General features: G+C 42.8%; 4 protein-coding genes across 5 annotated transcripts; 1 reads left to right on the forward strand and 3 right to left on the reverse strand.

Moving 5' to 3' along the window:
* Positions 1–4,931: 4,931 nt before the first annotated feature.
* LOC306920086 (carboxy-terminal kinesin 2-like) lies at positions 4,932–12,655 on the forward strand. Its single transcript, XM_079496710.1, has 18 exons — positions 4,932–5,049; positions 5,222–5,254; positions 5,373–5,480; positions 5,661–5,693; positions 5,811–5,918; positions 6,354–6,441; positions 6,647–6,706; positions 7,595–7,817; positions 7,937–8,051; positions 8,498–8,611; positions 9,776–9,859; positions 9,948–10,145; positions 10,992–11,156; positions 11,314–11,452; positions 11,649–11,788; positions 11,920–11,993; positions 12,125–12,200; positions 12,517–12,655. The coding sequence occupies exons 2-18, from the start codon at positions 5,249–5,251 to the stop codon at positions 12,559–12,561; spliced, it is 1,776 nt and encodes a 591-aa protein (XP_079352836.1). The 5' UTR covers positions 4,932–5,049; positions 5,222–5,248; the 3' UTR covers positions 12,562–12,655.
* Positions 12,656–21,012: 8,357 nt separating this feature from the next.
* Positions 21,013–24,297, reverse strand: mis12 (MIS12 kinetochore complex component). Its single transcript, XM_079497204.1, has 2 exons — positions 23,808–24,297; positions 21,013–22,506 (listed from the first exon to the last, which is right to left on the reverse strand). Exons 1-2 carry the CDS (start codon positions 24,276–24,278, stop codon positions 22,237–22,239), a joined length of 741 nt encoding a protein of 246 aa, XP_079353330.1. The 5' UTR covers positions 24,279–24,297; the 3' UTR covers positions 21,013–22,236.
* Positions 24,298–26,450: 2,153 nt separating this feature from the next.
* ppm1g (protein phosphatase, Mg2+/Mn2+ dependent, 1G) lies at positions 26,451–42,186 on the reverse strand. Its single transcript, XM_079496161.1, has 14 exons — positions 42,051–42,186; positions 41,391–41,536; positions 40,652–40,721; positions 40,096–40,181; positions 38,887–39,016; positions 35,616–35,727; positions 35,072–35,292; positions 34,006–34,187; positions 33,171–33,290; positions 32,698–32,800; positions 31,469–31,600; positions 30,302–30,431; positions 29,866–29,965; positions 26,451–29,119 (listed from the first exon to the last, which is right to left on the reverse strand). Exons 2-14 carry the CDS (start codon positions 41,499–41,501, stop codon positions 28,919–28,921), a joined length of 1,698 nt encoding a protein of 565 aa, XP_079352287.1. The 5' UTR covers positions 41,502–41,536; positions 42,051–42,186; the 3' UTR covers positions 26,451–28,918.
* A 4,097-nt stretch (positions 42,187–46,283) lies between these two features.
* LOC306920400 (uncharacterized protein) lies at positions 46,284–50,123 on the reverse strand. Of its 2 annotated transcripts, none has more exons than XM_079497141.1 (3): positions 49,904–50,123; positions 48,702–49,076; positions 46,284–47,141 (listed from the first exon to the last, which is right to left on the reverse strand). In XM_079497141.1, exons 1-3 carry the CDS (start codon positions 50,070–50,072, stop codon positions 46,852–46,854), a joined length of 834 nt encoding a protein of 277 aa, XP_079353267.1. In that variant the 5' UTR covers positions 50,073–50,123; the 3' UTR covers positions 46,284–46,851. The 2 variants fall into 2 exon arrangements, with proteins under 2 accessions (XP_079353267.1, XP_079353266.1); XM_079497140.1 differs by having other exon boundaries at positions 48,342–49,076.
* Positions 50,124–71,882: the final 21,759 nt, after the last annotated feature.

Raw genomic sequence — 71,882 nt, forward strand, 5'->3', positions numbered from 1 at the left:
CTAATTGTCGGTATCAGCCAGGGTGCGGGAGTGAGGTGGAGCACAACACCTACCATCAGCTCCCAGTACTTGCCGCACGGCATCAAGCCGTGCTCCTCATACACTGAGTTGGCGGTGCCCAGGATCGAACCCTTGACCTTGCGGTCAAAAGGCTGAGTTACTCAGACACATTTGGTCCCAAATTACAGTAATAGCACACCAGCTTGAATCGCACTAGCATACACACAGCATACAACACAAGCAGCAGCAGTAAAGAGGCAAAAAACGGTCCTACCTTGAGCCGTCTTTTACTTGACTTCATCTGTTGTGTAAGTGATGCCAGGGGTCAAACTTTGGAACCCATGGATAGAGATAGATCCTCCGGCTCTTTCTCTAGTTCATGATGAGCCCTCCAACGGCGTCTCCAGTCATCTCCATCCTCCATACAACAGGCTAGCTGACCAGTACTTTCCTTCTCAATCGCACTGACCAGCCTCCTTCTCCTGGCTGCCATCTTCTCACTCAGCCTTGGATGTTTAGTACTTCACATAGTATTCTGGTGTACTAGTGCAGTGGTCACTGGTCAGGGATTTAGGGCAGGCTCTAGGATCCATCATTCACAGCATGTCACAGGAGAATGGACTCAGGGCTGAGAAGAGGCTCAGTTTGGGTGTCTGGGGTCGTCACCATGGCTCGTGTACCTGTGGAGCAGGTTGAAAGAGACACCATAAGCTTTGAGTATAAGTAAGTAAGGTATAGAAAGAAAGACATTTAGCTGACCAAGAGCCACACACTATGGTGTCTACCCTGTTACAACTCAGTAGCAACAGCAGACAAACTTATTATTTGCAGACAAATTTATTTTTGCAGAAGTCAACCGGCTGTGAGCATTTCATGCGAGTGCAGGAAGTCGAGAGTATATGAACTATCCCTTTAAGGAGAAGTAATTAATAATGTTACACAGCCTGCCCTGTGTATGCATCCTTCCAGTTACAACATACACAGCCTAGTAGCCCCTAGTAGGCCTATACAATATAGCCTATTAACACTTGGTTCAATATCACTTTCAATTAAACCATTATTGGTAACCAGTTAAGAATGAATGCAAGGATTTGGTGCTGTGACACCCCAAACAAAATGTACACACCACTTAAAGCACCTTTGTTTACCTACCTTTGCTTAGCATAGGTAGCTAACTCACCTGCAGAGTAAAAACAATGACCAAGCAGTTAGTTCTGAAGATGAATTAACTTCTCCTGTCACACTTAGTTTTAGTTGTGAGTGACTGAGCTTTTTTTTTTTTTTTTTAAACTTCCTATAACAACCAAGACTCCTCTCAACTTCCATGAGGTGAAAGATTACATTAATATACATCGTTTATTTTACTAGCATTTTTACTACCAAAGTTCCAAACATAATTGCAGCAGGTGTGTGTGGAGGCCTGGGGGGGAGGGGCGTGGCAATTTTCTTAGTTGTAAGGGTACACTCGAGGGGTGGTTTATTAACGTCATTAATGCACTCCTGTGTTGCTTTCAGAACTCGGCAGCATAGCAGGCGTGCATTCTCGTGTAATATACTGGCCGTGTAGGCTACTTTCTAGGGCAGTGATTTTCAATCCTTTTCATGTCAAGGTCCATTATTTATGCATTTGAGCCACCATTTGATTACATTTAGTAACCTCTCAGACCCAAAACTTAATATTTTATTGTTGAATAAGATGTTGTCTACATGGTAGGAGAGAACAAGAAAACGTTGATCAAAATAACAATAATACTACATTTTCTAACTGTGTAGCTAGACTTCATGTAAATTAAGTAATGCAGAATTTAACTCTGAGAGCGTAAAAATGAACCCATAAGGGAAGGGTTATGCTCTCAAGAGTTAAAGATCTATAAGGAATAAGGATCCATTTGGTTACCAAATCTCCATCATTGCGACTGAAGGTCGCAGTTAAATATGTATTCGTGATGTGCATTTCCCGTCAGTCAGTCAGTGTATCACTCAAAATCCCCATACATGGGTAAAGCTCCCATGGTGCCCAGGTCTCGTGACATCACTTGACATCATCAGGGATGAAGATCCCCGATGTCATAATAAATGCGACCTGCTGTCGCAATTAAGCCCATATATGGAGATCCCTGATGTCATCAATATTAGTATATGAATATAGCCTATAGGCCTATGTCAGAACCTGTTCTGACATTCCATATGTTCATCATTCCTCTTCAATGCCCTACCTGGACCCTCATCAAACCCTGCACTCAAGACACTGCTCCCGCTGCCACCCTTAGATCTCCACATATGGAGCTGACCTGTTCTGACATTCCATATGTTGATCTGACCTCATCACAAACCCTGTACACTCAAGCTCATATGGCCAGTGCATGCTTCTCGTCCTCAGGCGTCTTTACTGGTTTGAATAAGTGATTTTATTTTCTTAAAATAAGTGTTAAAAAGCTGTTAGTAGCCTACTGTTTGTTCAGTAACAGCTAGGGGTCTCCATTTTGTCTCTCATTCAGCGGCAACGACTATGGGGGTGCCTGGGAGCTGGAGCACCCCTGAAGAAAATAGGAACCTGTTCCCTGTTCTCAGAACAGGTATTAAAATGTTAATATATATGATCAGTTGACCCTGATGAAGGCCCATGCAGGCCGAAACACGTTGGTCTTGTTTGTAACCCTTGTTTTTAATATTTAAATGAAATAAAGGATTTTTTTCTACTTCTACTGGACAGAGCTGCCTTGGACCCTCTTTTAAGTTCGCCACCTTATATCTCCTTCCACAGTGACATTGACTCAAGGTATAGAACTTTTTAAGAACTCTTGTGCTTTGCTATATGAAACCCTCTCCAAAGAGCACCTGTCTACAGTTCTCTCTACATATAGAGGACCCACGTAGCGCTTATTCTTTTCTTTTTTTCTGTTAATATTGTGGCTTTTGTTTTAACCTGCCAGGTAGAGGCGGGGGGCACCCCAGGCAGTTATAAGAAATATTCACCCCTGCTCATTAAACTGAAAAAATAAAATAAAATAAAATAAAAATGCATTTTCAGGTCGGTATTGCAATTTTATCAAATCAGGAGAACAGTCAGGATACAGATTAAACAATTGGAATTGTAGTAAGTGATGACACAAAGAAATGAGCAGACAAAGTTGGAACTAGAGCACCTAAACATTAAACTGATAAATGCCTACTCTCTCCTGATTGGCTGACATTTTGTCACCTACCTGAAAATTAAAGCGCTAGAGAGACATGAGACTCCTGTTGCTGAACAAACACTATCAGAATACAGTGATTTAACCTTTTAACAAAAACCTTTTGTTTTAACCAAAATATACCACTTACCCTATACATTTTATGTTTAACTGGGGACCGCCTGGAACCCCCTCAAGGATCACTGGTGGTCCCCAGACTGGTTGAGAACCACTGGTTTAGTGTATTACTATTATTAATTATAAAAAACATATTACAAATGTAATTTGACTCTGTTGTCAAAACATTTCACAAATACAATGTTCACCATTCAGGTATGCTGAATAAATGTGTGTTTCCAGTTTGCCGCCCCCTAGTGGCTTACTGTGTAAATCATCCTGTGAATGATGTGGATTCCCAGAGGCAGGTTTTAGTTCAGACACGCAGATGCTGCCCCCTACTGATTACAATGAGAAACACTTGCAACACTAACCATGCCATCAGTTTCAATTAAGAACTAGAAAAAGTGCCCTTCTGGGCACAGGTCTCCACCAGGAGGATAGGAGTGTGTGATGTTTGGCAAAATGTTTAGGAGTAATATAAACATGTTTCTTTGTTTGTTTCTTGCAACAATTTTCTTCATTTTGTTGAGGAAATGCAGAGCCAGATCACTCATAGCATCTCTGAGGATAGAATTCTGGATGAGCAGGACATGAGCAGGCATTTTGTACAAAACGGGCCACTCGTGAAAACTTTGGAAGGCAATCTTAGCTAATCGGTGTAGAATCTGAGAAATCCAACAGGCTCGTCTTGATCACATGACTACAGAGATCATGTGTACCGATTTGGCCTCATGTGTACCGATTTGGCCTCATGGTGGCGCTATAACCGACAGATGTGGAGGGATGCAGGGAAAATGTTTTTCCATGGCCTCTAGGGAGTGCGCATACATAAGTTGTATACAGATCGATGCAGTTATAGGTAAAAACAGGAATTGGCCTGTTATAGCGCCACCATGAGGCTGATTTGGGGGGGGAAATAGCGGCATGTCGTCCTCGACCTAGTGGAAATGTGTGTGTATAATTTAATGGAAATTGGACACTGTGTTTGTGATTTGTGGCATTTTGTTTGAAACGGACCAATTATGTGAGCTTTGGAAGCCAATCTTAGCCAATCAGGATGGAAGATGGGAAATTGTGCAGATCCGTGTTGATCACATGACTATGGAGATAGTGTATACCGAATTGTGTGATGTATGGATAAAATGTGTACGAGTTATCTACAGAAATGTGTTTTGCCTAAATCGGCCTCATGGTGGCGCTATAACAGGCCGTTGAGGAATATTTGGGGCAGAGGTTCGTCGTTGGCATCCAGGGAGTGTGTGTGCACAGTTTGGCATGGATCGGGCCAACGGTGCCGGAGATTAGCTGATAACGGACGGACGGAAGGACGGACACACGGACGGAGTGCAAAACATACTCTCTCCCCATGCCTTCGGCCTGCTGGAGACAATAAGAGTAATGCAACCCTATATACAGTAACATCCCTTTCCATGTAGTCATCTACAGACTGTAGAAAAGAGTTGTCCTAGTGAGCAACAGCAAGCAACCCTCCCCCTGGCCTATTACATGATTGGATCCACCCACCTCACCTGCTGTCATTCTCTCTCAATCCCTAATCACACCTGCTCTCACTACCTCCTCAATCAGTGGCCTGCTATATATACACTGCCTGACTTCCTGCCCATTAAGTTATTGTATGTTAGCCGCAACAACTCAACCTGTCTGAGAGCCTGCTGTCCTGGAGTCTCAGAGTTTTTAGGTGTTGCCAAGAAGCCACTGAAGCCAGTCAAGTCAGCAGTAAACTGAAGCAAACACGGTAGGAAAACTATTTTTATTTTATTATTAATCTACACATTATTCACAACGGGCAATCGCGGTACTGATTTCTGTCTCATGTTGACGTTAAATGTTAGGTTGTTTCTAAATAGCCTACTGATGTACCGTATACTGTGCAGTGAGTTAACATTAACAATCGCCTTCTCTGTTAGGAAGAACATCAAGAGCAAACGAACACAATGGAGGTGGGTCACCGTTGGTGTTAAATGTATTTACCCGACAGTCTATCGTGGTAACTTTTTTTTTCTCTGTGGTTCTTTGCGCTAAGATTTAACTTAAATATTTGTGTATAATATACAACAGAACGCAGATCTGCCCAAGGCCGTCTCTCGTCTCCCCTTGCCAATGAACTCCACAAAGAGACCGATCCTGGCCAATGCTTCAGATAACCATGAAAGCCAGCCTGCCCAGGTTTGTGTTGCTTTTGAAATATGTATTAACAGTTTGCAGAATCACAGTACATTTCAACTCAATACAAAGTACTGATTTCTGTCTCATGTTGACGTTAAATGTTAGTTTGTTTCTAAATAGCCTACTGATGTACCGTATACTGTGCAGTGAGTTAACATTAACAATCGCCTTCTCTGTTAGGAAGAACATCAAGAGCAAACGAACACAATGGAGGTGGGTCACCGTTGGTGTTAAATGTATTTACCCGACAGTCTATCGTGGTAACTTTTTTTTCTCTGTGGTTCTTTTCTCTAAGATTTAACTTAAATATTTGTGTATAATATACAACAGAACGCAGATCTGCCCAATGCCGTCTCTCGTCTCCCCTTGCCAATGAACTCCACAAAGAGACCGATCCTGGCCAATGCTTCAGATAACCATGAAAGCCAGCCTGCCCAGGTTTGTGTTGCTTTTGAAATATGTATTAACAGTTTGCAGAATCACAGTACATTTCAACTCAATACAAAGACTGTTAACTGTGAGTGGACGACCCAGTTAAGCATTACACTTGTTTACAAGAGGGGTCCACCTTGTTCAATTCATAAAAACATTTAGAGACTTACAAATGGACACTTCTATATAGTCAAAGAACAGGAATTCATCATAAGGGAGGTAAAAAGGGAAAAGAAACGTATACAGTGTGGGGAAAAAGGGGTGGGCGGTGGGGGGGGGATTCAGATTTTACGGAGGCCAGTTTCGAATTGCAACAGTTTAAAAACCACCTTTAAAAATTACTTTAATTTCCTGCTAAATATCACAACCACAAGGGCTGGGAAAAAGTTGTGGTTGTACCATGTTCTGACCCCTAACCCATTATTGATGCCGTTTCTGCAGAAAAGGCAGCGCAAGGAGTCTGAGGTGGTAGCAGCCACTACCATAGGCACCAAGAGACTCCCAGCGGCCAGTGCCAGACCCCCTGTGTGTAAGTTCACCATACACTGAAAATCCTCAGTGTGAGACTGTCACTGTGTACTGTATACAAATATAACTATATACTCCTCTAGATTTGGAGTGTAGGGTCCAACCAACCATCTTCAGGACTGTCTTTCATTTGACAAGAATTTAAGCTTTTTGTTATGAATAAGTTAAAAAATTAAGTAACCACTGCCACCCTCTGTGCCTTTCAGCTAAACCAGACAGATCCATGGGCCATCCTGCTGCCACTGTTGCTGCTGGGCCTTCTAGAGGTGAGTTGTCTGAAACATGCGATCTAACCTCGCGTCACCAGGATTTCCCCCCTGGAGGAAAGCCTAGTTGGAGTTACAAAATTGCTGTGTGATCTGGTCTGTACTCTGGAGTGGATCATATCGTTATGTCATGTTGTAGTCATCAGGCCGGAATCCTCAATCTGGAACTTCATTTCCCTCAAACCAGAAGAATAACAATAAGCGTGACTCGTTCTCTCGTAGCCTGCAGCTTTTATGGGGAAAAATCGATTTGAGGGCCTGACTACAAAACAATGACTACAGCATGATGTAACGATATCATGGGCTCCCGACCAGATCATAAACCCGAAAAGGAATGCTGCCCAGGCTAGCTGTTATCAGCTAATTTGTTACATTAAGTCTGACTGCAGAGGTTAAACTCTTGTCAGCTCTAGGCCACCCATCAACAATGGGAATGGATGATTTTAATTGTCAAAGTGTTAACACGAGGCACAACAACCTAAATTGGGTAACCTAAATGAATCTTCCCAGTCTTTGACTTTGTGCAGTTTGTTAATGGACATTTTGGACACTGTCTGAGGCGTTTACGTGCTGCACAGAGCCCAGGAAGGCCTCAAGTAATTTGATTACACCCCAGTAGCTCTGGGTGTCTGCCAGGCAGAGACCCATGTTGTCTCTGTGCTGCCCTGCAACAAAATGGCCTAGCCCCTGCTCTTATGCCTGAACTGTGGTTAATGGTTCCAACACCAAAGCCATCTTTTGGCTTTATTTGCACTTAGTTCATTACATTGTTAACTTAACTAGTTGGTATAAAAGTAATTAAATAACACTTGTGTGATGTGAGCGGCACCTTGATGATTTAGAGCGGTTGGCACAGCTAAAAGAAACACACATTTTGATGTCCTACAGGTGTAGCTGCTAAAAGGCCTGTCTCAGCCACAGTTCCAAAAGCAGGTGTGTCAGCTGGAACAAAGCGACCTAGCTGGGACTTAAAAGGCAAGGTTGCTGATATGCAGGGCAAGCTCACTGCATATCAGAATAAAGTAAAGTCTTCTGATCAGAGCAATGAGTCGCTCAAGGCTGCAGTGACCGAGAAGGACGTCATCATCAGAGAACAGCAGAGTCGGCTCAGGTATGTCTTATCACTAGGGGTGTAATCAATAGTTTGATCCTGACAGAGTCCTAGACTAATTATTATAATATGAAAATGGACATTTAAGTTGATTACAATGAATACCGTATGTCACTCAGAGAGACTGAGGAGAAGCTGACCTCTTGCCAGGAGACGGTAGCCCGCCAGAGGGATGAGATCCACTTTGGCGAGATGGAGCGACGGTGCCTACACAACGTCATCCAGGAACTCAAGGCAAGTTTTTAGCATTGTAGGGCTCTGTCTGCATATAAGGAGAGAAGTGTTTGCCACTCCATAGACGTGCATGCATGATGTGCCTATAATTATGAATTGCATTCAGTAATGAGCATCAGTTGTATTGCTGATATTTTTAGAACTGTAAATGGGACAAATTGTGTGCAGCCTTGCTTTCCCATAGGTGCCATAGTCTGTCTCGAAGTCTTTAAGTGTAGAGTAGACAGTCACAAAACTTGTAGCTGTTCTGTCCATTGTGGGTAGAATATGAGCCACTCCTTTCTTAGTTTGTAAGAGTCAGGTCCCCCATTTATAATAAATTGGGTTTGTTTACATTTAATGTGTTACTGTATCTAATTTCTTAATGTGCCTATTAGTCTTAGTATGTATGGGGAAATGTCTTTTACCCTGTCATGTTTTGAATTCAAACTAGTTTCCTTCTATAGGGGAACATCAGAGTTTTCTGTAGAGTGCGCCCTCTTCTGGCTGGAGGGATGGGTGGCCACATCCAGCTCCCTGCCCATGATGACAAGACCCTGATTCTGGCCAAGAGTGAGGAGGTGAGTCCATTATGCCTATATTGGTTAGACCAGCGCTTCCCAAACTGGTGTGTGTGCACCCCTTGTGGTGCGCAAACGCCCTCTACGGGGTGCATGACATGAAAAGGGTGGTTTTATGCTGGTGCGGGCGGCGGTGGCTCAGGGGTAGAGTTTCCAGTTGGTAACCGCAAGGTCGCCAGTTCGAACCCGGGCTCCCCCAGAGTTGGTGTCGAAGTGTCCTTGAGCAAGACACTGAACCCTTAATTGCTCCTGATGTGCTGGTTGGTACCTTGCATGGTTTCTGCCGCCATCTGTGTGTGAATGTAATGTCTATGTAAAGCGCCTTGGATAAAGGCGCTATATAAATGCACCATTTACCATTTATGCTGTTTAGCGCAAATGGCTAAATCTGGTAAAACACTGTTGTAAGGAGATGTATAGAGCAGCTGCAGGAGTATACAGCAGCTGCATGTCTCTCAGTGCAGTGATGCACTGATTATTTGCCATAATCATATTAAAAATGTATAATTTCCGGCCAAATACAACGAGACTGAGCGGGGGGGGGGGGGGGGAGCACGGACAAAAATATTTGGGGACCGCTGGGTTAGACCAATGACTTAAAGGTTCAACGCAGAAAACAAACTAATCTTTGAGCACTATACTCTTCTCATACCAGAAGTTATACCTGGGAACTGCCCAGACAATTTCTCACTGAAGTGTTTCCACTAATGATGATTGAACTTCACCACTTGTGAGCTTGTTATTTTTCAAAGGGGAAGTGTTGCAGTCAAGTCTGAACCCATGTCCAAATCTAGAGTCTTATACTAGATGACTGACCCCATGAAGTCTGAACTAGAGCTCTTCACACTTTCACAGGTCCAAAAAGAGGTCCCGAAATGTATCTGACATTTTACCGATTCCGACCCGCTCCGAAAACTTTCAGTTAAACCAAACCCGACTGGATCCGTGACAATTTCGTCCGATTCCGACCTGTGCGGTTCTCGCTCGGGGTCCACTTGGGTATTTTCGTTATCGGGGGCCAACCTGTAATTGCAGACAGTAGACTTCATTTTGTCATCACTGGATTCATATTGGCAATGTTAGTTTTTATTTTTATACCTGCATGCTCTTATCACTGCCTCCATAAACAATGGACATAACATCAACTTTTATTTAATCCTTCAGTCTCATACAGGTCGTACAGATACACAGAAGAACTACTCCTTCTCCTTTGACAAGGTCTTTGGGCCCCATTCCTCGCAGCAAGAGGTATTTATATACTCTTACTCACTCATTGTCCTGTTATGGTGAGACATCTTAATTTGCTGTTTATTTATTTTGGCTGTCCTTCCTCCAGGTCTTTGAAGAGCTCTCCCTCCTCATACAGTCGGCCCTGGATGGTTACAACGTTTGTTGTTTTGCATACGGCCAGACGGGGAGCGGCAAAACTCACACCATGGAGGGAGAAGACTCAGAAGATGGCTGGGGAGTCATTCCACGGGCAGTGCAGCAGGTGTTTAAGGCAGCAAGGAAACTGGAGGAGCAAGGCTGGCAGGTTGGTCACCCTGTGCATTTAACTTTTTGAGTGGTGTAACCACTCCAAGGAACAGCAATGTCCGTGTTAACCTGTGTGTGTGTGTGTGTGACTATGTGTTAACATATGTTTGTGTTGTGAGTCATGAGTACCAGTAGGGGTGCTGTCGTGCCAGAAACTGAGATAGTGCTGCACAGTTGCCTGCTAATGAGAGAGAGGAGGGGGGGGGGGTCGTCTGATGGGAGTTTAAATTGTAATATCCTTGCACAATGCGAGTCTGGGGGTGGTCTGATGGAAGTTTAAATTCCTTGGGATTAGGTTTTGAAGTAACTTATAGAGCATGGGTTTTCAACCGGTAGTCCGGAGGTATTGCAGGTGGTTGCGGGGATTTTTTTAAATTATCAACATTGGCTCTTTCAATCTTCAGTTGATTTATTTATAAATCAGTGTTTCATACAACCAAATGTAGCCTAGTTAACAGCTTGAACAAAAGCCAGGTGTCGGCCTATTTGACAGTGCAGTGCAGAAACATAATTGCTTTGATGCATAACTAACATCACAGCTGAATACAGACACACACCTGCCCTCTGAGAGTCTGGAGTCATTTCTCTCAAAGCCCTCGAATATGATTAAAGATTGTTATTATGGCATGCTCAATTATTTTCCCATATCTTTGATTTGCGGGACAGTAGTGCTATTTCCGGACTGTTCCAAGAGATGTGGGACGGGTGATCAGCCCAATAGTGGTGGTCCCCAGGTTGCTCTTAGTCAGAATGGTGGTCCCTGGGTCAAAATCAGTTACAACCCCCTGCTATAGAGCATCCTATTTGTGGAGGGAAGTTCTCACCTAATACTCGTTTCCCCCAGTTCTCCTTCACAGCAAGTTTCGTAGAGATTTACAATGAGACTCTGCGTGACTTGCTCTACACCGGCAAGGCCAGCAACCGGCCTGAGCACGAGATCCGGAAGTCTGCCGACAACACTGGAACCGTAACAAACCTTACATACAAGAAGGTCACTTCAGAGGACCAGGTACAGCACACTTATTTCTATTGTCTGTAGTTGTTACATAGCCACTTAACTTTCAACCTGGTATTGAAATGTGTTGAGCATGATGTGGCACTTCATGTAAATGCTCATTTATCTCCCAAGCTGACTAAAGATGCCAATTATATTCCCCAATTGTCAGGTGATCGATCTGATGGCCCTGGCGAACCAGAATCGTGCCACCGCTCAGACCCCTGTCAATGACCGCTCCTCTCGCTCCCACTCAGTGTTCCAGCTTGGCATCAGGGGAGAGAACACAGGCAGGGACCTGAAGTGCAACTGTGAGTACTTTATTAAGGTCAGATGACCGTTGCTTGTCATTCCCAGTCTCTCCACTGTCCTATCAAAGGCAAAGCCCCAAGGCCCAAAAAAAAAGACAATTTCTTGACTTATCTTTTTTCTTTTTGGGGCGGTCTGTGTTTTGCACGTTTGTCTCAATCACACTTTCTTATTGCTGACTTGTATTCATCTGTACAGCCACCCTATGCCTGGTGGACTTGGCTGGTAGTGAGCGTGTTCAGAAGAGCCAGGCACAAGGTGATCGCTTCAAAGAGATGACGGCCATTAACTGCTCACTCACCAAGCTGGGCATTGTCATCACTGCCCTGGCAAACAAGGTCTGTCATTCTCTGAACCCTGCACTCAGTTATATGAAATTATGAATGCTACTTTCATTTCCAATCTGTTGCTTTTTGACTGGAGCTTCTGTTTTGGGCCAGGCTAAAACCATATTTTCCTTGTGTTCCAGGAGAATTTCATTCCATACAGGAATTCCAAACTGACTTATCTTCTTCAGGGATTTTTGGGAGGAAACAGCAAAACGTGAGTTTGAACCTGGAGACCACAATTATTCTGAAATCCACAAATGTCAAATTTAGTTTAGAGTTGACTAGTTTGTCTTGGAACACTGTCGGGATGCATTACCTGACCTGATCTTTTTCTCACCCCATCAGGCTGATGTTTGCCAACATCTCCCCAGAGACTGACAACTTTGGGGAGACTTTGAACTCCCTGAGGTTTGCTAGCAAGGTGGGTAGTACTTATCTACTGTATTTCTTGAGCACACATTGTAACTGCTTAAACTGGGTTTCAGGCTGCTAGCCAAACACAATTTGGTGTCTCCATGGAAACCAAACTTCATTTAAGCGCAGTATAAGATTTGAAAATGTATGTAAAATTGCTCATGATTCTATATTTGGGAAAACCAACACTAAAATATATTAAGCAGATCCTCTTTTTTTTTTTTGGAAAAGTTAAGCAATATGCTTCTCGTGTTGCTGCGGCTTGTTTTGACATTTGTTCATTCAGTGTTTGGTCTTCAATGTAACATTATGTTCTCTTCCAGGTTAATTGCTGCGTCATTGGCACGGCTTCAGCAAATAGGAAGTAGTCGTCGTCGGGATTATTGTACTTTATGGGGAAACTAAGCAGCATTTGTTTTTTAACATTTTCAATTGAAAATGACTGATTTTTAACATTTTCAATAAAAGTTTTTGGACAAAGTTCTGTGTATTCTGGAAAGTTGTTTAATCGGTACACATATTTGCGCAAAGGCTATATGACGGTCAAACGCATATTTTTGGTGTGTGCAAACCCTTAGGTTGACAACTGGTTATTTGTATTGCCAGATTGTTCTTGCTTAATGTAAATCACTCTGGAAATGATATGGCAAATTGACATTTCTCCCCAACTACTCCTAATACTACGGCAGCAGTGTGTTGGTGTATATGTAGATATAAATACAGGCAGACGGCTATTTTTCTTTTTTTTCTCCCTCATTGCCAAAGTGACTTTTCTTTCTTGAAAACCAAGCAATTATGCTGTGAGGAAGTCCAACATTTTAATGGGAAATACCTTGGAAACAAACGCTGACATCCCGTTAGTCTGGACATATATGGATTCTGCGTGCGGTTAACCTAACATTACTATTACATTTTAGTCCACTTGCCAGAATGTGAACCTGGACATTTTCAGTACCCTAATGTTTTGTTAAATGTTGAGTATGGGTCCCCAGCATTTAGAAACTGCCGGATGCTAACTTGCATATGTTGGGCAATTGGCATAAGCTGGGGTATATTGACACCCTATACAATTCAAATTTTTATTATGCTTTTAAGTGGTATGTGACATTTCAAACTAGGGGTTTTTCATTATTCTGAATCCATTGCTAGCATTCATTTTGCATGGAAAAACACAGGGCCATATATGATAGGCACTTGCCCAACTGTGCTGATCAACCTCATCACATTTGTTATGACTGCTCGACCTCATCACATTTGTTATATGTGATGACTATAACCGTTTTTAGCCAAATGAGAGTTTTTCATGCAAAGCTAATGCTTACAATGGAATCGGAATCATGAAAACCCTCAGTTTGACATGTCACATGCCACTTAAAGCACAATGGAATTTTGAAAATGTTGCCATAGGTTGTCAATGATACCCCAGCTAATTATTAAAATTACACAACATGCAAGTTAGCATCCGGCAGTTTCTAAATGCTGGGGACCCATACAATATATTTCTAACAAAACTATAGGGTACTCAAAATGTCCAGGTTCACAAAGGGGCTCTATGGGCTGGCAAGTAGACTTATTTAGGGATATAGATAGTCATGAGGTTAGGGATAGGGTCTGAATTATATCACTGAAATGTGGGAAACCATCCTTGCCGTATTAGTCAATGATCAGTCATGGAAGGAGGTTAAACAGAAAATTGTTTTCAAGACTTGTCACTTGGAAAGAGTGGGAAGATGTACTTACAAAACAGTCATATCAAGGGACCTCAAAACCTACTCTAGTGAGGTTTTTAACCAAGTATTGGAGAGTCTGGATTGGTCCGATGAGCTTAAAAGCACACTTGTCGAAGAAGCTTGGCTTGGCTTCAAAACCAAATTTACATCAGTACTGAACAACATGGCTCCTTTGAGAACCACCAGGGGCAAAACCCGCTCGGAACCATGGATGAATTCGGACATACTGGCTGCAATGAAAGCCAGAGACAAAAAATGCTCTGAATTTCTAAAATGCAAGTCAAAGCTAGCCAAGCGCTTCGACAGTGTTCGCCAAGCTCGTTTGAACAACCTAAATACCCAACGAATAAAGCTACGAAACAATGTAACTGCCATGACCAAATCAGCTAAAAGTAACTTCATTAATGATAAAGCTCAGGAAAACAAAAACAATCCTCATGAGCTCTGGAAGCTACTAAACAATCAACTAAGCTATGGTCAGAAACTAAAAACCAGATTTTCAAACATAAACATCAAATCGGACAACACTCTCATCACTGACAACCTTGATGTGGCCAACTACTTGAATATCTTCTTTACAAACATAGCAACAACTCTGGTTAACAAACTGCCCTCCCACTCTGGGCTCTTTGGTGTAGAGCACATTACAACCTTCTACAGAAACCTAGGTGTTTGTAAAGACGATTTTAAACTAGTTATGGTAACAACTGATGAGGTAATTAAGAAACTGAGTGCCCTCCAACCCCACAAGGCCACAGGCCATGACAACATTCCCTCCAAATTTCTCAGAGACTCAGCCATCTCTATAGCTCCAATCATCACCCACATAGTAAACCTCTCCATCAAACAGGGACAGGTCCCCCAAGATTTCAAACTGGCCAAAGTAACCCCCTTGCACAAGAAAGGGAGTAAATTAGACCCCGGCAACTACCGCCCTATTTCTATTCTTAGTTCCATCTCGAAAGTGATGGAAAAAATAGTCTATGAACAGGTTGAAAAGTATCTTGCCACTAATAAATTATTGTACGAGTTCCAATCTGGCTTCAGAACATCCCACTCCACTGACACATGCCTTCTCTATTTGAGCGACCACATCAAACAAGAGGTGGACGCTGGCAAATACTGCGGCATGGTCATGCTGGACCTCCAAAAGGCTTTTGACACCGTGAACCACTCCATACTGGTTAACAAGCTAAAAGCAATTGGTTTGGATAGCACATCAGTGAGCTGGATGCAATCCTACCTGGAGGGGAGAGAACAGATGGTGGAAGTGAACGGAACACTGTCCCCCCCCCTCCCAGTGAGCTGTGGCGTTCCACAAGGAAGCATACTAGGGCCTCTACTGTTCCTAATATATGTAAACGACATGACTTCAGCTTGTGACTGCAACTTGTTCCTGTTCGCAGATGACTCAGCACTGCTGGTCTCGGACAGGGACAAACTGCAGGTTGAAAATGCCCTCAGCTCTGAACTCGGTAGAATCTGCACCTGGCTCGCTGATAACAAACTATCTTTACACCTGGGAAAAACTGAATCCATTCTCTTTGGCTCTATTAGTAATCTCAGCAAGGCAAATGGCTTCTTGGTTAGAGTGGGTGACAATGTTATCACACGTAAAGATGAAATTACCTACCTAGGTTCCATCCTGGAGGCTAATCTTTCCGGTGATAAAATGGCCACCAACGTAATCAAAAAAGTCAACCATAGAACAAGATTCCTCTACAGGATCTCCTCACTGGTCAACAAAAACACCTTGAAGACCTTAACAGGAGCCCTTGTACAGGGTTTCTTTGACTATGCATGCACCTCCTGGTACCACAGCACCTCAAAGGCCCTTAAAACCAGGCTCCAGACTTCCCAAAACAAACTGGTCAGGCTCCTACTTGATCTAGCCCCCCGAACCCACCTCACCCCTGCCCACTTCGACAGGCTGGAATGGCTTAGGGTCGACGACAGAGTACAGCATCTTGCAATGGGTCTGGTCCACAAGATTCGATACACCACCAAGATACCCATGTACCTGTCTAGATACTTCCTTAATGTTAACGAAGTCCACACCCACAACACCAGAGGGAGTGCAACGAACCATGTACAACCCAGATTCGGCACAAACAAGGGACTAAATTCTTTTCGCTCCTATGCCACCAAAATGTGGAACGCCCTACCAACTGTCATTAAGACATGCGAATCCCTTGACTCCTTCAAAACCGCTCTCAAAGGGCACCTACGGATGGCTGCAATTCGAAACTGGCCCCCGTAAAATCTGAATCCCCGCCCCCCCCCCCCCCCTTTTTCCCCTCACTGTATATATTTCTTTTCCCTTTTTACCTCCTTTATGATGAATTCCTGTTCTGTCTATAGAAGTGTCTATTTGTACGTCTCTAAATGTTTTGATGATTTGAACATGGTGGACCCTATTGGAAACAAGTGTAATGCTTAATTGGGTCGTCCACTCACAGTTAACAGCCTTTGTATTGAGTTTGTGCTTGAAATGTACTGTAATTCTGCAAACTGTTAATAAATTCTTCAATCAATCAATCAATCAATTACACTTACAGTCTAGATTTCAAAGATTAGTACACAGTATTATAGAAAGGTGTTTAAAGCTACCAACTATCCCATCAATGGAGGTATTAAGGCTAAAGATGGAAAAGTGTATGATTTAGGACATTAGCCAAACTGATAATGAACAGAACCTAAAACGAGTTCTTTATCATGTTTATGGTCATGGGGGTGGGGGAACACTCAAAGTGTTGGGGTATGTGGCATAATGTATTAGCATACTTAGCTCTGGTCCATAGCCCTAATGCCCTTTGTTGCAGCAAAGGGCATTAGGGCTACTGTACCAGATTGGGGGTCCTTGCAATTAAACCGTCTCCACCAGTGTGTGTGATGTTTGGCAAAATGTGTAGGAGTAATATATAAACGTGTGTGTGTGTGTGAGACGCGGCTTGGCCTGTTGTAGCGCCACCATGAGGCTGATTAGAAAACTGTCAAGTGGCATTTCTTCCTCAGCCTAGTGGGAATATGCATGCACAGTTTCACCGCAATCGGACGCTGCGTTGAGTAGTTGTGGCGATTTGTACAAAACGGGTACAAAGCGGGCTACTCCTGAAAAGTTTAGAAGCCAATCGTAGCCAATGAAGGTGGATTATGAGAAATCAAACAAACCCGTCTTGATCACATGACTATGGAGAACATGTGTACTGATTTGCGTGAAATTTGGATAAAATCTGAAGGAGTAATATTAGAAAATGTGTTTTACATATGTCGGCCTCCTGGTGGCGCTATAAAGAGCAGATGTGAAAAATTCCAGGCAAAGGTTTTTCCTTGGCCTCTAGGGAGTTGGCATACAAAGTTATCCACAGATCCATGCAGTTAGAGGTAAAAACACTTTTCGGCCAGTTATAGCGCCACCATGAGGCTGAGTTGAAAATGTTCATGTGGCATTTCTTCCTCGGCCTAGTGGGAATGTGCGTGCACAATTTCACGGAAATCACACGATGTGTTCATGATTTGCAGCATTTTGTTTGAAACTGAGCACTCCTGCGAACTTTGGAAGCCAATCTTAGCCAATCAGGATGGAGTCTGAGAAATCTGAAAGACCTGTTTTGTTGAATGGCTCTAGAGAGACTGTGTACCAATTTGTGTGATGTTTGGACAAAATCTGTAGGTGTACTGTCCAAAAACTTGTTTTGCACAAAGCGGCCTCCTGGTGGCGCTATAACAGGCCGTTCTGGAAAATGTGGGGCAGAGGTTCATCGTTGGCATCCAGGGAGTGTGTGTGCAAAGTTTGGCATCGACCTGGTTAACGGTGCCGGAGATTAGCTGGTAACAGACGGACGGAAGGACACACACACACACACACACGGACACACACACACACACACACACGGACGGAGTGCAAAACATACTCTCTCCCCATGCCTTCGGCCTGGTGGAGACAATGACGACAACACATCTAAAAGGCATCTGGGTAGATTCCTACATTTAAGCATACGAAACTGCGACTTTGACTATATTGTTTCATTCTTACATGTGCTGCAATTAATGACAACTGAATTTCCCTTGGGATGAATAAAGGCAGTCTGTCTGTCTCTGTCTTCCTTCTGAAAACTGGGACTAGTTATGCACAGAGCCCATTAGTGGGAGCCTGTGTCTCAGGTTTGAACACATCACTGCTACACAATAATAAAACAAGACAAACATTGTTACACTTGCACAGCCAGATATTCTGTGTAGAATATCACCTATTTACAGCAGCAATAAGGACATCAGCCAGATAGTGTTGTTGAGACATTTCACCACATGAGATGTGGTGTATCCTTAATAAATAAGATTAACATGTTTTTGCTTAATCTTGTTTAATAGATTGTAAGGGATGTTTTAAGAATTACGGTAAAATATGTTATGAGTTTGCCAACTGACACTAAGTGACTGTCAGACTGACAGTCACTTTTTTCAGAAACACTAAAGTGGCTTAATGTTAGATCTCAGACTTGGTGTGGTGGTTATAGTTGTATGATGTAGGACTCCATATTTGGGCACGGTTTCGGCCTGATTCGACTACCATCTACTTCCTCTTATAGAAGTACTACCATTATTAAGTGAATGCTCTGAAAGTGGCTGGCCATGTTGCCATCCATGCCCAATCTTGGAAAAATCAACTCCCTTTGAGTTCTAAATATATATATATATATATATATATTATATATATATATATATTATATATATACACATTTTTCAAGAAGTATTATGGGAACAATGTAATGTGAACAAAGACTTGTGGGATTCTATGTTGACCTATAGTGTAAGTGTGCACAAGAAATTTGGCACCAATTTGTTCAGTGGTTTGTGAGATTAGCTCAGACAGACGGCTACATCTTTCATAGCTCTCATTTTTCCTCTCAATGGAAACTTGATCAATAATCTGAGCCATATTCGAAATATAAATTAATTCAATAATCTGATTGACGACAGTGTCGGTTGCTTTCAGGTCTGCATTACAAAATCAATATAGCCATTGCTTCATCAATGGAGTGTTCAAATGAGAGCAGCCATTGTCAACTACATCAAAGTCGTTTTCCAGACTAAAGAAATTACCCTGTCTGGGACTTGGAACATATTCTGTGGTTTTCCCTGTGGATTGTACACTGTACATTTTGACTCCTCAAACTATTACTTGACTACAAAATGAGTTGCAGGCCTACTTTTGGTTGGTCCTACATGACAACTCAGTATGTTTTTGATGGAGCCTGGGTCCCAAAACCAACATAATTCACTTATTTGTACCATGCTGTATATGGTTTACCTTAATCACTTAAACTGAAACGTATGAGTCTTTTAGGTCAACAACTTCATTTTTAACTGTTATTAAATAAAACAAATTATTGGTGGTCAGAATTTGCGAATAGTGTTGCGTAACTTACGTGATAAATGTACATATACACTGTAGTGGGACAATTTAGAAGAGAACAAATTGAAATGCAACAAGCTATTGTGTTTGTAAGAAACTCTGTATTAATCATATCATATGTCTATGTTGCTAATGTGTTTGTAAGGAACTCTGTATTAATCATGTCTATATTAGCCAGGTCTCTCTTGTAAAATACATTTTTGTCTAAATGAGACTTGTTAGATAAAAGGTTCAAACCAATAAAGAAAATTCACCATATATGAAACTAGAGCAGAGTTGATCTGCAATTGCATCCATATCCTGAAATACAACAGATTACACAACTATTCAAATGTTTAGAAAGATAACTCACAATGTGGTTTCAGTGATGCTCAAGTCTATTCAATGACTAGGTCTCATTTATCCATTCCACAATACAAGGAGAGAATTCCTATCTTTATGCAATTTAGCCATCATAAAACCTTATGACGTGAAATGTTATAAATAGACATTTATTGATACCACAGGGGGAAATCAGTCTCCATGAGGCAGCAGCATAGCAATTAGAGTTACAGAGTTAATATCCTGTCATCAATCACCATTGTTAAATTTGGGGTTCAAATGTACAAATTAATTGAAAGGACAGTATATTGTACAAATCTCCAAATATGTGCTACAACCTAGTGTTGACTAGTGTCCCAATCTTCAGATGTTTTAACAGTTCATTTTGAGACACTCTTTCCCCCCCCCCCCCCCAGGTTTCGGAGGGAAAATAACCCTGGTCTGGTCCAACAGAGACACCATATAGGAGTGACAGACAGGCAGAATTAAGTCACAACACGACGACATATATAGCATCATAACCGGCAAGTAAGTGAGTACCGGTAAGTAGTACGTCCATCACATTGTTCTCTCATGGCCCTGACAAAATTTGTTCTCTTGAAGGACCACTTCACCATTTTTCAACTTCTCTTCCTATAATTAGTCCTAACTAATGTTCATGATGAAATACCACAATTTTTTTACCACTCAGTCTGTGTCTCATAGAAAGGCTGTGGGCAGTTCAGAAACCCGTCCACCAGTGACATCATCGATGGTGAATCCAAGCTAATAGAAACGGCAGGCTTTCTTTTCCTGAAAAGTTGCAATGCAAAAGTTGAAGCCATCGTTCTCACGATAATGAAAATCTAAATATATTTTAAAACAAATCTTGTTTAAAAAAAAATCTGCCTAATGATGATGTCACTGGTGGACAGGTGTCCGAACTGCCCAAAGCCCTCCTATGAGACACAGACTGAGTAGGAAAAAATGGTGGTGTTTTATCATGAACATTAGTGAGGACCAATTATATGAAGAGATGTTGAAGTGGTGAAGTGGTCCTTTAACTAGAAAACCAATTATACACGCACTATGAAAATAGTAGTAGACCAGTTACTGTATGTCAACATTCAATATGCAGAGGGCCCTCTGCTGGAGAATATTTGCTGTCAGAAATGTCTTGCAGTATATCTCAACAAGTGGGTTAGTGCTGAAAAATGCTCACAAGACAGAGTAATAAAAACAGCAAAATGATATATAATTATATTTAGGCTATAATCGATTATGGCATGTTGGTGTATCAATGCATGGCCGAATTCCAATGCATTGCTGAATCAATTATTTTTCACACCACTTAATAAATCAGTATCGGTATGTTGAGTGGGATTCATTATTTATTGGCACGGAAACATTATATCCCTTTGACAAACTGACAAAACAGAAACAGCAGCTGGAGATTTGCAGTAATTCCAAAACATGCAAGCTGCTTTGGCATCACTGAAAAAATATTGTCCTAAAGAATTGGGCTTTCTAGCGATGAAAAACGTGCATAGTCGCGTTTTGTGCTTTCTAGCGATGAAAAACGTGCATCGTCGCGTTTTGTGCTTTCTAGCGATGAAAAACGCGCATCGTCGCATTTTGTGCTTTCTAGCGATGTGGTTCATGCATGTCTGCCAGCCCATCAAGATGGCCAGAGATATACATTACCATTATGAACTCTGAATATGCATTTCTATGCAGCATAATTTTAACTCTATGCATTTTAATTACAGCAGTTTTATGCTTTTTCATTTTCTGGTGCATGCAGACGGAAATAAATAAATCTTTGTGTGCGGAACTGTGCACATTTCACACCCAGCCATCCAGAGGTAAACCTGTTTTATATTAAGGAGTTTGGAGAAATTGAGCGCTGTCTCACGAGAAAACCAGGCCACAACTACCTCCTGCATTATACCACATCAGTTAGGTGGACATGTAAAAAAGCATTACTTTTCAGAAAATGGGGAGAAAGTAAACTGTTCCAATTTTTACAAAATCTTACAAAAACACAAAATCATGACAAGTTGACATATGGAGAGATGTTGCCTAACAGCAACGGTAGGCACACTTTCTTGAATGCACACTTGCATATTAGAGAGTGGATCTGAGCAAAGCATGAAGTGGATGCAAATCCAGTCTCATAATCAATCCAGTGGTTATCCGTCTACCTCAGAACACAACTGAGGGACTGCTCCAGCAGGGATGTAATCCCAGTCACAACAAGTTATGTACAGCAGTGGTTCTTGAATTGCTATAGCTATATACAGTATAGTAATATACAGTAGCATCAAAATCTGTGGTATGTGGCTATTTGGAGAAGAAAAACGTTTTTGAAAAACAACTTTTTTGTAAACAAATCTCTTTATTCAATTTTAAGCAGTTGTTTATTTTCAGTTTCCCATAAACAACTAAATTAAGCAATCATTGAATGATGAACTGTACATTTTACATAAATTGTGCACTGAAAAAAAAATCCCCCTCCTCCACACCAGAATAGCCACATCAATCAACCCCATTAATCTTCTCATTGACTCATTTTATTTTGCACCTCTTGAAACACACTACGGAGCCTTGCGGTAGATCTCCGCTACACAGTCCTCGAGTTTTTTAATGGCTTCCTTCACCTGTTGGATGCTGCCCTGGAACCTTCCCGTCGTCCCATCCTCCTTGGTCATCTCGGTCGTCTCCTCCACCCACTTCAGAATGCCATCCAGGAGCTCCTGCGTCTCTTTCTGCTCCTCCAGCTCCGCCAGGAGGGCCCGTCTGCCGCACACCTCCGCCTCGTAGGCCCTTTGCAGCTCTGCAATAGAGGACTCCAGCCTCAGCACCTCCTGTGACACACACACATATTATAGGTGCATTAGTTACACTTACAAAATCATGGCATGTGTTTTCATGGTACAACAGGCATGTCACTCAGTACTCTATAGGTATAAGTAAGAGCGTTCTTTTGCATATAAGAGGATATATTATGCATAAACTTGTTCATGTCTGTTATTCCAATTCCCAAATGACACTGTCCATTTTAAGAAACAAATGTTAAACATTTGTTAGATCATGTAAATATTATTTACACCAATCGATTATTGTTGATGGCCTGGGGTACGTTCATAGTCTGTGGTAGACTCTAGAGCAGTGGTTTTCAACGCTTTTCATGTCAAGGTTCATTATTTATATGACATATGAGCCACGGATCATTTGAAGAGATTTAGCCTCTCAGACCCTTTTGAAGACCGTGGATTTAAGTGAGAAGGTGACATGGACTGTGTGGGCCATATAGCAGACCTGTCATTCAGCACTGCAGAAATTGCAGCTTCTTCTACCAAATAAATACCATGACCATCCAAGTGAGTTTGTCAGTTTGCTCCAAGACAAAACAGGCCATTATCATTTTGTATAAATGACATTTCATCCTTTAGAGTTTAGTGTACTGTAAGGTCAGTCATATGAATGCAGAATGCCATGTTTTTACACCCGCTGTAGCTTTTAACTGGGAAACGAATTCAAAATCAGCCTATGGCATTGGTTTCATCATTCCCTTATATCAGTGTTCGCCAACCCTTACCTGGCTGTAGGTACTAGGTAGGGTGACCAGACGTCCCACAAATTGAGACCCTGGTCCCACATTGTGACCGACTGGCAGGCATCAGTGTAAAATGCCATCATAATTAGTCCCCTAATAGTTGGCTTTCTGTTGTAAATCCCTCTCATTCCCTGCAAAATGTGTTTTTAAGCCTATTAAAATATCATGAGAAATGTCCCCTAGAGGGCCTAGGCTACAGTACAATCCACTCCGTCTAGGAATCTTTTGCACATTGTTGTATTCCTCCCAATAGGTATGGGAGTTTTTTGTCATTGGTCATAGTTTCAAACACATGTTGGGTGTGTCACGTGTGTGTGATCGGTGGGAAGTATGTCTCTGTCAGATGTCTTGGTAGTTGGTGTAGTGGGCAGGTGGTGAATGTGTAGTTCTGTTTCTACCACATTTTGTGTGCAGTGGGTCTGTTTCAGGGCTAGGCATTTAATAGCACACTAAATATAAGTTGCCAACACTCCCGTACGACTTGTCCCACAAAGACACAAACAATAATTATTGTCACTCCCATGAACAGTTTGGATCTGGTCAACCTACCTGCAGGTCTTGGGGGTACTTTCTGTGTTGCTCGTCTTCAGTCAACAGGGCGTTGGTCGGTATCGTAAAGCAGTTGTTGGTCAGCAGCGTCTTCATCTTGTCCTCCAGGCGCTGGAAACGTTTTTGGAGGAACTGCTGGAGCTTCTGGCTGCACTCATTCGCCCTCCGCAGACGCTCCTCCTCGCTGCCGTCCGCCGCCCGCAGCTCAGTGTTGTTGTTGTTCAACTTCTGTCTCACGAACACACGCTCCACGGCCAGTAAGATCCCGTACAGAGTCTCCTGGAAGGCATCGACAATCCGTATCATGCATGTCTCCGGGGTGAAGCGGAAGAACTGAGCCTCGTAGTCGTGCAGTTGCGTCAGTTGATCCGCGGGAGGACAAACAACAACAGCCCTCTCCTGGTATCCTCCGACTTGACGGCTAGTTTCAGCCATTTCAGCAGAAGCACACTCCTGTGTTTCCCGCGCCATGTTTTATCTTCTCTCGCGCCGGCGCGCACAGTTACGCATAGTAACGTCATGACGTTGCATTAACGGCCCTCCCTTCTTCTACGTTTTCAACCAGTGGTCCGGGGACCACCAGTGGTCGTTGAGGGGGTTCCAGGTGGTCCCCAGCTAAATGATGGAGAGTTGGTAACCAAATGGTAAAAACCCCTACGGGTCCATTTGGTTTCATTTAACGCCCTCAAGAGTTAAATTATAGCTAAACATCTGCATTACTAATTTACAATTAGTCTACACAGTTAGAGAATGTAGAATAATTGTTATTTTGATCGTTTGCCTGTTCTCTCTTGAGGAATTGTGGACAAAATCTTTACCAACAACAAAATATTCTACGTTTTGGGTCTGAGAGGCTAAATCGCATCAAATGGTGGTCTGTGGCGTGGCTCAATTTAAAATGCAGAATAAATAATGGACCTTAAATTGATATGATTGAATAGGAATTTGGAAACCCGCTGTTCTACCCAAAATGTTGTTCAATGTTACCCAAAAATGATACAACACATACGAGCCGACTGGATACACATTAAACCCTAGTAGTGAGTCAGTCCCAAACATTCCGCAGAATTAGGGGGACATTAAGCAAAAATAGCAGATCTACCAGCTTGAAACTCATTAAAGGGTTAATTCAGATTTTTGTCTCCACCAGGCCGAAGGCATGGGGAGAGAGTATGTTTTGCACTCCGTCCGTGTGTGCGTGTCCTTCCGTGTGTCCGTTACCAGCTAATCTCCGGCACCGTTGTCCTGATCCATGCCAAACTTTGTACACATAATCCCTATGCAAACGATGAACTCGGCTCTGCCCCAAAGTTTCCGGCCTGTTATAGCACCATCAGGAGGCCGACTTTTGTAAAACACATTTTTTGCCATTACTCCTCCAGAATTTGTCCAAAAATCCCACAAATCGTTACACAGTATCTTTAGTCATGTGCTCAAGACGGATCTGTCCGATATTTCATATTCCATCTTAATTGGCTAACATTGGCTTTCAAAGTTTGCAGGACTGGCACATTTTGACCAAAAAGCCTTGAATCATGAACGCAGCGTGCAATTTACGTGAAAGATTTCACACACTTTCCTACTAGGCAGAGGAATATATCCCACCCTTTTCACATTGGCCTGTTATACTGCCACCAACAGGTGGATTTTTGCAAAACACATTCGATACAAAATGCCTCAAATCATCCAGAACAAATGGCCACATTATAGCACCACCAGGAGGCCACAACCTGACCTGCCCTGGTGGAAAGGTCAGGGCAGTTTAACTTAAAGCTGTAAGAAGTATACTTGCTGTTAGTGTTAACTACTTAAAGGACCACTTCACCACTTTTCAACCCATCTTCATATATAATAGGTCCTAACTAATAATCATGATAAAATGGTAAAAAGAAAATCTACTGTGTCTCATGAGAGGGCTGTGGGCAGTTCAGAAACCTGTCCACCAGTGACATCATCGATAGGGATTTCAAACTAATAGAAACGGCAGGCTTTCTAATCCTTAAGTTGCAATGCGAAAATGGAAGCCATCGTTCTCACGATAATACAAATCTAAACATTTTTGTAAAGAAATCTTGTTTAAAAAAAATCTGCCTAACGATGTCACTGGTGCAGGTTTCTGAACTGCCCACAGCCCTCCTACGAGACAGACTAAGTAGAAAAGAATTGTGGAATTTTAGCATCATTAGTGAGGACCTATTATATGAAGATGGGTTGAAAAGTGAAGCGGTCCTTTAATTATATTCACCAAAACCAGACCAGAACTCCCACCACAGGACTCAAGCAATCAATTAACTAATTATTAACAATTAATACCTTTGCAACCACAATATATGAATGGCAAGTATTTCCTAAAGTTTTAAGTCAACATTTTTGAACTAACCCTAACAGATAAATGGTGATGGAAAAGCCAGGGTTTGTCTGCGGCTGCCTTAGGATACCTCTTGCTTTGTAGTCAAATTTCAACATAGTCTTATTATACAAACTCCTCTATTTTTGATGTCTCACAAGCGGTAACAAGGAAAGTGCTTTAAGTACATTTTAATTCACAGGCTTGCCAGCACAATCTCGTCTCTGTGCTAGCTTGGTCATCTTACTCGGATTGTCATCTTTAAAGAAGCACACGAGATTTGGGGTGTTTCATTATTTTAAAAAAAATGTTATTTGTATGTACTTACATACTGGTGTCAAAAGTGTATGCACCAAAAATGTCACAATTACAAAGAAAATGCATTTACTTTTTCTTCAACTACAAGTACTAAGAAAAGAAAAAAAAACTATGTACAGAAAGAATGGCATGGCAATGAGACGGTACATTAGAAACAGACTCACAGTCACACAAGAGTTTTTAAATGGGGTTTTGGGGGGGGGGGCAGCTGTTAAGTGTTAACATCAGTTGCGCTACTTTTTTGCAGATCCGAATGGAAATCAACCGATAATCAACAGTAGGTTACTTATCACTCCAATGCAATCAAGCCAGCAGGATCGCCTGAGCCTACTGGCTGTGATTAGGAAACGTGGAGACGTCCGTTGGGTTGTGTTGTCTGACAATTACTAACCCTAAATCTACGGCCACGTAAGTCAGTTTCACAAGTTATCGCTTCGGCGCCAGTCATTCAACTTCCGCGTTTCCTAATCGATACACTGACACCACGGCGCGTAAACAGCGCCTCAAACTGTGACTCCGCCCACAAACGGGGGAAGTTGTGATTTTCGCTCGTTCACTGCAATGCAATTTGCGGCATTTTCAAAACAATATTGAGCAGAGTAGCGATTATCAAACGTATTTGCAATGCCATACGTTGAAAGATCTGTTGCGTGGACAAGGCACGCAACCTCCGCAAGTTAGATAGCATCGGCATAGATGTTTGTCCGTATGTGATTAAGGATTGGACCAAGTTGCATTGGCAGCCATAGAAAATTCCGGGGTAAATTCTTACCCCGGATGTGACGTTTTTGGGCGTTCCTATCTAGTGTGGTGTCAGTGTATTGCATTCGAGTGATAAATAACCTACCAGTGATTATCGGTTGACTTTTAGAGCAGTTCCACTCAAACATACATTTTGTACACCTTCTCCACAGATAGCATCACAAATCTTATGATTCCTACACAACACGTTTACAAAAAAGGGGATTTATTCAAACGCGTCTAAAGCACTGACTCAACAGTAGAGCACGTACAAATATATTTTTTGAGTGGAATTCCCTTTAAATCTATGTTTTCTTAATGAATCTTTACAACGGAGATGAGGGGAAAATGAGACATGCAGAGGGTACCGGCCAAGGGTGACAGGCTAGCTATAGCTGTGAGGCAGTGGTTTCATGACATAACATGTTTACAAGACCACACAAGACTGGGGATCGAGTTTACAGGCCTATAGCTCGTTTCCTTGATGTCAAGTTTTCCGATTTGGAGGGAGGAAAATCATAGTAGCCTTTGGCTATAGGAAGAAATATCAGGACAGCACAAAGCGGAAAATAAGAAGCATATTAATAGTAATCTCTTGTGATGTGGATGGGATGTGTAACTATGAGTTTGACGTCCCCTACTCCCACATTTTTAGGATTTAAATGAAAACCAACCAAAGAAATGGCAACAAACTATACCTGCAGGGCTAGTGCACAAAATCCTTCAGCTTAGTTTCATAAAATGTGTAGGACACAGCGTCCGATAGCTGGGTATACATTTTAAATTCTAACAAAATCAGAGTGCAATGTCTTGGTCCGCAAGAATGTACACAAATACTCTGCTCTTTCCCTGTAATGACACAGATCTGTCTGCCTACTACCTTTAGCTCATGTCACAGCTTCCATCTTCACACATCTTGTGTTCCATGTGTTAAACATTCATTTGGGGGATGCAAAGTGGCAGGCACAAGGGAGGGAAAAAAGAAACTAAGAAATGGGTTAAAAGGTAGATGGTGTCCATTTGTGCCTCAGTCCCTGACTAAATGAACACCCAAATACAAAATAGAGAAAAGAGGAAGCGGCATAAGCACAGCGAGGGTTACTCCAACATGTGCAGTTTTTAAATTGGCAAGATGTCACTAACCTGCACCCACTGTGCACGCCATAAGTATCCAAAAGAAATGCATGTGAAATGTAAACAGAAACTGGAGACATGCATTTACAGCAGTCTCCACAATGTGTTTACAAGCATGCAGACAACACTAGTTTTCTTAGCGTTTTCTTTATGTGCTTACATACACATGGAGATTTGTTTGTCATTCCAATTTGGTATATTGAACCGGCCAATGAGTAGTGGGCCTATTCAATACTAGCCAATGAGTGGCAGGTCTACCTGGTCTCTCTTTTTTGGTCTCTCTTTACAGAAAGCTTCTTCCCAATAACACCGAAGAGAACAAAACTACAAAAAAAAGAACAAAAAAAAGATGAGGCCTCTTAAGTGAAAATGCACCCTAAAAGAGAAATTAACTCAAATTCATTTCTATAACCTCAATTGATTAGGTATTCATAGGAACAGCATAAGTGATAATTATATATATTTTAAGGTGGATTTATCCTGAAGAGGCGTAGATCTAATATGAACAGAACACGTGTGGCGTTTCTTGGGCAACGTGAGGCTAAAGCAGCTCCATCTGGAACAGTTTCTTTTAGTCACATTTAGCCTTTTTGTTGTCATTGCCATTTTTCTCTGGCTCTATCGCCACGACCTCCTGCTTTCTCTTCCTGTTGTCGTCTGATTGGCTCGGAGCAGCAGAGGGGTGTGGCCGGAAGGTGACGATCATGGAGGTCATGTTGTCACATCCTGTCCCATCTCCTGACGTGTCAGGGGCTAAACAGTGGTCCAGCAGCTGTTGGGGGAAGGAAAAACAATATTAGAGAGCAACGCATACATGCAGCCTTGCGTAAACTGTATCTATTAAAAATATCCCAACATTGTGTGTGTGTGTGTGTGTAGTACACACTTTTATTACGATACTTGGGGGCCATACATCCCCACAAGTATAGTTGAATTTGAGATGTGGACATTGTGATAATGTTTTTTATGATTCTCACAAGAGAGTAATTATATAATAAATCGTTTTGCCGTAATTATGCAATAAATTGTTTTGCCGTGTCCAATAAGCCAACAAGGTAAGTATGCTGCTACAGGCTTAATTTATGACTGAAGTCAATACATTGTGAAAAAATTAAATGTTTGCTATATGGCTGTGCAACATTTGATCACAAGTGGATTGAAGAGTGAAAAATAACTCACAAGTCGACCGACTTGTGACATTTATTTAGGTTGATAGTAAAATGTATAGTAAAATCAACAGGAAGTTGGAACATTATGAAAAAATAAAACCACATGAGTTTTGTTGATGCTCTATATTGTCTGAATCAACTTTGTTTGTGTTTGTTTACGTTCTTAAGAGTAAGAGTGACTTTGAAAGCCGTTGTGGGGTCCGGCTGCAGCCGCGGCAGGGAGCGCCATCTTGCGAGGGTCAAGTCTGGCAGACAGTGACAATGTTTTAAGCCACCAGGATAAGCCTGAATAACCCGACCATGGAAATGGCCCAGTCCCATGCCTGCTCTATAACATGGGGTGCCTTACCTCTTCCACTATGGACGAGAGGGGTCTGGCTATGCCAGTGTGGTCTGGTTTGATCCTCTCACTGATGAAGTCCACCACCTCCTGGCTACTTAACACATTCCTGTAACCAGACAGAGACAGGGTGAACATTTAGAGTTTCAGATTCCACAAGTCTAAAAACACTTCAGCATGACGATGACATCAATGTCATAACCATTGCATTTTAATTCCAACCTTTTCAACTAGCTTACAGTTTCCATGCTTGCAAGCGTGATGCTCAAGTTGCTAAAACAAAAGCAGCAAATCATCCAATTTTTAAGCATTTGAAAATAATTTCTGAGCTCAGATTCAAACCCTAGGCTCAAGAGCTTTAACCTGTATTGAAACCTTAACCATTAGCAGTTCAAATTGCTATCCACCGCCAGCTGTGTGGACATGCACTTACTGCACTACTCACCAGATGCCATCGCAGGCAATGACCATGAAGTCATGGTCCTCGTGGAGCGTCAGCACTTTGACATCGGGCATCGATGAGATCATCTGCTCCTCCGGGGGCAGTGCCTTGTTTCTCTTATAAAAGTGGTCACCTGCATGACGGACATAAAAAGAGAAATGCTCAACCTTTTTTTTCCGCCGACACTGGTCGTCTTGAAAGAAGGAAAGAGGTAAACCACATACAGTATCAGTCCCGTCTCTCTACACAAGGTCTTTCCTTAACCCATTTTGGTGTTATCATTATGTTATGCTTTAGCTATTGAAAAATAGCAGATCTACAAGCTCATACGACTGACATAGAAACATAGCTTTTTAAGAAAACTGTCAGGATGTAGAAGACATTTTTAGAATCTGATCTCAGGTCAAAATGGGTTAACTCTGACAGTATACAAATGTAACCAAACGTTACAGATTTGTATGGGTTAATTTAGACCCCCCCAGACTCCCCTAAAGGAACACTGACAGTGCGTGTTAACAGCGGGAGAACAACGCGAGCGACACATGCATTTAATTGGCTATCGCCTAATCTCCCACTATCGCCGGCGTTCGCCGGTAGTTGCCGGGTCCCATAGGTAAACGCTCCCAAAAAAGTAGTCTCTGTGACACATCTAGGGGCCGCAATCGGCATTCAAAGATTTTCCTAGAAGCTTTGTCATTGGTCGACTTGCCGGTCTACTTCCTGATTGGTTAGTCATTTCGACCGGGTTTTTTTTCCCTCAACCAATGACAAAGCTTCTAGCAACATCTTTGAATGCAGATTGTGGCCCCTAGATGTGTCACAGAGAGCGTTTTACTTATCGCTGGCTGTCTGAATACCCAAAAAAAGAAGAAAAACATTTAAACATGAACATTTTGACATATTATTGCTTATAGCTACTTTAAGTATTGCACAAATACAATACAACACTTTCAGGCCCACAGAGAGCTTTAAATTAAAATAAAAGCCACCTCGTGGCTTTATTGTGCATTGCACCTTCACCCCGTGTTTATATGTCAAAACTGACATACGGTACAAACACACAATCGATACAGCAGCCTCTATCGATTCACATATCTTCTGGAGTAATAGTATATATCGATTAATTGAACCCACCAGACCACTACTCTACACCCAAACATGCAGTCATACCAATAGCCCTGGAGAGGTTGAGTCCTCCATTGACCCGTCCATCCATTGTGACCTTCCCTCCAGCATTCTTGATGCGAGCCAGTTCCAGCTCGTCCTCAGGCTTGTGGTCATATGACATGTCAACTGCCTTGCCTACAGGAACGGTCACAACATGGGTTTATCATCACATTTCATACGTTCCAACTCTCATCTCATGACCTAGGTTAGCATTATGGTTATACATTTTGCCCTTCAATGCCACTGTAAAATGCATCATCAGGTACTATTACACTAGGAAGATGTTTTTCAAAAAAGTGTACAGAAAGTGTTAAAATTATGTTTTTCTGTGGCCACACCCACCAGTTCATTAAGTATACCTGGTTTTCACCTTAGCACCACCCACCAGAAGTTAAGCCTCACCCACAACTGTGTGTTGTATGATAATGGGAGAGGGGTTAGGGTTATGATGTAAAGCGGTATATTTTCGATTGGGCCTTTTGACTCAAAGGCTTTCTACTTTCAGGAAGAAACCAAAAATACATAGGGAAGACATAATTTGAATATTATAACCACATATATTAGAGTAATGTTAAAGGCGTAGTGAAACGGAAATGGTGGGCATTTTATTTTGAAGTTTCAGACGGTTTCAGCTGGAAACACCGCTCTGAAGTTTCGGTTTGTTTACAAGTCAGATAGTCGGCCAGCTGTACCAGTTTACTGTTATGTGGCTCATTTCTACCTAGCGTGATGATTAAGTTGAAACAGAGTAGTACACTGTCTGGATGTTATCTTGAATGGGAATAAAAACGGAGGAGTTCTGTAATCAGTAGCAGCTGTGTTGGACAGTGTTGGACGGATGCGCAGATACGGGGAATTAAACGAGTGAGCTTCATTTATTGGCTTTCGTTTTCAGGAAGTAATTCAAATTAGATTTGTATGGACTTTTGATATAAAAATACACAAATGAGAATTTACTCATTTTTTGGCATCCATTGTTAGGTATGCTCATATGATGACCACGGATGTAGTCTAAAAGTGTGAAAAGCGTATTTTTCTTTAACTCCATAGACACATACAAAAATCACGGCACTCCATCTTTAAGATCGTTTGTTCATGCTCACTCATGCCACCATTAGTGGTATGAGCACTTACTATTAGTATGTTTAAATGCCACGACTTGTTGACTGAAAGTAAAGTCCACGGGGACCGTTAGCACTATTTTTTGGAAGGTTAACCGATAGTGGTCTTACCTCGCTCAGACACCACGCAGCGAGAGTCCCCAGCGTTCGCCACAATCAGCTGCTTCCCTCGGATAAGGGCAACTACTGCTGTGGTGCCACTGTCTGAACCAGGCTGTACACACACACACACACACACACACGCACACACACGCACACACAAACAAAGAGCGGTTAACCTCTTATAAACCCAAATATACCATCATTTGCTGTACCTTTTTTCCCCCACTATACCACATCTCTTCACCGAAAATAGCCAATTTAAATTTGTCTTGATAGTTTGCCTATTTGCACTGAATGTTCGACTGTCATGACATGCCCAGAATAGGGACGCTAGAGTAGTCAAGTAGAGATTAGATCAGTTAAACGCCAATGACGTCTACTGGACACAAATGACCACAGGACCATTCATGGATTTCACCCATCTACACTTCAGTTAGGAATGGCAGATTGTTCATCATGGAACTGCTCCATCTCATACATACCTCCTCCTTGCCGTCCATCCCGGGTAGGCACATTTCTTCTTCATCCTCAGAGTCTTCCTCACCCTCTTCTGTATCCTCTTCCTCCAAGTCACTGCTATCACCCTCCTCTTCACTGCCATCCTGATGACAAAAACACACTTAGCTTGGTGTCCTGCTCCAGACTGGATGGTTGGTGATGTTGAGCAAAATGAAGAGCAAAATTAAGTCTCGTCAACATTGAGACATTTATTTAGATTATGTGAATGGGGAACAAAATGGGTTAAAAGATATTTATGACTTTATTCTGCTTCAATCACCAGACAGCACAGGGAGTGTGTGTGTGTGTGTGTGTGTGTGTGTGTGTGTGTGTGTGGGGGGGGGGGGGGTCCAAATGCTCTACCTAAACCATTAGCTAAATATCTAAACAAGCACAGAAATGCTGCTATCCCTTCCCTCTCCTAGACTCCTACCTAGAGTTGTCCCGATACCATTTTTTCAGACAGAGTACGAATACAAGTACTTAATTTGTAATACTTGCCGATACCGAGTAACGATATCAGTACTTTTTATTTTTGCTGGGTAACCACATTTGACCCCCTTTTTCTCATAGATGCTTGTCAGTTGTCATTTATGCTTGTAGATCGGCTGTATTCGGCGATTTGCTGCAGTGTCGGGTCAGACTTTCTGAGAGAAACGCATTCGTTCAGCCTAGTGTCAATTGGATGTGTTGTTACTCGGGTCAAAGTATCGGGAGCCGGTTCAGAGTACCGAGTACATGAGGGCGGTATCGGTCGACGTACTTTTTCTTTTGTCATAGTTTTAAGTCGACGAAACCAACACTACTGCTACCCCTCACCTCTTCATCATCACTGCCCTCCTCCTCCTCGCCTTCCTCTGACTCATCACTATCATCAAAGAACACGGACTTGTCGTCTGCTGGAGCCTTGGAGGAGGATGAGCAGGAGGGACCTGCGTCTCCCTCCACCTTGCCGGCCTTCGCCCCTCCTTCGCTGCTGCTCTCTGCACCAGCGGCTCCACCTAGAGAACATGACATGGAGAGAGGGAAAGGTGTTGTTAACACTATACAACTAGAGGTGCTCCGATCAGGGATTTTGTAGCCTCTGTACACAGAATTTTATTTTCATTTCGGCCCAAAAACGAAAGCCTGGGGGAACAAGTCACATTTCCTGGTATAGGAGTAGGAGTGAACAACTGTGCAGAGGGGCGTCGCTCAAAACAGTGACGTCAGTTTTCTCTGCTGCTTTCTACCAGGGAGGGGGGCAGGGGCTCAGATTGGTGAATCAATTTCATACAGCGCTTGCTCCATGCGCTACCTGCCCCTCTATACCAGAAAGCAGGCTGACTGGGCCAGGCTAAGGTTTTTGGGACCGATCGTGTTTTTCTCACGATTGACCGATACCGATCTTGTGCGTAAGGGGAAATTTTGAATATTTATTTCTAATATAATTATATGTCAAAACCCACATCAAAACTGTTCCTGTGTGTGGGCAGGAAGGTAAGAATGTTTAGGCCTGCACAAAGATGCAAAACGATATGCTATACATTTGATTCAATTACTTTTATACCACTTAAATGGTATAAAAGATCGGTTTCTCTAGATCAGGTAAATTGCTGATCACCGATCTAGTCATTTGGAATGAAAATAGTCCGATCACCAATCGGTGGCGGATCGAACGGAGGACTTGTATATACAACTGAGGTTTACAACAAGCAGGACGCTCCCCGTCTGAAAAACAGCACCCAAAAAAAAAAAGACGTGTGAAAAGGTCAACACCGGACAATGTCCCGAACTGATTTCCCAGACATTTCCCAGTGTTCAAATAAGAAAGCAGCTTGTATAAAGACGAAAGCAGGTCTGTCTTTCGGTTTTACAGATTCAAGGTTTCCATTGGACAGCCTACCTGAGGAGGAGTCTCCACTGCCAGCACCCGCTCCAGACGCAGCACCCCCTCCAGACGCAGCTCTGCGGCAGGCTCGCAACTTTGAGAATGCCCTCCCTCCTTCCTTCACCTTCCCGTTGCTCTCTTCCTCCACTTCCCCATTCAGGGGACCTGGGTTCTTCTCTCCTCCCCCTTCCCCTGTGGCTTCCGGGTGAGGGCAGGAGACCTTCTTGGCAGCCGCACTAGGAGCAGAAAGCAATGAGACTTAGCAGAACTAACAGAGCCTGCTCAACAGCAGCAGGGATGTGATTAGTGTCCAAAACCTTCTTGGATTAAACATAATAATAATAATATTACAAATTCTCAAAATGCCTGCCCTCCAGATAGACATAAACCTTTAACTATTAGATCCCATAAATCCTGTAAACAAAGGCAGTAACGAGGCAACAGTTTTCCAACAGATGACACCTCACTGTAAATATAGAACAGTACAGGGACAGACTACATGTTATGTTTGCCAAAAATAACCATCACAGCAGTTTTATTGAGACAGGCTCTGAATTACCTGGCTGCAGCAGCGTGTTTGACAGCGTTGAGGTTCTGGCCGTAGCGCACCAGTAATGCCTCGATTGACATGGTGGCCTCCTCGCGAAGCAAATTCGCCTCCTCCGTGTCCACTGCACAGGGAAGGAAGAGGGGAAGGAGGGTTGAGTCAGAAACGTGTAATGTTAGAACTTAGACATGTTAGGGTTGTATGATTATTACTATCTTAGTTACTCCTGAAGATGAACATACAATGAAAGTTTAAGCCTCATTAAAAATGTTTTAATTTAATCACATGTACAAGATAATGTGTTTAGGCTGTCTGTTCTCCTGTTGCCAACAAACAAAAAGGTGGGCCAAAGTCCTAATGAATGATTGCTTCTGTCCCAACTTGATATCGTATGGCTGTTGTCAAATCAACAAGGTGACACATCATTGTAGACAAAACTAAGTAATTGTTCATCTGTGGTTTCATCACCACAGTGCAGTACTAAAGCAGTGGCCTTGCATATACAGCAGATTTGCAGCTGGGGTAGTTGTTGACATTTGACACGTTATAGTTGTCATGCGCAACGTTAACATGTTGCAGTAGGTGTGGGGCGCTGACGGTGAAGCAACGGTAACATGTTGCAGTAGGTGTGGGGCGCCTACGGTGAAGCAACGGTAACATGTTGCAGTAGGTGTGGGGCGCCGACGGTGAAGCAACGGTAACATGTTGCAGTAGGTGTGGGGCGCTGACGGTGAAGCAACGGTAACATGTTGCAGTAGGTGTGGGGCGCCTACGGTGAAGCAACGGTAACATGTTGCAGTAGGTGTGGGGCGCCGACGGTGAAGCAACGGTAACATGTTGCAGTAGGTGTGGGGCGCCGACGGTGAAGCAACGGTAACATGTTGCAGTAGGTGTGGGGCGCCTACGGTGAAGCAACGGTAACATGTTGCAGTAGGTGTGGGGCGCTGACGGTGAAGCAACGGTAACATGTTGCAGTAGGTGTGGGGCGCCGACGGTGAAGCAACGGTAACATGTTGCAGTAGGTGTGGGGCGCCGACGGTGAAGCAACGGTAACATGTTGCAGTAGGTGTGGGGCGCCGACGGTGAAGCAACGGTAACATGTTGCAGTAGGTGTGGGGCGCCGACGGTGAAGCAACGGTAACATGTTGCAGTAGGTGTGGGGCGCCGACGGTGAAGCAACGGTAACATGTTGCAGTAGGTGTGGGGCGCCGACGGTGAAGCAACGGTAACATGTTGCAGTAGGTGTGGGGCGCTGACAGTGAAGCAAGAAATGCAGAAAGAAAGAATCCCGCCATCACTGCAAGAAAGCAGTCGCACAGTCAAACCACATCACCAGCTCGAGACAAGCTAGTTGGGAGTTTAGTCCAATGAGATCACAGGCCACTTTTAAACAGTCTATCAGTGCCAGTTGCGGACTCTGCCATGTCTAATCTCGTGTCACCAGGCTTTCCACATCTTTCGTTCAAATTAGCCAGTCTGATCTGGTCTGCCGTCGTCCACATAATTATTATTGCACACATAATTTTATTTCTTTTCAATTGACGAATTTAGAGCCAAGATATTAGATCCATCTGTGCCGTGTGGCCACCATTTCGCCCATTGGACTTTCATCATGCCAACTCCAACTTTGCACGATTAATTTTTCATTATTGACCACATCACATGAACGCATGTCTTACCATCTGACGAGAAGGGATACAGTATGGCTGAAATCTAGCTGTGTCCAGAACAGATCCATTCCGATGGATAGGACAGTGATACAAAAGACGAATTTCCCCTCAGTAATCAATAAGCTCTGGTGATGGTCCATAATCTATCAGGTAGCAGCGTTTTACTTCCAATATGCCCTGGTTTCCAAGTCGAACATCATATTTTTACCTCAGTAAAGGTGAGCAATGTTCAGTAGAAAAGGCTTATATCATATTCTTTCCATGTTTATTAGCCTATAACCTGTATTTTAATTGGCGGTGGGGGTAAACGTTGTGAACTTCTTTATTCTTATTACACACGAGAACATTATGTTGTGGGAAATGTTGCTAGAGAGCAGCGGAGGCAGTCCCCACAGGGCGTCAGTGAGAGACTCGCTGACGCACTGGACCAGGGCTAGCCCCTTCCCTACTTCCTTCACAGGTGTTACCGCTGTAAAACAGAGTCAGGGTGCTGCTATTGTGCATGTTGGCTTACTGGAAACACTCTGCTACACCAGTGGGTCTCAAAGTGTCGTTGAGTGGGTTCCAAATGGCCCCATATGGGTGTGTAACTCTGAGAGTGTACAAATGTACGGGTCAATTTGGTTCCATTTGTACACTCCCAAAGTTTTGGGGGTCCTTGGAAAAAAAAAAGATCACACCTGTGTGAAGTGAGTGGTGCAACTCTGTGTGGGGGTCCCCGGAAGTTCCAGACACACAGGACCACGGCCAGGGTGCCGGCCCGGTTCCGGCAAGCCGCCCCACGTCCGAAACGGTAGAGAAATGAGAGTTACCATGTGGGGGTCTCCGGGGAGCCCTCCCCAGAACATCAATGAGACCCCCAGGAACGCGCCCAAGGGGGGGGGCAGAATCCGGCGAGCCGCCCCACGTCCGAAACGGTTGAGAAATGACAGTTACCGTGTGGGGGTTCCTCTACCGTACTGTACTGGCACACCCGAAATCATCATATATACAGTTAATATGTGCGTGTGTTAGGTTGCGCACAGGTGGTGAAAATGGTGTTTTCATGCTCATACCCAGACACCGAGCCAGCCAGCTACCCACCCAGCCCTGTAAGGGAGTGGTTGCACCACTCAAAAAGTTTGAGAACCACTGTACACTATGGAAGAGAGCCTTAATTAGTATCATCGGTAAGGGATTTAGTTGAATTGCATGTCTGTTATAGCTTAGAGAGTAATAGACATTACGCACGTTATTTACGACCAGCTTATTGTATACTGTCTGTATATGAATCTGTACTCAATACCATGTGAACATGTTCTTGAGGTAAATCAATGATGGAAATATTATATATCCTGCAATTACCCTGACTACCAGTAGTTGATCACTACTAAAATGCAGCAGTTTTGAACGCCCATGTACAAGCGTTCCCTCTCTCACTGGATGAGATGAGCATTTAAAAGTTTTCTGTCACCTTATAAACAACGGACCAGTAAGACCATCATCATTGTCTACACTCAGCGACACAGTATGGTAGCCTGGAAACCATAGAAATCTTTAATTCGTCCCTTGGAAATGCAGGTTCCAGTGCTATTAGTCTGGCCATGCCAGGCCAACTGTATGGGCCCACTCACCGTCGTCCTCCTCTGCCACCTTCTCATTGGCTGGCTCTTCAGTGGGTCGTCCAGCAATCAAGACCAGCTCTTTGATCACTTCCTCTGTGGTAATTTTTTTATCGATGGAAAGGAAGGCTTCCTCCAGAGCCTGAAAATAAAATAAACAGATAAACATACATATATACAGACAGCAGACCAGGGACCACACAACGAATTAATGAATGAATAGCCCCGCCCATCTCCCACTTAGACACTCCGCCTTCAACACTTTCCAGCCGGGCTCATTCATTCCATGGATTTTACACATTAAATAATGGGTCATTTTTGGAACCAGACCTTCAAAATCTCTTCCAAATCCGTCAACAAGGCCTGCCATATGCACTGGAAAAATATGTGCTTTGGGCGTGACATTTCTTTGAGGCGAAGTCGTGGCGGAGAGGGTATTCGGCTAGGTGAGCTAAGGGTTGCATCACTGCTTTTTGCAAATGATGTGGTCCTGATGGTACCATCGGTCCAAGACCTTCAGCTCTCACTGGGCCAGTTTGTAGCAGAGTGTACGGCGGCTGGGATGAGGATCAGCGCCTCCAAATCTGAGTCCATGCTTCTCAGCAGGAAACAGTCCGGGTAGGGAATTGGGCATTACCCCAGGTGAAGGAGTTAAAGTATCTCGGGGTCTTGTTCACGAGTGAGGGGAGGACGGAGGAAGAGATCAGCCGGAGAATCGGAGCGGCATTGCAGTCACTGTACCGCACTGTTGTGACGAAAAGAGAGTTGAGCCAGAAGGCAAAGCTCTCAGTCTACCGAGCAATCTTTGTTCCTACTCTCACCTATGGTCATGAAGTGTGGGTCATGACCGAAAGAATCAGGTTGCGAATATAAGCGGCCGAAATGAGTTTTCTTCGACGGGTGGCTGGCATCTCCCTTAGCGATAGGGTGAGAAGTTCAGTCACACGAGAGAGACTCGGGAGTAGAACCGCTGCTCCTTCACATGGAAAGGAGCCAGCTTAGGTGGTTCGGGCATCTGGTTAGGATGCCTCTCGGGCGTCTCCCTAGGGAGGTCCTCGAGGCACGTCCCACTGGGAGGAGACCCCAGGGCAGACCAAGGCGCAGTTGGAGGAAACACATCGACTCACTGGCCTTGGAACGTCTCGGGATCTCCCAGGACGAAGGCACTAATGTTGCTCTGGAAAGGAAGTCTGGAACACTCTGGTGGAGCGGTTTTTTCACCTTTTGCAATTTGCCGTCCTTGTAGTTCTTCTGCTCCTTGATGACGTCAGGAAGGTACTTAGAACAGTACAAAGCCACCTCCTCGCCTTTAGAGGACATAGAAACAAAGTTGTAGTAGTCAACTGAACTTGTATTTCTCTGATGTGTGTGGACCTGTTAGGTTTAGTTGAACGCATACTGGAAAGCTCGCCTCAAAACACAGTCACCATCATACAACCGGCGGAACTGCTGAACTAGTATTCCTAATCGTAACTATACTTAAACGGTTAAACCTAGCTAACCTTATTCCTAACCCGAGTAAAATGGTGACAAAACCTAATGCTATAACAAACTTAACCCGAGTAATGCTATGCCTAACGCTAAACTTATTGCTACCCTTATTCTCAGTAAAACAAATACAAGAACCGCCTCACCGGGCGGTCGGTGTGAGGTCAGCGGACCGTGGTTTAAGGCGAGTATTCCAGATACCATTTGAACAACTTTTAGAATGCAGTTTATGGGACATCTTTTAAGTACAGTACAGAAAACGAGACAAGTGCATGTGTGGCTATTTTACCTCCATGGCCATCATAGACAGAAAACATGGCCGTCTCCTCGTCAAGCTCTGGGATACAGTTATGAGCATCCTGTTGGGACACAAACAAATCTGTTGACTTTAACATACAGTCAAGTTAGCTGTAAACATATATAACAGTATTATGTTAAATAACTGTTCATGAGCCTCAATTGTGTTACTACAGACAAAAAATGCTTTTGCATTTTCGGAAATCACCTGCTGTAACCAAACGGTTGTTATCCCGTTATGAGTATTAAATGAACAAACATGTGATGATATTTAAGTACCTAGATCTAAGACCCAAAACTTGTGTCGTTATCGTTAGATACTATTTTGTCCATAATTCCATGCTGTATTGATGTTGGTACCATTAGGAGAGACAACAGGCAAATGTTGAACAAAATAACAATTATTTAACATTCTCAAATTGTGTACACTTGTAAATCATTTATATTTTTACTCTAGAGCATAAAATAAACCAATCAAATGGTTTAATCTTACGTTCTCAAGAGTTAAAGATCTATAACAAACCACCCCAAAGTGTCGGATTAGGACAAACCGTTTTAGGGTAAAACACAATGAGTTGCACTGGTGTGGTCTACCTTAAAAACTGTTTTGTCCCAACCCGACCCGGGCTTTAGGGTTCATTTGGTTACCAACTCTCCACCATTTAGCTCAGGGGGACCACCTGGAACCCCCTCAAGGACTACTGGTTGAAAACCACATCTCATTCATTCACCTCCATGGAGACCCTCCAGCCCTGCATAGCAGAGAAGCCGTAACTCATGATGCTGCTGCCGCCATCGGCAGATGTTTTGACCGTGTTGGGTTGCGACAGATATGCCCCCATGGTAGTGGTGGTGGTCGGCTTCTATGGCTTTCAACCTGGCGAGGAGGGAGGTGACAAGAAAGGGGGGGAAAACCGCTGGACTTTTACTCGTATTTCAACAGAGCCACAACACCAGCAGCAGAACCTTTCTTTCTTCCACGCTATCAAAAAAAAGCCCCGGTAGTTTGCGCGACACCGGCCGGCGAAAACGAAGTACAAAAATCACATTTTATAAGCTCAGTATTGTTTGACAATGGACTGCGTTTCGTTAGCCCCGCTTGCTTTAGCACAGTGTTGCTGCAGCTAAATGGCGTTAGCGATACATCAATAAAGTGGAAGCAGACAGCAGCAGACAGTCACTAGCTAACTACCAAGCTAGCTTGAAAAAGCTAACCCGGCAGGCTAAAGTTCCAAGTCGTTCCCTGTATGCCTGCCTCCCTCCCTCCGCTCATATCACAATGTTATTATTAAATAAATAAATACAACAAAAAATATGTCGATAACCCAGGCCGTTACAAACCCAGCCCCGCAGTTCATAGTTCATATAGTTCCTGAGAGGGTTATTATTACCTAGAAACGATTGCACGTGTGAAAGCAGCAGCAGCGATCAACACAGAGCTTCCACTAAAGACTCAAAAGACAACCAGTGTTGCCAACTCTTGTGAGAGAAATAAGCCAACCCTACACGCAGCACAGAGGAGAGCGCTGGACAGGAACCCCTAGAGGAGGAAGTGTGAACTGAAGCCCAGTGTTGCCAGATTGTGTGAATCAAGCAACCGGCTCTATGAAAACAAGCCAAAAAGAAGCGACGAATTGGAATCCCACCAGGATCCCACCGCCGTTCCAGGATCCAGGACCGTTGGCAGGCATAGTTTTACTGAGGTTAGGGTTAAGTTTATGTATAGTTTTACTGAGGTTAGGGTTAGGTTTAGGCTGTAGTTGCAAAAACGAGAACTGTCAATCACAGCGACTACTGGCCAATCACAGCAGGGTTTCCTGGAGCTGCGGTGGGCATCCATCCATCTTCAACCGCTTATCGGTAGTCGGGTCGCGGAGGCAACAGCTCCACCAGAGAGCTCCAGACTTCTCTCTCCACAGCAACATTAGTAACTTCATTCTGGGGGATCCTGAGGTGTTCCCTGCATATTTTAGAGATATAAACCCTGCAGCTCATCCTTGGTCTTCCCAGGGGTCTCCTTCCAGCAGGACGTGCATCGAGGACCTCCCTAGGGAGACGCTTGAGAGGTGTCCTAACCATAGAGTATATAAAGGATAGAGACCGAACTGGAGCACTAGCCCCGCCCCCAAGCTATTAATTTCGATGAAGTTGCTCAGTGGCGTTTTGAAGCACCCGGAAGACTGCCGGAAGTACCTCCTCCGGACCTCAAATTTGAGGTCCGGGGTGACGTAGGGAGTGATGGTCCTACGGGTTAAAGCCCAGCTGCACAGGGTTTCCTCGTCATGAATCCACGGGTCCGTCTGCAGTCCTTCCTCTTACCACTAGGGCCCAGTGCTTCAACGTTGGAGCGCCTCACTGGCCCCTTGGTCCTAACCAGATGCCCGAACCAACTAAGCTGGCTCCTTTCCAAGCGAAGAAACAGCGACTCTACTCCGATGTCTCTCTCGTGTGACTGAACTTCTCACCCTATCAGCCACCCGTCTGAGAAAACTCATGTTTGTCTGCTTGTATCTGCGAGTGCAGTAGGCTACATAGGATATTTGAAAATCTTGACGAAATTTTAAAAAATGTGGAATAATTTTTTTAATCACGTACAAACGTCTCTTAAACTGGGATTTCAGATAATGGTCCATGTGTGTAGGACGTTTCACGCAAATTGCTCAAAAATCGAGGCAGAAAATCAGGTATAAGCGTTTTTCAAACTGCTCAAAATGGTGGAAAACCTGAGGGGGAGCTTACTGGTCAAAGTGACAGATGTGTTCCGCATGAGTCAAGGCACATGTGTAAACAAGTGCCATGGTTTTTGGCCAAACTAGGCATCAAACAATAGAGGGTATGCGCGTGACATCATCATCAAACCCGGAAGTTATGCAGGAATGCCTACTGAGTGGCAAAAAACTACTTTCTGGCCTTGACAGCCCATACATCCAATAATCAGAAAAGTCCTATTTGATTGCATTAAACAACGTTAAACAATATTAAACTCACTTTGCATATTGCTTTGCCACTCGATGTGCCATTCACTTTAAGCATGCGCATACCCTCTATTGCTATATACAATTTGATCAATTGGAGTAAGACTGGTTTCAGCACTGTTTGACATAACCCTCTACCATACTGTAAAGTTTCATAAACATGTGACGCTGTATATGTATGTATTAGGGGCAGAAAAATCTTTTTCATAAAACTTAAATTTTCATTGGCTCATTAAAGCTTAATTTTTAAACTTAAAAAAATGTACTACCGATTATTTTGTCGATATTGGTCCAAAGTTTGTGTATAAATGTTCGTGAATTTTAACTGTTTCATATAATTCAAAATGAAGGGAGATCCAAAGGTCAAATGTCAGCCATGAAAGTTGATCGGCAAGAGGAGACGCATGTGTGTATCGACGTATTGCAGACGGTCACAAGGACGTCCCACATTAAGTGGATGTACTCTGGAACGACGCGGGAGGGCTTGTCTAAGGACGACCTAGACTCTAGGTCTAAGTCACTTATAATTATCGGACATGGCAACACCGAGTGAAGCTCGTCTCGCGCGACGATAATAGCAGATGTACAAGCTCACGTCGCGTCACATCCATCCACGAGTTGTGAACTTGTAGATCTGCTATTCTCATATAACTTGAAGAACGCGCGCATGCCTCTTGAATAGAAGTTTTTTTTTTACACATCTTTATTTACAATAAAGAAATGAAACAATTAAGTAGCAGAGCAGCTATGAAAAGAACATTAAACTACTTTCAACTTGGCATCCCTATTTTAATATTTTGGGAAATTGTTCAACATTTATTTTTTTCTTTTAATATATGTACATAGCCTATGTAGCTAAATTAGCAGATCTACAAACTTGTAAATCGGCTATTATAAAGTGGTGATTTTATGAGAAGAAATATGGTTTAAGACGAGAAATGGTTATGACTTATGGTTAAGTTTAGATTTTTGTACATAAAATGTAGCTAAAATAATTATTAAACTGATGATTGTAAATCAGGAGTGTGGGGGGGCAAAAATATATCTACAAGCTCACATTGTGTAGTGTCAATGTGTACAGAAAAACACCCTATCAACTAAGTTGGGCATAATCTTACATTAGACACTATGTAATAGCCATTGAAAGTGGATCACCACAGCACTGAATATAGCCAAATAATTAATTTGCTAGCTGATACTAGCCATGAGACATGGGGCCCTATCTTGCGCATCGCCATACCCCTTACCGAGTTACCGCTAAACTTTTCAGGACTTTTTTTTTTACTATTTTGAAAAACATTTTATAATATTTCAAATAACCGATCTACAAGCTCACGTGTCGATTTATTTGAACTATCTTAAAATAATATATATATAGTAGTAAAATGCCTAAAAAGTTTAGCGCTATTGGTAAAGGCAAGATAGGGTCCATGATGTCAGCCCCCTTTATTTTTGAGGGGCGCTAGCCCCTCCTATACACAGATTTAATGTTTGTCTTTAGTTCAAAGTTTGTTTTTGTAAACGCATTGACAATGAAGGGAAAATTTACGTCATGTGTCGTTTCCGTCATATTGTCTCTTTATTGTGAATGGCGTTTAATGTTTGTGTTGGCACCGTTTGTTTTACATCAACATTACATCACCTAATCAACATGAGTTAGACTTTAATATATTAGTGCCCCTCACTTCACACAGGTGTGATTTTTGTTACACAGAACAGCGTCTCCTCTGAGTACAAAAGTACAAAAGGAAGAGGTGGAGGTTTGTGAAGAAAAAGGACAGATGAAGGTGCATGGGATCAAGGAGTTGTAGCCTATAATGCCCATATATTATACCTTTCGCTGTATACCCTGTAGTCGAGTAATAACCATGTAGTGATACATTTTGTGTGCTTATATAAAATAAAATATATTGCATAAGTGTTACACCTGGTGGCTCAGCCTGCCTGTTAGTGCACCATAAACTGGGTCTCTCTCGCTCTCTCTGCAAATATGTTTGACCTGACCTCTATCAGATACTGTAGGCCTTTTTCTTTTTATCATCACATGGCCTTCTGTCATGATGCATCCAACTCTGTTGGGTGGGACAAAAATTCTTGTTTGTTTTTAAAGTTCTGTTGTGGGGTAGCTGTGGAAAGCCTCATCAAATCTAAAGCCCACCATGCACGGCTATAGTTTATGTCTGTCTGTCTCTCTTTTGGGGGGCTGGGTACCCCAAAATTAAACCAAAATACAACTATTTTGGGTCCCTGAAACTTTGTCTAGCCCGGGGGCCACTACTACTGTAAATCCTTAATCCAGCCCATGTCTGGCACCACCCTATACAGGTATAAGTGACCTAATCCAGCCCCCCGACTCCACTGGGCCACTCAGATCAGCTCATCTGACAACTGACAAGCTAAAAGCCGACCTTGCCTTTTCAGTCGCGGTGCCAAATCTGTGGAACAACTTGTCACTAGCAGTTAGGATGTGCAAAATAAGCCATGGCGAAAATGTTTTCACTTTCAGACTCTGAAATTTAAGTTTAACAGGAGAGTGTGTTACAGGAGAGAAAAATAATTTAATTTTCAAGTAAGGAAGTGACAGGAACAAATAAACAATCGGTGATAAGCTGCTCTCGCTGGCTCTCAGTTTGTGTATGTAAATCTTGGACAAACAGACCAATTGAATGAGAGACTGGATTTTACTAGCTGTGAGGTCACATAATGCTTGGCAAGAAATAACTAATGCTGTGTCAACATCGATTGATGACACCAGGAAGCTACTCTATTGAAGTAAAAAAGAATAATGTTTGACTTACCTACAATCTAAAGAATGTATCAAAGTCGGCAGTAAAACAATAGTAAAATCCTCATTGCTCAATTATTAATTTATACATTTGTAATTGTAACTCTAGCGTGTGTGAAAATGCAACCAAATTAACCTGAGATCAGTTTGAAATAAAAGATTGGTGCAATAATTTGACATTTCACAGTCAGGTGCAGCAGATGCAGCAGATGGAAAGGTATATTATACACACCTCCAAATATTTTTGACCAAACTTTTATTTATACTGGTGTACAAGGTTTCTGTTGCTTTTATGGCAAGGATGCAGAATCATAGCCTGGGTTGGTTCCAGCCTGAATCGTCAATCTGTTTTGTGAGTAGTGAGTGACAAAACAGACTCACAGAAGGCAGCGATTCAGGCTGGAACCCAGGCCTATAGCAGAATCAATTTATTTATTGAACATTTGGCAGAGTTTCTGTGTGCTGTAGTGTTTGGTGGAGCATCCCTTTGTGGTGGTGGTCTGCAGTATGCCTGGCAAAGACCTTCTTGCCGTTCTGTGCATACACAATGTTCTTATTACAAATCTTACACCAGGCCATACCTGGGATGTCTACCTTTGCTAACCACACATCATATCTCTGCCCTTGTGAATCGGTCTCTTCTAGCCACTGCCACCTCCACTTGTTCTTTAGGCCACGTTCCAGGACAGCTGTGTCAGCGTTCTTCTGCAGATATTGCATACCTTAAAGCAAAAAACAAAACAAATGACCTAGTGCCTCTTCATAATTTGACAGAAATTGGGATGGGTATCATTAGGATTTTGTTGTCTCTTTTAACTCCTTATGTGTTTATGAACACTCTTATGACTTCTATTTTCATTAATACATATATTGACCAATGACCATACAAGAAGCAAGTCTTTGTGTTGTATATTGCAATTACACTCTTCCTGTGCAAATCATGATGCACAATGATACTGTATGTCCACTGATCAAAAATGTATCACTCAATATTTTCATATTTCTTTGTGTGTGTCTATGTACAGTATGTCTGTTTGACATATGAACATCTGCAATACCGCTGGGTGACCTAAAGTGACACCGTTGAGCAGCCTACAGGAATATTCACACTGACCACTATAACTACCAGTAAGACGCCTGAGGGCGAGAAGAGATCCGAGATCTAAGAGTGGCAGCGGGGACAGTGTCTTGAGTGTACAGGGTTTGATGAGGGCCCGGCAAAAACTAGTAACTTTGGGGCAGGCCCGTCTAGAGTTTAAATGGACAGGTAGGTATCAGTCAAAAGGGAGTCATCGAAGAGGAAGGATGGATGGGGAAGGATCAACATATGGAATGTCAGAACAGGTCAGCTCCATATGGAGATCTAAGGGTTTGAGGTCTGAGATGTAGAGTTGCTGGCCAATATTGATGACCTATTGATGACATCAGGGATCTCCATATATGGGATTAATCACGTGATGTCCCGAGGCATGACCATATATGGGGCCTGACAGGAAATGCACGATTTCATAGTTAACTGCGAACTGTGGTCGCAATAACAACAATACAAATATAACTAACAAAACTGTACAGTACAGTAACTATCACAATAAAAGTATAGTGTTGCACCGCTCAGTTCACACAGGTGTGAATTTTGAATCAGAAAACACTAAAGTTTCTCTCCAGCATGGCAGCATGGGTCTTCATGTGAATATTTAGATGTGAACGTCGAGTGAATTTCTTATCACAAACACTGCAACTGTATGGTCTCTCTCCCGAGTGAGTTTTCATGTGGCGTGACAGATTAGACTGAGCACTGAATTTCATACAACAAACAGTGCAACCGTATGGTTTCTCTCCAGTGTGAATAATAGTGTGCTTGATGAGATCTGACTTCAGCCTGAAACCTTTACCACAATCAGTGCAACTGTGTGGTTTTTCACCTGTGTGGATCCTCATATGGGCATTCAGATTTCCAACTTGTGTGAATCCTCTGCCACACAAACTACATGTATAGGGTTTCTGATCTGAGTGCGAATTAATATGAGTCTGCAAATAGGACTGCTGAATAAAATGTTTCCCACAAATGTTGCAACTGTATGGTTTCTCTCCAGTGTGAGTCTTCATGTGACGTGACAGTATGTATTTATGCCCAAAGTTTTTGTTGCAGACACTACAACTGTATAGTTTCTCTACCAAATCTCCCAGTTGCTGTGGTTTCTTTGTTTTCAAACATGTCTTATTATTGCCCCAATCTTCATCACTGCCACTGTCTTCACTCTCTACAACAGAAAAGGACGAACAGTCACTGATTGGTTCTGTTTCTTTGCAGCCTTCTTCATCAGGCTCTGTTTTGATCTGGTCAGTTGAAGTGCTAGGTGCAGGGTCACATTCTGCATTTTCTTCACTTTGACATAGAGGTGGGGACTGTCTTCCATCTTCATCAAGGTCACGTTTTAGACTTTGAGCATAAATTATATTGAACATGGAGTCTTGGGCATCAACATTCCCTGACTCTTGAAGCTGCTCTCCTGCCTGACTGGGCCAAAGTTCCTCCTGTTCCTCTTTGATCTGTGGAGGTCCTGGATCGTTCTGGTCCACACAGGATGTCCTCTCCTGCATGCAAAGCTGCTGCTCGGGGACAACATCCTCATCACTAACAGGAAGCAGAGGAGGGGCTGGAAGGAAAGTATAACAAACCATAACGGAAATGTAGCCTCAAATTATAAACAATATAATTTACTGGCCAATTGGCCAAATACACAACAGGTAGGCTAGAAAGCATAGTTACGCTGCAGTTATTCAAGAGCTGTTGAACAGAAGATATTTCCATCTGGATTAATAAAGTATGTGTATGTATCTATCTAAACTATTTTTTATTTTATTTTTTATTAAAAAAAAAAGGAGATCAGATTTTGATTGTGAATCAAATATACTTACTGATATTTAGAGGTTCACATGTATGGTTAGAGAGATTGCGCTACAGCTACATTGTTGTGCAGCCATTCATTTGGCATCCCTGGTGATTACCTGTCATTATGGTCTAGCCCAGCGCTCCAAACAACAGTAGATCAACAAGCTTTGAAGCTTATTAGGCTGCTTCAAATGAGCATGTAGATATCAAGCTCGGGCTTGATATCAGGCTTGAGCCGCTTGACCCTCCCAAATAGATCATTAGGGTTAGGGTAATTGACCCTCCCAAATAGATAATTAGGGTTAGGGTTGACCTTGACCCTCCCAAATAGATAATTAGGGTTAGGGTTGACCCTCCCAAATAGATAGGCCTACGTAGGCCTATTTAATAACTGTACAGTTATTTTGAGGGATGCAAAATGGCGCATTTTAAGGGATGCTGACTGTCGAATGACATGGAACAAAGTGACCATTGAATTTGAAGCTAAACATAACGCTACGCTTTAGTACGCTATTGTTCAGAATCAGAACACATCCAAATTTAAGTGATGACACAAAAACTTTAAAACTACAGAATACACTTTTCTTGTACCTCTCCATCCAGCAGCCAGCAGCAGCTTGTTGTGTTGGCGTTCAATCTCCCGTTCTTCCTCATAGTCGAATAGCACTCTTTCAAAGAGACCAAATATCTCCTCAGCAGCCACCATCAACCGCTCGTTGACCAACGCTTTGAGGTCCGTTTTGGACATGGACATCATCATCACAGTACTGTACTGTACTAGTATACAGTAGGTAAAATAAGATGTCCACACTCCACAGTAGGACCGCCAGCCATGGGGAAATAAAGAAGAAAACAATAATAATGCACGGGGGAGGACTTCTTCTCCCACTCTATTAACGGGCTAGAGGGGTTTTGCTGCCATCTTCTGGTCTGGTTTGTGAGTGAGTGAGTGAGTATAGTAGCCTAAATACAATCCCATTAGAACAAACAAAACAACAAAATGATACCTACCTCTCGCAGGGGAGGATTATCCAACGGGCCTGTTGGGCCCAGGCCCAGGGGCCCCTGAGATAGGGGGGCCCCTGAGCTTGAGCGTCCACGTGAAAACGAAGAGGCTCAAGCTCAGGGCTCCCCCAAAAAAGGGGTAACAGTGACACACACAGTCCTTGTCACTGTTATTAACAATGGGCTTATTCATCATTTGTGTCAATAAAACCCCAAAAGTCCATTACTGCAAGTGTTTAAACCCTCAGTTTACATTTATTTGGCTTAGTTTTTGGCTGTTTATTATTTTTAAGCAATCCCTTGCTGTAAATCTGAATATCGCAGGCCTATCATAATTGTTATGCGTACACGTGTACAGACAGTACACGTCAGGAAGAAAAAGAAAAAGCTCCGGGGTGGTGGGGGCCCTTTTGCATGGCGGTGGCCCAGGGGCCCATCATTTCTAGATCCGCCTATGACCTCTCGGACTAAACATCAGCAGCAGAGAGAACTTCAACCAAGCTGTAAATGACCTGAGAGACAAGGCAAGAAGGGTCTTCTATGCCATCAAAAGTAAAGAAACATAAAAATATAGACATCCCAATTAAAACTTGACTTAAATTACTGGACCCTGTGATAGAACCAATTCCCCTCGATGCCTATAGGTTGTGAGATCTGGGGACCATTAGCAAACCAAGACCTCGAAAAATCAGGGATAAACACAAAACAGAGACCCTATAAGTACTGCACCCATGCAAACACCAAAATAATGCATGCAGGGCAGAATTAGGATGATACCCACTCATAATCAAAATAAAAAAGAGAGCACTTAAATTGAATAAATTCTACAACCACCAAAAAGAAAGTGGCCCAGATGCATTCCATAACAAGGCATTCACACACAGCGAAACTAGAGAGACATGCCCCCTCAGCCAGCTGCTCACCAGATGGAAAACTCATTGGACTACACCAAATTATAAAACAGCAAAAGGAAAGCTATCTGACACATTGGAAAGATCAACCCGAGTAAACTAGAATGATATCTGGCCCTTAACAGAGAATACACTGTCTGTAGCAGAATACCTGAGCACCATGACCGACCCAAAACAAAGAAAAATCTTGACTACACGGTACAGACTCAGTGAGGCACAGTCTTGTGATTGAGAAAGGCCGTCAGGCAGACCTGTCTCCCTAGAGAAGACAGACCCACTGCACACACAATGAAGTGGAAACTGACTCTGAGCTACTTCGCCTGTGTCCACTGTACCAAGACATCAGAGGCACATACTTCCCACAGATTACAATCACCAAGGAGAGCTTGAAAACATGACTAATGACAAAAAACTGTTGGGTGAAGTACAACAATGTGCACATTTTCGCGGAATTTGGCCGACTGGCCCACCACAACCAGCGCGCAAATAGTCGGCAAATACAGATTTTTCGGGTCGAAGTCCATACAAATACTTGAAATACTATAACAAGCCCTTAACACAACCACATTTACAGTACAACATCAATGATACACAACAGCTCAGACAACTAATTTAACATTATGCCCAGACCGGCCCACCAGAGGGTGGTCCCACTGGGCATATGCCAGGCAGGTACGTCCTGTAGCCAATCCAGGCCTGAACACAGCAGCAAGATTCATGAGCAGCTCTGATAGGAAAAGGATATCAAATGGAACACAACCGCCCTAAAGACTGAGTGAGTGAGTGAGTGAGTGAGTGAGTGAGTGAGTGAGTGAGTGAGTGAGTGAGTGAGTGAGTATTTTTTGGCTTGGGCATACGTACTAATCTGGTGTTATGACACTTCTTGGCCAGAAGATGGCAGCAGATGTTTGATTTATTTTAGGCCCAGTCTACTAGAGACTTTGCCTTTTTACCAGGCTGCTGCCATTGTAAATACAGGTTATTAAAACAATACCGTGTATAATTTGTTGAAAGTTATAAAGGTGTTGGATGACACTGTTCTGTTTATTGCGACCGAAGGTCCCAGATTACTATGACAACCTGCAAAACCTGTCAGTCGGTTCATCGGTCACACCTGTCACGCTGGTGACCAGGTGACCTCCATATATGGTCACGCCTCGTGACATCACTCCTCCATATATGGTCACGCCTCGTGACATCACACCTCGTGACACGTCACGCCACCATATATGGCTGTCTCCATATATGAAGATCACGACACTGACCTCATCTAACCCTGGATAACCATACATGGAGAAGACAGGGTCATCGATCATCACCTAGATCTGCATCATCATCATTTTTCAACCGCGGTCGAGATCATGGATTTCACAATGCCACACTACTGACGCCAGACTTTCCGGTCCTTCATTGCCATCCCCAGTTCCTGCATACTGATCGATGTGTCCCGAATCCCTAGCGATGACATCAGGGAACGACAGTTTTCTACCACGGGTCTGCTTTGAGGCAGGATTCCAGAGAAGAAGGGAAGATATAACCTCATGATCAGCTCTGTAGCAGTGGCCAGCAAATTGTGTTCTTCTAGATCGGACTAGTGAAGAAACACAGGGAAGGTTGCTGTATATTAGAGAAATCGATGGGTGGCTCTTCCAAGAGATATTTTGCGCTCTCAGTCATTAGAAGGTGGTGTAAGTGCCATCCAGCCGTTTCTCTAATTTCTTTGAAAGTGTCCATGTCTCGGAGCCATAGAGTAGAATCGGCTCGACGGTCGTCCTAAATATTTGTACTTTGAACCAGTGCTCCAGACGCTGTATTAAAATTGAATTATCAATCGTGTCAAATGCATCCAGAACGAATTTTCAGTCAGCAGTCAGCAGACACACTAAGATCATTAATTACTTTTACAAGTGCTGTTTCTGTGCTGTGACCTTTCCTAAAGCCAGATTGGAAATTGGTATGCACCTTATTGGTCTGTAGAAACAGATCCAATTGATGAAAGATGCATATTTCTAATCTGCCCAGAAAGGGCAGATTAGAAATAGGTCGATATAGTTACCCAACACAGAGGGATCAAGATTGTGTTTCTTGAGTAAGGGCCTAACTACTAGCCTGGCGCGGCCAGACTCATAGCGAGGGTTCACTGATGTTTCCTCATATGCGGGGAAGAATCTTCAGTGAATCTCCGCTATGAGGCTGGCCAAGCCAGGCTACCTAACTACAGCCGTCTTCAGTGGGTCTGGAAAGACACTTGATTGTAGAGAGCTGTTTACAATTTTTAGGATATCTCCAATCACACTGTCTAAAACCTCTTTGAGAAAGGTGGTGGGAATTGTATCCAATGAACAGGAGGATGATGTCATCTGTGATATGGTTTTGCGGAGTTCGTCTTCATCAATTGCGCAGAATGACAATAGGCTCTCCCTGGAGAGATCTACCCTGGCACCATTAGCTGCTGTTTGAGGGTTTATGCTAGCAGCAGCACCATTCATAATAATAATAATAGTAGTTCCCTTTGTACACAAATGAGTTCTAAAAATAATCACAGCCATATAAGGAATTGTTGGTTCAGAAATGAGGCTTCTGTTCTGACATCCTTTGTTTTGGTAAAGGACAAAGGTGACATACCAATGAGGGGCCCACATAACACACGCACGCACGCACGCACGCACGCACGCACGCACGCACGCACACACACACACACACACACAGAACAGAACAGAAAGCAGAACAGTGATGTCATGTAAACCTCATATGTCATGGTATCATGATTCATGACACATGCCTCCATAAGTCCATGCCACCAGAGTTGCGCGCGCGTGCGCTCTCTCTCTCTCTCAGTACATACAAGTTTGGCAAGATTTGCAAACACCATGCACAGTAGACAGTACCAGAGTACTGTCTACTGTAGTAGACCAGAGTACATACAAATATCAGATTCATGTATAGATGGCCCTGTCCAATGTACCTCATTAACCCATTAAGAAGACCTGTGGCAGATTCTACAAATGCCTTCTAAATCACTAGTTCTCAAACGTTTTCGTGCCAAGGCCCCACAAAATGATATGTGTTTGCCCCCCCCCCCCTCCCCTCCCCATAAGAGAAGATTTGTGTTAAAAAAATATCACACTTTCAAGATTTTTCAAAAATAAGCTCACAGTGTACTGTGTATGTTTGAGTACCGCTGTTGTAAACCAATGTTCTAAATCCTACGAATTGAAAACGTACGTTGTCTAAAATGACACAAATTGCTTTCGGGGTATTAAACAATTACAAACTTCTTCAAATGACTATAGCTGTTGCCAAATCAAACCTTAGTGTTGCACCGGTGAGACGCTGGTGTATTTATTAGGCTGTAAGTACAGTAGAGCCTAGAGGCGCTGACCCAGAGGAACACCTTAGCAGTAGGCTGGAAAATTAGATGCACACACACACACACACACACACACACACACACACACACACACACACACACACACACACACACACACACACACACACACACACACACACACACACACACACACACACACACACACACACACACACACACACACACACACACACACACACACACACACACACACACACACACACACACACACACACACACACACACACACACCCACACCCAGCTCAGTGGCCTTGTGGTTAGAGTGTCCGCCCTGAAACTGGGAGGTCGGGGTTCGATCCCCGGCCGGGTCATACCAAAGACTGTAAAAATGGGACCCAATGCCGCCCTGCTTGACACTCAGCATCAAAGGGTTGGATTGGGGACAAATCTACTAATCAAATGATTCCCGAGCGCGGCGGCTCACCGCTCCAAGAGATGGGTCAAATGCGGAGAACAAATTTCACTGCGGTAACGTGTGTGACAAATCGTATGACTTTGACACACACACACACACACAATAATGGAACAAATAACTCTGTATCCTTCAGTAACTACTGCATTGGTGTGGTGGTGACACAGTGGCACTCCGCCTGGAAATACAGTATCTGAACATCTAGACTAGAGGGTAGTGGGAGTGGGGCCCATGATGAGTTTATAAAGTGGGATATCTGAACATCTAGACTAGAGGGTAGTGGTAGTGGGGCCCATGATGAGTTTATAAAGTGGGATATTGGAGAGCCAGAGCTCTCCCTTAGCAGTGATGATTACACCACAGGGAGTCAGGTTAGAAGCATTTCCCCACTATCTATATTTATATTCTCCCTGCCTCCTATAAAAGGTTATACAAAGATTACGATAGAAGTAAAGAGCATGAGGCACAAAGAAAGAGGGGAACAAAATGCAATTCAAAAGTAAGAGTGACAGGGGGGGAACATAAACTAGAGAGACAATTTGAGGAAATAAATATGGTAATTCATTGGAATAACTTGGCCTTTTTATCTTTCTACATATTAATGACTGAGCTAATTAATATACACAGACACCTGTGGCCTTATTCACTCAGCCACAGCTATTGTTTATATAAAAAAAGGCTCTGGGGCAGACTGGAGAACTGCTCCCACGAGATTGATGTGATTTAAATTGAACTTTGTTGACATAACAGAGGCACAATATTGAAATACTGTCGTTGGTGAAATGCAAATGGGGCAATTGATTAGAAGTGATTAAGAAGTGAAAGCTTTGTCCTATAGAACCTTTGACTATAGCTTGGCGACTCTCAGGGAATCAAATGCAATCTATGGCTAAGTGAAATTAATTTAGCAAAGCACAACATCTACAAACATTTTTCTCTTATAATCCATTACTTTGTTTCTACAAATGCTTGAAGCCTCTAATGTTTTCTTCCAGTTCCAGCAGATGTCTGCCTGAGGAACAACTTTCGTGAGCTTTCCCGAGGTTTCTTACCCTCCCACCACCCCCCAAGTTTTCTTTTTCTTCTTGTGATCCTGATTGATTGATTGAGGTGTCGTTTGGTTGCTGTTATAAATCTTGCTTTCTTTTCTTAAAGGGCCTTTCCATAATTTATATTGATATAATCTTGTATTGTTGATTCTATTAATGGTTTTATTTCACACGTTGTCATGTATATTTCTGTTGTCCTTTTGTTTGATTAGATTTGTCTTTTTATGTAAAGCGCTTTGTAACTTTGTTTCGATAAGTGCTCAATAAATAAAGTATATTATTATATTATATATTTAGTTCATTCATAATACTCTTCAGCAGCGGTTCCCAAACCTTTTCAGCTCTAGACCAAAAACAGATCTTTGGTGTCTCAGTCCTAGATCGGAACCCAAATTTACAAAAAAAATATTTTGTTGAATAATGTTTGAATTATAATTATTTTTAAAAAACATTTTGGGGAAAGGACTAAAACAGGACATTTACCAACAAGAGAAATAAGCATCGCGTGTAGCAAGTTCAGTCAGGAAACCTTAGTGCAGTCGCTGCCGGCCGTTATTGCATCACGCTCTCATTCACATGATTCACTACGCTCAATAGGTTCAGGACTGGACATGGCCCCTGCTTGGCCAGCCTTCACAAATGGGGCAGTAGCCCAAGCCCACTGTGTGCGTGTGGTGAGGAGCAAACCATGGAGCACATCATTGAAGTTTGCCCTCTCCAAAGACTGGAAGGAGGATTAGTCACCCTCCATACAGCAGACCAGGAGGCAACCGCTTGGCTTAAGGACTTTGCATTCGCTAAATAAATAAATAAACTCAGCCAATCACACACTCACTCCATTACATACATCTTTATACCGGCTTAAACTTTAAACTGGAAGGGTTTGCACTCCTCCTCCTGCTTGCTTGCTTGCTGCTGCTGATTCTGCTGCGCTGCTGTATAGTGTGTACCAAAATCTCCTGGAGGGGGAGTCAACATATGTGTCATGTGGTAGCGGCCGCCATACTTGTTGGCTTGTCTGGTTTGTTTACATTGAGCGACTATCCAGTGTGCTTGTATAGGGTGTACCAAAATCTCCTGGAGGGGGCGTCAACATATGTGTCACGTGGTAGCGGCCGCCATACTTGCTGGCTTGTCTGGTTTGTTTACATTGAGCGACTATCCGTGTGCTTGTATCATAGAGTATATATATAATAGAGACTGAACTGGCGCGAAGCTCCGCCCCCCCAGCTATTCATGTCAGTGGAAGTTGCTCAGTGGCGTTTTGAAGCACCCGGAAGACTGCCGGAAGTCCCTCCCCGGACCTCAACTTTGAGGTCCTGGGTGACGTAGGGCAACCGAGCGCTCAACGTTAAAGCCCAGCTGCACGGGGTTTCCCGGTCATGAATCCACGGGTCCGCCTGTAGTCCCTCCTCCTACCACTAGGACCCAGAGCTTCAACGTTGGAAAGCCTGCCTGCCCCCTTGGCTTGTATACGTTCTTTTTTTAAACTGACCTCACAATGGTGCAGACTTGCTCAGTAAATAAGTGCCACAGCAGGTCACGTTGAGGAAATGAGCCAGAAAACGGAATTAGATGTTCAGCTTTCCAGCATGGAGACAGCATCAAGGAACCCAGATTGACAAGTTTACAAAAAGACGTAGAATGGCTTGGATCGGCGCACGAGCGCAGAGACATAATGTTCAACAAAGTATCTAAGCACAGCCGTGTTTGTTCACAACATTTTCCTTGTCCTTGTAATGTATTTGGGCCCGACGTTCTTTCTATCCACCCTGGTGTTGGTTCACTATGTTGTCGCCAAGAACGAGCTTAATATTTACAAATACATACCACCGTCACTCAATTCTGAGTGATGTGGGCTAGAATTTAATGCCCACGAGAGGGCCGTCCCAAGCTTTTCAGACACCGCCCCCCTCTTGGTGACGTACACGTTCTCACACGCTATATGTTATTTGTTTAAACTGACCTCACAATGGTGCAGACGTGCTCAGTAAATAAGTGCCACAGCAGGTCACGTCGAGGGAATGAGCCAGAAAACGGAATTAGATTTTCAGCTTTCCAGCATGGAGACAGCACCAAGGAACCCAGATTGACGAGTTTACAAAAAGACGTAGAATGGCTTGGATCTCGGCTGTACAGCGCACAGGCGCAGAGACATAACGTTCAACAAAGTATCTAAGCACAGCCGTGTTTGTTCACAACATTTTCCTTGTCCTTGTAATTTGGGCCCAAATCCCAGAGCTTATCCCCAGCCAGCCTGTTTTCACTGTTTTAGTGTGACATACTATTGGTCTGACATTAGAATGACAACCTACCTCAAACCCACGCTGGGCTATAGAGCGTCGCAGTCCCGCCTCCTACCCTGGACCAGGAAATGAAACCCAATGCATTATTCTCATAGACATTTCTTAAAGTATTTATTTAAAGACGGTTACGCCGCGGACAAAGCCAACTCGAGTCGTGACAACTCATGACAACACAAACAATATTTTGGACCAAACAAATAATTAGAAAGAAGAAAAAAACGGCAGATTACAACACTTTTGTTGTTGTTTTTCTTCTTTGTTTGCTGAAAGTAGCGGGATTTTGGCAGAAGTACCGCTCAAGGAAATGACGTTGTGATACATAAATTGTCAAGATAACAGATAAGGGAAGGCCAATTAGTTGCATATAAAATGCAGAAGGGACAATTAATGATTCACCAAGGATATAAAGGACTGTATAACTGGATTATTGAGCTGCACAGAGCTAAAACTATAAAAATACTTTTAAGAAAGTACTCAAAAGTACTGATAAATACTCAGCACCACAACACTAGGCAGAGAGCCTCTGACAATGGTAAATGGTTACCAAATCTTTTAGATGACCAAGTTAACAATTAGCTTTAACAGGATTACTTTAAGCAGAAAGATCAACTTCCAAATGTTGATCTGAGCAGGAAATACTCTTTTAGAAAAATACCTTTAAGTACCCAATAAAAGATGAGACCACCAGGAAGAAGGATTGTCCAGTCCGAGCATTATGGTTTAGTTAATTCATTTTCCAGATCTGAGAGACAGAATGATACTCACATACAGCCAAATAACTCTCCCCTGTACCACCAAAAGGCACAGGGTAGTCTCTCTCGAACAATTCATTTCACAGGCATTAATACTGTAGAATACGTCAATTGTTGATACACATTCATTGGCTGAATAGATAGTTAATTTCCGCACTAGGCTACGCTGGTACTGGTTGTCAAGCGCTCATTGGACCAGCACATGGATGATGAGACGGGTATTGTGACAGCTCCCTTGGTTCCGTCATTGAGGGCCATCAACCGGGAAAGCACTGAGGCTGGCGTTGCTATGGCAACCTGAAGATAACATTTCTCTCCCTGCTAGCGGTGAACTCTTTAACAGAGAAAAGCCTGGCTATCTACTCTCTCACTAGGCATCAAGGTCAAATACATGCAGTGTTATATCAAAACAGACCTCTCAGTATGCGAGTTAACTTTTGACTGGGGACAGACAGTGAATCTTAACTTGGCGTCAGGCAACCCATAATATATATGATAAAATAATATAAAGGATAATATAGGGCTGAGATGATTAGGCACGTGGATGGTGACATGACATAAATAGGATAAGGAGAACAACCCAGAGTAAACAGGCAGTAGGCTGATGATAAAACTGATGGTAAAAGGGCAAGATGACAAAATATGAACATGGTCTGGGCCAAAAGGACATTTAGACAATTCCATCCACCAAACTAACAAAATTATCTATCAACGTTGACGCTTTACAAATCTGTTTACATTCTCCGTGAATGAAACAAGTGTAGTGATTGGTCAAAACAATATTGTATCCGGGGGAAATACATCTGACGGTTGTTCCGTCCCAAAATTTCCGCCTATGCGTTTATATTGTGACCAGCATATTGATTCTGTCATGGTTGCCAACTGGAGAAATATGAACTTTTTCTTTTGTATCTTTATTTTGTTTATCTAGGAGAGCTTGACACAAATAATATATTTCAAAAAATTCACTCCCAGCCTTGTAACATTATGCACTCATGTTGTTAGAGGTTAAGTGCTTAAAACGCCTGTGGTTTCCGAGGCTATTAAGTGTTTTGCTCCAAGTGCACATTGGCAATGCTTTTAGAGACAAGATGCCGTTGCTGCAGAAACCTCTTCATATTTTAAAGGAGCATTCACTTGCCCGGTAACAAGATGTCACTTGCCCGGTAACAAGATGTGCACATACACGCACTACAGTGGGGGTACACGTGACAGGCCAACAGCACACACACCAAGGCCCGCCCCCGCTCGATCATGATTGGTGGAAGTCCCCTCTCTATCCTGATTGGATGAAGGCTGGGCCACCTAGCCAAAAACTAAACCTAAGGTTTTTTGACCCCCAGGGGTTAACTGGGGACAGGGAGGAACTCCTTATATGTTCAGCACACTCTACAGTAGGGAGGATTATCACAACAAAACAAAAAAAGAAGTGATATTTGAATTAAGTGAAATCACTGAATATACCTTTAACTTTTTGCTTTATCGTAAATTAATACCCTGATTGATCACACTACAGCATCACACAAAAGCATCAAAAATAGCAGATCGACAAGCAATTGAAACGTGGTGTGAAGCGACACGTTTTCAAGGTTTCTTTATTTTGTCTCCCGAGGGAGAAATTTGTCTTGGACCCCAAGGACCCACCCTGCAGCATACAGATACAGATACAATACACAATACAAGACAACAAAGGCACACAGTGACCCGTACAACATTAAAATACCACACCCAAAAGAGGGGAAGAACATCAACCTCAAACCCTTCGACCCCTACCCTGTCTGCCCTCTGCAAGGACTCTGTTTTGAGCTTGTGGATCTGCTACTTTTGCGAATTTTGAATTTGAATCCTGAAAAGATATACAGTAGCTACTGGAATAGATTCTCTCTCAGTCCATCAACAGATGGACCCCGCAGCAACCTTTGAGTTTTTATACTTTATAAGCGAAGATAATTGTTTTGTTTGTTTGTTTTTTTGTTCAGGGTAAATGCAAGTCCAGCAGGCCCACGGCAATGTGTTTCAAGTTCAACGCTGTAATTCATTACATTCAGGTAAGCGGCCATGTTTGACCCTGTCTGGGCAGCAGCATTCTTGCTCATGCATTAGATTAGCTACCATGACCCTTGTTGAACTGTTTCTGAACAAAAAGGATTGGGGTTGAACACATTGAAGTGGGTCAAGGCCAGGGATATTCTGACCAGGACAGAATTCTAAATGATAAAGGAATAGTGTTTTATTACATAGCAGTATCCAATATTATAAGTACTGTAATATTCTATATCGTGTATTACAATATATTGGTTGTGGAATAGGGGGTATGCGCATGCATAAAGTGAATGGCAAATCGAGTGGAAAATCGAGTGGCAAATCGAGTGACAAAGTGAGAGGCAAAGTGAGTTTAACATTGTTTAACGTTGTTTAATGCAATCAGATAGGACTTTCTGTTTGGATGTATGGGCTGCCAGAACGTATTAATTATTTTTCCACTCAGTAGGCTTTCCTGCATAACTTCCGGGTTTGATGATGATGTCACGCGCATACCCTCTATTCATAGACAACGCCAAATTGAAAATAAACAAACAATAAAAAAAACTGTTGAAATAGCCCCGAAATAGCTAGGTTGGTCAACATGACCTTTTTCAGTTCGTAGAATAGAATGTAACACAAACACAACGTTCACAACACAACACACAATGCCAGCTAACCAAAAATAATAATAACAAATGAGGAGAGTGTATTATTAAAGGGAAAAGATGGAGCAGAGTGTAGACACTAGACAGAGTTGTGGTTGTGAACACTGTGTTCTCCTATCAGCTGTGCTCTGCAAGGTCAACACTGACGTGTGGCTGTCACACGATGCGAGCGTGCGTGCGTGCGTGCGTGTGTCATGACAATCAATCTAGGTGGGTGAACAGCTAGTCAGCTACAACTCCTCGTTAAGATCTGCGCTGCCAAAAGGCTATGAGAGATATACGAAACGATGACATTAAATATAATAATAGTAATAATAAAGATAATAATAATAAGCACAACAACAAGAATAGTTAAATTAAATAAACAAACAAGGATCTTATCAGTTAAGGTTAGCGTCCCTGTTGTAAATGTGTCAGTCAATACTCAATTGTGAGCCAATATATTGCAAATATGGGTCCCAGATTTTACAGAAGGCATTGTGGAGTGTAGGCAGGCAGGTCGGAGATTCCAACAGCATGCACGGCATCACCATTTTTAGATTGCAGATTTGACCATCTGGAAGTTCCTCCTAGCTAGCCTTCAACCACAGCAGTCCTTTATTGGGTCTTCATGATTTGTGGTGTAGTGTACATGAGGTATAGGGATGGGTGGCCCTTTCTTTTATCAGTTTCTTTGTGTTTCCTGTAGAGTAGGTACTGTAAGATATGTACTTTTGTTTGTTAAAGGTAAGCAATAAGCATAGGATTGTTGTTTTCTTTGTCCAGCAGCTCACCCTGAGGAAATGTACCTGACCTTTTTACCTGTCCGTTCACAGGTTGTGTTAAGACGTGAGTCCATTTTTATGTTGCACCTGGTGACCCCTAGGCCGGGTCGCAACACAAACCATCTCACAACTAGGCTATATATCTCACATATTTATATTTGGTAGCCTGGGCCACAAGTTGGTTGTGAGGGGGGCTTTCAAATGGCCTCTTGAAAAGGGCAGACAAGCAGTTAGCGAAGTACTGCTCATTATCAGCTATAATAGGAAAGTCACTCAATTTTGTATCCATCATTGATGTCTGCTGTGTCTGACAATTATGTCAACTAATACTGTAAAAATGTTCTAGTTCTAAACTTCTACCGTCTCTAGGCACTGCCGGCTGTTCTCTTATTGTCTTTGTAAGAGCCACTTTATGTCATGATGACCTTAATTGCGCCTATTCTATGCAGCAGTGTTTGATCTCATAATTAGTGCAGCAGAGTACTCTTTTAACTGCCTTGCTTAGATTGGTCAGTTCTTGATTGAATGTTTGTGATTGGTGCTCCTTTTTCTTTGATGTCTAAATTACTCTCCTGTCCTCCTGTTTGAGTTTGTCAGAAGCTATGAAGTTGAAGTAGAGAGAGCACATATCTTTTCTACCACGTGTTATCCCACACCATGTAACCATACAAAGACATTTTGTTCACCTGTATTTTTCCTTTACATCAAGTAAAGTGTTACAACTGGTACCACGTGGGCCAGATTATTTGTGCTCACAGCTTTGGAAGGTAATATATTTTGAAAAGTGGAAAACAGAAAATATACGCCTCTATAGTCTTACTGCACTGGCAATTTATTTGTTTAACAGGGACAATTCACATCACGTCATTTTTCAGATCCATGTAAATGGGCCAGAGTTTGTCAGAAGCACATTTTCATCTGTATTCTCTGAACAGGCTCTTAAAAGTGATGACAAAACAATCCATACAAAAAACATAATACAAAGACAAATAAACATGGTACAGGGGACAGAACAATTACCAGTGACGAATGGAGCTGATAATTACTCATGATTATTTGGTTTGTTTTAAAGGACCTATAACATAAAATTCAACTTTTTCAATTTATTTTGTGTTTTTGGGGCTCCCATATGTGTTTTCTATCCCCACAAATAACACATTTTGAACAATCAGGCTTTCATATCATATGTGTGAGTGTTTTAATGGAAATTGCTCTCAGGAACAGCTCAACTGATTTTGGCCTCATCGTGATGTCATCAATGTCACCCTACTTTGTATAATTCCTCCTCTTCTTCAGTCTTCAGTTCCAAATTTGCATTTCCACTTTGTTTACAATGTCCACCATTGTTGATTTTCCAAGTTCAAAATATTAAATAATCTGCATATCAGCACCCCCACCACCTCAGGACATTGTGGTACTGCAGCTAAAACTGCTTTCAAAGTCCAGAAAGAAATGACAAGGCCTGGATATATCAGAGTGGTGATTGAGGTTCAAACCATTAGAAATAACTTTGAGGGACATAGACAATATGATATTAAATATTAAAAGCAGTTTTAAAATGCATGTTATTTGCGCTTTAAGCCTTACGGTTGAATTTATAAAATAGTTGGAGGTCTCTCTTACTTCTGTAGGGAGACTGTTGCTGTGATGGGAGGCTCTAACAGACAGTCCACTCTGGTAGTTGCTCTTCGGTCTATGAACTGTTTCAGTGGTGGAGGTGCAAGTCTGTAAGTAAGACAAGTATCTGCAAAATGTTTAAAGCTGTCAAAATGATATACATTTTAAGTACTTTTAAAGTAAATTTTAAGTACTTTTGATCTATATGGCAGTGGTAACGGTAAGTAGCCTGGTTTCCAGCCCATAGACCCCGCCCACTCCACTGAGCGCACTGAGTCTGACAATCAGGCTAAACGGTAAGTGATTTTAATGTCTGTTTGTAAAGTGATCCTATAGGTTTTAAAGTTGTCAGATTTGTCTGTCCACATACTGTATATAGGGAGAGAGAGAGAGAGAGAGAGCCCAGGCGTTTCTTTTTCTTGTGAAAACGAAACGCCATGTGGTCTCCGAGGCTACTAGCATCTTAACTAACGTTCATACAGTAAGTATATCATATACACAGTATGCATCTATGCTCACGCACATTTATAAATGACAACACGATGGGAACTATGCAAGAAGACGGATTTCACTAATTTGTTCGTGTGCACGTACGCATATGTGTATGTATGCATCCAATTAGGGAATCGCCCAATAGAAATATAGGGATTGGCTCTGTACCGGTAATGGTAAGTGATGGAGCCATTTCCAACAGTGTTTCACTTACTCTCCTCTTCGCCTTTCTTCTCTCTTCTGAAGCCCCAGGTATTCTTTTCTCTCTCTTTTCATTGCACCTATAACATCCTCTCTACAGGTGGGGAGCTCAATGCACAAATCTATATGTGCGATGTGTGTGTGCTGGTCATGGGCAGGGGGTAGGAAATGTGCATTAGTGACATTGACCTATATCGACGTGTCTGGGCCAGTCTGGCTGATAATTAAAATGTCACCACGCACGCACGCACGCACACACACACACACACACACACACACACACACACACACACACACACACACACACACACACACACACACACACACACACACACACACACACACACACACACAGCTCGTTAACCATCACCCCCAACTGTGCATGTACAGTCACTATACAGTCAGTGTAACGGTTTCCATTAGTAAGAACTGGACACCAACTGATATTCCAGAATCTATATATGCACTACATCAAGAGCGTCACACAACGTACCACACACTGTGGCACATGTGCACAGCTTGACCTGTACTGCAGTACATACGTACTCCCCTCATTAACACAGATCATATCTGCCCTGCTGTTGGGCCCAGGGAGTCAATCCATTGCATTTAGGAATTCAAATGGCAGTACTTCTTCACTTCCCCCTGTGAACCATGACATTTATTAAGGGCAATTCCCTTTTCCTTTGTTCCTTAAACTTGGTCTATTTCTCTGCATTTACATCCTCATTTGAGGAAGATGAATTTCTCCTTTTCCTGATGCATCCGCTTTCTATTTCCATGTGAACATTTAGCATCCATTGTTGGCCGTTAGTTGCAGGGTTCCTTGCAGTCTAAGGATCCTTGGCACTCTAACTGCTGCTGTCTTCTTGACGACAGCAGGTTGCTCGACAGACTTCTTCTTTGCCTCTGTTGCTTTCGCCTTCTTGTTGAGCTTGAAAGAAAAAGCACAAACTTTATTGGCCTCTTCTGGAGCCTCCTGTTGCTTTCCTTCCATACTCCCTTCCTTGCGTTTGCATGCAGGGCTCCCACCGTTACGGCAGAAAAAAACCAGGACAAGCATGTTTTAAGGCGAGCATTTCGGATGACCATATGAGCTGAGCTTTGACCATGTACCGATTCTTGGATGCTTCCTCCCACGATGCTCTGGGCCATCCGCACCACCCGAAGAAGGGTTTTCCATTCGCGACTCGCAAGCAGTGCAGTTCCCATTCTGTGACTGACACCGTCTAACTTGGATGGAACTGTTGATTACATTAAATATCCTTCACAAATGAATGAATTGTATGAGTGAATTATATTTCAGATTCTGTTATAGTGTCCATATTTTGCGCAACGTTCGACACGGCAACTCGCTCGCTTTAGCTCACTCGGTGGTGTCTCACGTGGCTCAAGTTCGCTTGAGACGACGGGCCTCCGTCGTGGTCAGAAACTATACTTTAGGCGAGAGGCACTAGGCGAGAAGCGGGGCGTGATTTTATATCCACAACCAGTATAATAGGCTTTCGAATGTCGCCGCTAGGACTCAAAACTGTGAATTTAATAATCTGGCATGGGTCCCTTACAATGAGGTGTGAAAGTCAGGCTCAGTTATGTACGAGAGTGGATGAATCCATGTGAAGCGCAAGAGACAGATTGTGTAAATTTGTGTTTTTTTGGCTTTCTGTCATAAGCAATTACCCATCATCCATTGATCCGTACAGGTATAGTTACAGACCAACCCACCACTCAGAATGCGATCCAATTTCCCAAACTGTTATGTGGTAATAACTCAGAAGTGAAAGTAAATTAAGCTGTAATGGGATCATTGAATGTGACAGGCTTGTGCATTATATTTAAAGATGTGCCGCATTGCCAACACTTTTAACTTCATGAGCAAAAAAAGAAAAGAACAACGGAATACATAATGCAATGGTTCATAATGCAATTGTACCACAGTAAGCTAAAGCGAACTGAGTGTCAGCAAAAACAACTGGCTGACCTATACACTGTGTTATATAGTATAGTATGACACAATTTATTCATTTGGCCTTTTTACTTTTTCTCTCTTAGTCAGGTTCCTTATGTAATTTTGTAGGCTGAAGACGAAGATTTAAAACTATATATTTTTGAAAACCTTATAGCCTAACGAATCAGAAAATGTTTGTTGCCATTTTTTTCGATGATATTTTTTTTTTCATGATATATCATATTTTTTATATTTCTTCATTTGCCCTGCTATAAAAGGTTGGCCACCAGAAATAATATCTATGAACCAGTAGGAACACAACCTATATGGACAAACCAGTCAACTTGCTGCTGGAAATCCAATATGGCCGCCTCAATATTGGCCCCTATCAGAAAGTACAGTAGCTTTGGCAATAACTTTTGAACCAGATGGAATAGAAATGTAAATGTTTTGTTGCCTGTTTTCTGTTTGTTTAGGGACTACGGATGGAAATTAGCATCCTACTATAAATGCGCCACGTCTCTGCATGTCTGTCTGTCTGCGTGCGTGTGTGTGTACGGTTGTAATGCACATAACTCGAGAACCGTTTGACCCACCGACTTCACATTTGACAAACGCATTCCACACCCCCACAGGGAGTGCAGCGCCCGGTATCGAGTCGGTCGGACCCACGGTTCTCCAGAACCACCACAAAAGGCCCTGCTCAGGCTCTGCCAGTGGGCCTAATCAGCTTAAGTCCCCTCACCTGTGCAAATCCCAGCCTCTGCCTCAGGCAATTGATTGCCATGGCAACCCCACACCTGACACACTACACTTTTCACAGTCAGTATGCACTCTTCGGGCACAGGCAGACAGACAGAGGCAGACAGACAGATACAGAGATCTCCATATACAGTATGGGCACAAAAGGGCTATGACAAGTTGACAACGGGTATTATTAGATACCGGTACCCAAGTTGCCGTTCTCAAGTAGGCCGGTGCATGCCGACGGGCACGTACAGGTCTAGTCCTTGCTAAATCCGACAAATTTACATTGCATTGAATGTGTAGTGTTCATTAATATGTGCTGTCACGTCCAAATAAACATAAACTAAACTAACTGACTCTGTTCAGGAACTGTGTCAAGTCATGCGCAGTAGAGTTGCGACCAGATTCAGTGTGTGAAAGCCATGTTCTGATGTTGTTCCTCTGAAGTAATAAATCTACAGTGACCTGGAAATACGGGACTGTTTATTCTATATATATTCACAGTGAAGATATCACAATACTGATGCTATATAAACCCAGGCTTGTTTCCATTTCATGCCAGCTTAGGAAATCAACAATGGCAGACAGACATTGTAAACAAAGTGGAAATGCAAATTTGGAACTGAAGACTCTGAGGGGGAGGAATTATACAAAGTAGGGTGATACTGATGACATAACACATACAACCAAATCAGTTGAGCTGTTCCTGGGAGCAATTTCCATAAAAGCCCCTGTATGATGAGAAAGCCTGATTGTTCAAAATTGCGTATTATATTTGTTGTGATAGAAAACACGTAGGGGAGCGCAAAAAACACCAAAATGTTTTGAAAAGTTGAATTTCATGTTGTAGGCCCTTTAAGATATTTGAAAAAGAATAGATAAATCATAGTGTAATCTGTTGGCTTCATGTGTTGTCTTGGGGATAGGCTGTTTTCACCAGGCTCATTCCAGACATGAGTCATTAGCAGGCAGAAAGTGGCCAACAATATCACTCCATTAATGAATCCATCTGTTGTCATATAGCTGCAAGTTGTGTCCCACGATTAGAGCCTGATTCAGCTTTGACCCGTTTGGATAGAGCTTATTGAAACAATCTCTTCATCCATTATTGTGTCATTCTCCAGACTTAACATTTGATTACTTGTTCTCAGTGTTAAAAGGCCAGTGACAGATCAAATGGATGGCCAGAGAGTCACCAGACTAATTAAGCAGAGGAAGCTTGAGCTCCCTCCATGTAATGTTTGAGAAATAGCTTTTTAATATCTGGTCAAGTACATATTACTGTGTACGTGTTGTATAAGAGATAACGTTTCCATGCCAAGAACCCACAAACAGCCACAGCACCTGGCCTCTAAACCTCTACCAAAGTGTCATTGCACTTTAAACTATTTATTTATTTCTAATTCCAACTTTCACCCCCAAATGTATTGTAATCCTTAAAACTGAAATATATATATATATATATATATATATATATATATATATATATATATATATATATATTTTTTTTGCAAATTAGCTCCACTTTGAGAGATATCAACTTTCATTCTCTCAGTCTTTTCATACCCCTGCAGTATTATACAAAAATAAAAACTGCCATGACCAATTGGTCGAGACGGGGCGAGACGTTTTTTAAGGGCGACCACACCAATGCAACTCATTGGTGTGGTTGAACTTAAAACGGTTTTGTCCCAAGGAGTCCCTATACTGGTGTGGTTTGGGCTTTGGAGCGCCCCTCACTTCACACAGGTGTGATTTTTCGCAACAAACATTTTTAATGTTATATATTATATACAATATATATATATATATATATATATACACACACACATATATACACACACACACACACACACACACTGTTGTAGGTTGTTAATGGTACCATCTATTTTAGCATTTTTTGAGGAGATACAGCTTTTGTCCTCACATATACCGGATGCACTGAGTCAGAAACGATGGAAGTTGGAGATCCATGCAATACCCGTTGTACCAGACTACCAGTGACAGAGTACCCGTTCCACCCATCTGTCCGTGTCCCTTTTATGCCTATAGATTTCTGTACCTGTCTCTCTGTGTCCCTTTATGGAGTTCTGTGTCAGGCATGCCCATGAGTGTTGTGATGTCAGAACAGGCCAGCTCCATATATGGACCAGAGCCCGGGCAGAGGCCTTTTGTGGTGGTTCTGGACAACCGTGGGGCCGACACTGGGCACTGCACTTCCTGTGGGGGTGTGGAACGCGTGTGTCGAATTTGAAGTCGGTGGGGCGAACGGTTCTCGAGTTATGTGGATTACAGACATACAAACGTACAGAGACTTGGTGCATTTATAGTTAAATGTTCCACCACTGGGATTTCTTAGGACTTTTGATATGTTGTTACTAACATTTATGAAACAAAAACAGTTGAAATAGGTCATTAGCACCCGTTTGGTACAATTCTTAAAGAATAGAAGGTGGTCCACTCCAAGGCCACATTATTTGTGTTTTCCTGCTGTCACACTGCAGACTGCAGCAGACACCATCCATTCCAAAGCCTATTAGTTAAGTCTGTTGCAACCTGCAGTGCTAAATGTCAGCATCAGGCTAGACTGATTACCAGACTAATAAATTACCAACACACTCCCACAGGCGTAGCGCAGGTGTGTGTGTGTGTGTGTGTGTGTGTGTGTATAATAATTCACTGGTTCCAGCAGGGACCATCAGGGACCAGACCCTTAAAGGTCTGTAATGGGCTTATAAGGGTCCATTTGGTTCCATTTGTACACTCGTTAAATTAACACTCTTGAGAATTTTACTGTTGACTGGGGTCCCAGAGAAGAATATGGTATAAAAAAAAGGTTGAGGATCATTGGTATAATTCATACATGCCTAAAATGACTGCATTGTAGTTCAGTCAGGACAACTCATGGATGGAATATAAAATGAGCAATATATTTATTAAGCTTTGGCGATTCATTGGACCTGGTTTTTGAGGGGTGCTAGGCCCTCCTATAAATAGGTTTAATGTTGGTCTTTAATTCAATGTTTGTTTTGTAAACGCCATTGACAATGAAGGGAAAATGTACGTCATAATGTGCCTCATTACGTCATATTGTCAGGCTAGATATATTTAGTACTCAGATCAAGCGCATCAGTCCCAACCATAAGGACTCCGATCCCCCCGTACCTAAACAGCAGATCCAAAACGACAGGTGGTAGCTGGAGTGGAGGAGGGTGAGCAGCAAAAGTTTAAGCAGACAGCAGCGCAGCAGTATCAGTGTTCAGCAGCAAGCAGGATGAGCAGTGCAAACTTCCAGTTTAAATAGCCCTTATGAAGATATAATGAGTGTGTGATTGGATGAAGTGAATCATGTGAATGAGAACGTGATGCTGAGGAGGCCCAATGAACGTCAGCTGGCAACTGCGTTCCTGACTGAACTTGCTCTGCGCATGTCTGTGACAGGCTCATTCAAATTGATGTGTATGAATGTTTGCGCCCTTGTAGGTATGTATCAGACATGCTGTTACACGGACCTCTAGTCTTAGTGAAACTAGCCTCGGAAACCACAGGCATTACTAGTTTCACTAAATAGTGAAACTGACTTGAGTTACTGTTACTCACGTTAACTGTAATCAGACTGTGTGCCCCCTTCAACAAATCTCTTTGACAGAAATAGCAGTGTTTTGAGCTTTGCAGGAACGTTTTGTTCATAACAACATCCAAGAGGAGTCAATGAAGGCAGAGCATCGAAACGACACTACTTTAACATGGGCTCCAAACAGTGGACAAGATTGTGCTAGCACACAGCTAATTAGCATTAACATAATCTCCCTGGAACTCTCTTGGTGCAATGCCTGAGGGAAATTCATCTGCCTGACCTGAGAAATGAGAGGGCAAGTAACTCCGAGCCCTGAGATTTGGCTTGCCTGTACTGGTGGGGGCTAGCTGCCCCTTTAGTCTGACAGCTCATTATTCTGTTGTCCGACAAATGATAGGCTAGTGTGAGGTTATGGATTAGGTTTAAGGAGACTGCATACTGTACTGGACTCACAGAGAGTCCAACGGAACACAAGCCTTTTTTCGGCTGGCCTGTCCGAAAAGAAAAAAAATCACACCCGTGTGAACTGAAAGAAAATCTGCCAAACGATGATGAAAAACGTTAAAGCATTTTGAATTGGCATGCCTTTTTTCTAGACAAATAGTTTTGCCTTTCCTTGCCTAATAGTCATTGTGAAGCTCTCCTGGCACTTATACTTAGCCCCAACCATTAACCATCACATTTTTACATGTTGGTCGTATGTTATAC

The sequence above is a fragment of the Electrona antarctica genome, assembly GCF_951216825.1.
Source record: "Electrona antarctica genome assembly, chromosome: 3".
NCBI classification, from domain to species: domain Eukaryota; kingdom Metazoa; phylum Chordata; class Actinopteri; order Myctophiformes; family Myctophidae; genus Electrona; species Electrona antarctica.

What these genes read in the sequence shown, in the direction of transcription:
- LOC306920400 (XM_079497140.1), bottom strand. Translation starts at nt 50,072, where the DNA reads ATGATGATGTCCATGTCCAAAACGGACCTCAAAGCGTTGGTCAACGAG. An exon ending in GCTGGCTGCTGGATGGAGAG is followed by an intron (nt 49,077 to 49,903) that starts GTACAAGAAAAG and finishes CTTTCCTTCCAG; the next exon opens with CCCCTCCTCTGCTTCCTGTT. An exon ending in CCATATGAGGATCCACACAG is followed by an intron (nt 47,142 to 48,341) that starts GTGAAAAACCAC and finishes TTTTGCTTTAAG; the next exon opens with GTATGCAATATCTGCAGAAG.
- ppm1g (XM_079496161.1), bottom strand. Translation starts at nt 41,501, where the DNA reads ATGGGGGCATATCTGTCGCAACCCAACACGGTCAAAACATCTGCCGAT. An exon ending in AGGACGGCAAATTGCAAAAG is followed by an intron (nt 39,017 to 40,095) that starts GTGAAAAAACCG and finishes TTTTATTTTCAG; the next exon opens with GCTCTGGAGGAAGCCTTCCT. An exon ending in GGATGGACGGCAAGGAGGAG is followed by an intron (nt 32,801 to 33,170) that starts GTATGTATGAGA and finishes GTGTGTGTACAG; the next exon opens with CCTGGTTCAGACAGTGGCAC.
- LOC306920086 (XM_079496710.1), top strand. An exon ending in ACGTCATCCAGGAACTCAAG is followed by an intron (nt 8,052 to 8,497) that starts GCAAGTTTTTAG and finishes TTCCTTCTATAG; the next exon opens with GGGAACATCAGAGTTTTCTG. An exon ending in TGGAGGAGCAAGGCTGGCAG is followed by an intron (nt 10,146 to 10,991) that starts GTTGGTCACCCT and finishes CGTTTCCCCCAG; the next exon opens with TTCTCCTTCACAGCAAGTTT.
- mis12 (XM_079497204.1), bottom strand. Translation starts at nt 24,278, where the DNA reads ATGGCGCGGGAAACACAGGAGTGTGCTTCTGCTGAAATGGCTGAAACT. An exon ending in AGTACCCCCAAGACCTGCAG is followed by an intron (nt 22,507 to 23,807) that starts GTAGGTTGACCA and finishes TGTGTGTCACAG; the next exon opens with GAGGTGCTGAGGCTGGAGTC.